At 48.1% G+C, this 63,126-nt stretch overlaps 1 protein-coding gene and 1 long non-coding RNA gene across 2 annotated transcripts; both read right to left on the bottom strand.

The window, feature by feature from the left end:
- Window positions 1–2,842: 2,842 nt before the first annotated feature.
- On the bottom strand, window positions 2,843–13,032 carry PROK2 (prokineticin 2). Its single transcript, XM_064156034.1, has 3 exons — window positions 12,877–13,032; window positions 8,027–8,152; window positions 2,843–3,857 (listed from the first exon to the last, which is right to left on the bottom strand). Exons 1-3 carry the CDS (start codon window positions 12,970–12,972, stop codon window positions 3,732–3,734), a joined length of 348 nt encoding a protein of 115 aa, XP_064012104.1. The 5' UTR covers window positions 12,973–13,032; the 3' UTR covers window positions 2,843–3,731.
- Window positions 13,033–28,147: 15,115 nt separating this feature from the next.
- LOC135182195 (uncharacterized) lies at window positions 28,148–50,456 on the bottom strand. The gene is made up of 3 exons (XR_010305087.1): window positions 50,257–50,456; window positions 40,396–40,490; window positions 28,148–29,051 (listed from the first exon to the last, which is right to left on the bottom strand). It is a non-coding gene; the product is annotated as an uncharacterized LOC135182195 (long non-coding RNA).
- Between the last annotated feature and the right edge of the window lie 12,670 nt (window positions 50,457–63,126).

Below are 63,126 nucleotides of genomic sequence, written 5' to 3'. Positions count from 1 at the left end.
GCTCCAATCTTAATAAAACTAAACCAAACGTTGGCACAGACCTCTGAAGTGGGGCAAAGAAAGGAAAGCATTTAAATCAGGCTCTCTCTTAACAAGCTACATGCACTGGAGAAGGCTCTTCTCCCTTCCACAAAGCTATTTTCAGGGCTGCAGGGGTTTTGTTCTCTTTTCTCCTCTGATTTCTCCTGCAAGAGTATTCCTTTTTACCTTCTGCCCAGGCAGGAGAAGAAGCTGCCCCTGGCCGAGGATTATTGCCCATGTGGTGCTGAGGCAAACTGAACAGCACAGGCTGCAGCAAACCTTTCCTGGCAGGGCTGGCTTGAGGCTGGCTTCCTTCTGCATCCTTCATAATGAGTCCACTTGGTGTGTCTCTCAAACCAAAAAGCTGACTCGAGGGAGAAGCAGAGGGGCATGCACGGCTGCTTGCAGTCCAAAATACATCTTGTGCCCACTGGTTTGCCTATGATCACTGTAAAGCAAAAGTAAAGGGCTTTCTTTCCCCCTTCCACTGCAAAAAGATATTAAAAGCACTTTACAGGTGTACTTCAGTTAGGAAATCTCCCCTAGGATGAGAGAAAAGATAATTGATTAAGCCAGGGCATAGGAAAGAATTGGGATGCAAAAGCTTCATCTTCCTTCCAAATGATCTCTCAAATCAACTAACCTTCATGGCAACTGTCAATTAATGAGAATGAAATTACTAACATGGGAATTGTAACAGTGATTGCCAGGTGAATGTAGCGGGGATGTAGGACAGTGAGGTTTTGCCTTCAGCTCTTCTACATTAGCAGCTGTGCTCAGGTGGTGGGAGGGGTGGTGTGGAGAGCCTCTTGAGGACAAGTACAGGATGTCTCTCAAACGAGCACCTTCCCAATGCCCTATCCAGGAGTGCCCGAGGACGTGAGCACTTCAACCTCCTATAGATAGTGTGAACTTTGATCTCATGTGGTTGGGACTGTTCTCATGACCCAGATAAATGCTTAATCCCACAGGTTAATTGGCACAAATTACAACTACAAAGTTGCCCTGCTCTGGTCTGATAGACTCTCCTAAGAGTTCTGTTTGGCAGGTTTAAGGCAGTCATCAGATATAATTGTCCACTCATCTAGAGTGATATAAACCAGGATTATTGCCTTCAGTGTTGCCACTGGCAATTTGTGCCAGTGGGAGATGAGGAGCAGGGCTGGTGTTTCCTGCTATGGGTCATGATTTTCAGCACTACAACAATGTGCTTCAGTAAAAATGAATGGAGCAAGAGCTGGGACACAAACATGCTTGGGCTGCTTTTATTTTCCTTCTTGATTGGTGAGTCTGCCTTGGCAGGGGGACTGGACTCAATAGTCTGGAGAGGTCCCTTCCAACCCTTATCATTCTGTGATTCTGTGCTTTTCTCTTTGAATGTAAATTGAAATCCACATGTTGAGCTAGTTTTATATTGATAGACATGGACAGAAATGCAACACCCAAGCTCCCAGTGCATTCCCCCTCTGAAGACTCAGACTGTGTGGGTGCATGGGGTGCTTGGGGAACCCCCACTTATAAATGACAGGGTTAGGATCAGGCCTGGGATTTGTTTTTTAATCCAGGCTATGGAAATTTTTGCCATACTCATATGTCACTGCATTAAGGTGGGAATGAACTGGGCTTTCACCAGCACAATCCAGCCCTTTGGTTAGCAATGAGCCTCTCTAAGACTTCAGATAGAATCAAATCAAATCAAATAGACCAGTTGAAAGAGACCTCCAAGATCATCCACTCCAACCTATCACCCAGCCCTTGGCACTAAATGCCTCATCCAGTCTTTTATTGAGCACCTCAAGAGACAGCAACTCCACCTCCTCCCTGGGCAGCCCATTCCAATGCCAATCACTCTCTCTGGCAACAACTTCCTCCTAACATCCAGCCTAGACCTCCCCCGGCACAACCTGAGTCTGATGTCACAACTTGAGATCTAATACAGGCACTTTGTACCTGATCACACTGATGTAAAACACATATAACATGAACAGAAAATTATCATTTAGGTGGCACCTCAGACTTTTTTGTTTGTTTCTTTCCCCTACAGGACCTGAGTCTGTTGCCACTTGTACAGTTGCTCTATTGCCACTGCAAAGGGAAAGCAAAATACATAGGCTTTGGGGTGGCAACCCTGGGGCTGGGGTCTTGAGCCAGGCAGATGCAATCCTGTCTGTCAGGGTATTTATTTTTCTAACATGTGCAGGATCCCCAAGGACCTGGCAGAATAACAAGCCCAGTTGTTCCTTTCTGTCTCCTCAGAGAGGCTGTGGGAGCCTACTGAAAGGTGCCTGGAAAACTCACTGGGACATTTCTCATCTCCTCTAAATAATACAGGTGTTTGCCTTAATACAAGCATCCTAACTTCCCTCAACCCACCCCTCCATCCTCACCAGCAGCAAAGCATTGATTGTTGAGCGATGAATGACTTCACTTTTCCAGTTCCAGCATATGTTTACATGTCTGAGAGCAAGAAACGTGTGAAACTCACACAAACTACTGGAATTCCAGCTCCAGGGACTGTCAAGCAAATATGAAGTTGCACAGTACTTCGTAGAAAACCCAGGAGTTTTATGTCTGCTGGGCTAAAGTTGATCCTTTGAGCCATGTGCCAAGAAAAACGTCTTGTATTAGCTACACCAAACCTCCTCCATCGGCTAAGGCTGCAGCTTGGTTGAGGAGCTCCTGGCTTGTAAACTGCTGACTCGCCCTAAAAGCAGCCAGAGGCATCAAATCTTTTGCTGAGCTACCCACAAGGAGCTTTTCTAGCTTGAGTGAATGGAGGAGGTGAGAACAGAAGACACCAAATGAAAAGAGGGAGCCACAATGACAAAATAATGTTATAGTATTAAAATAAATCAAATCATATACTGCCATTATTCTGATACAGAATTTTTACACAGCAAATTTGCTACATATACAAGAAGTCAGGCAGCCTGTGACAACAAACTTCAGGGTTCCCTTTTAAATACAGACTACATCTTAACACACGGTTTGAGATGATCAGGTAGAGGGTTTTTTTTTTACACCAAGTCAAGTAACAACAACTGCTGCTCATCTTCAGATGCTCAAATAGCAACATCTTTTAATGCTTTGAATGTTGAGATGCTTTGGTTCCACCTGCCACTTTTCAAAAGTGGCCCAACTACATCTACTGGTTAAACTTTTCCCCTAGAGATGTGCCTAACTTACAAATACAGTTATATTAATATTAGGAAATAAAATGTCTTTTATATTTATATATATATTATGAAATGTAATGTAAATACAAGGGTTTGAGGTGGGTTTTTTTTTTGGCAATTGCCATATGCTTCACACTAAAACACTTATTCAACTCTCTGTTTGATTCAAGCATTCCAAAGTGGAAAAAACGTGGCCAAAGTTTTCAGGCACTGGCAATAATCTCAGATGTTTTCATTCTGGGGTAAAGATAAAGCTGTAAAGACCATGAGATGGCTCAGAAATCAAGCTCCTGCCCTCAGAAAGCAGCATTGCTTTAGCAGACTTCATTTTGCTCACCCCAGAATGAAAGCAGCTCCCACCAGGAGTCCCTCCTGAAAAGCTTGGCCACCACAGCACAGTGTCTCATCTTCAGTTTTAATGTTGGTGAGGCAGGAAAGTATGGTGAAGGGTTTCCCCTGGCAAGTACCTTGCTCATCACAATAACAAGAAAAAGACTACATCAAGTGGCTCTTTCTAGTGCAGAGCAGCTCCTGCTAAAAGAAGACATCTTCTTTCCTGAAGTCTGGTAAACACTTGAACTTGCTGGGAGAAGTCCGTAGGCAGGCCAGGCCGGGGAGGCACGGGCAGGTGTGGTGCATCCGCCGCCCAGAGAAGGGAACCTGGGGACAAAGAGCACAGGCATGAATAGTGGGAATGCAGGGAATGCCACCCACCTCCCTCCACAGCTGGAGATCCCCAGGAGGACTGGAGAGCAGATGGCAAAGCCAGCACTGTTGTATTTCCCAGCTGAGCTGCAGTTAAGAGCAAAACGTAGTGGTCCCTGTTGCATCTGTGACACAGAGAGTCAGAGAACTGCTTAGGTTGGAAGGTACCTCAGACAGCATCTGCTCCAACCTTCCTGTCGTGGGCAGGAACACCTCTCAACTAGACTCGCTTGCTCAAAGCCTCATCCAACCTGGCTTGAATGCCTCCAGGGAGGGGCCGTCCACAACCTCTCTGGGCAACTTGTTCCAGAGTCTCACCAGCCTCATGTGGAAGAACTTCTTCCTAAGATCCAGTCTAAACCTACTCTCCCTCAGCTTCAAACCATTCCCCCTTGTCCTGTTGCTAGACACCTTCATAAAAACTCCCACTCCAGCCTTCCTGTAGATTCCCTTCAAGTATTGGAAGGCAGCTATAAGGTCCCTCCAGCCTCCAGGCTGAACAACCTCAGCTCCCTCAGACTATCTTCCTAGCAGGGGTACTTCAGCCCTTGGGTCATCTTTGGGGCCCTCCTCTGGACTCACTCCAACAGTTCTGTGGAGAACACATGTTCTCCATTTGCTCCTGTTTCACAAGGGAATCTGTTGTGAAACTGTGCTGGCTTTTGGCATCATGTTCTGTGGTGCTTACTCTGCAGGAGTTTCTGCTTACCTCGATATCTGCCTTGTCATATGGCACAGAGCAGTCTGCAAGCCACAGGAACCACAGGATCCCGTGGTAACTCAGGCTGGAAGGGATCTCTGGAGGTCATCTTGCCTGACTTCCTCTTTAGCAGGATCCTTTTCACCATGGGGCAGAGGTTTCTCATCTCAGCCACCCTTCTCCAGCCCCAGTGCATTGCAGGAAGCACACACAGAGGCTGCATTAAGCAGATTTGACCATGCCATGATGTGTGCATGCACTGACACTCTTGAACACCTTCATCATAAGCTCTGCCTTTCACAGGAGCCATGCCTCTGCCAGCACATGAGCTGAGCCAAGCAGGACAGTGTGGCCAGAAGCTGCTGTGCATGTGCTGAGCGTCCGGTGGGATGCTGCGAGCGAAGCAGGGAGGTATGAAGCCAACTGCTGCCAGCTGGGCAGGCAGCCCTAATTCCCTCACTTCCAGATTTTTGAGTCTTTTGAGCTTGTGATTTTAATATTCCAAAGTTGCTTTGTGTCAGTGTGCAAATTTTCTCTTTAAGAAAGTTGAAGTCCCACACATTCTCCCAAGCATCATACCGAGGACCTGATGTGGATGATCATTTTAGCAGGGCCTTCTGTGATAGGACAAGGGGCAATAGGTTTAAACTACAGGAGGAAGATTTAGACTAGAAAGAAGGAAGACTTTTGTTAGACTAAGGATGATAGAACCCTGGCACAGATTGCTCAGGAACCATTTCAGGTCAGGTTGAACAGGGCTATGAGCAAGCTGATCTAGTTAAAGGTGTCCCTGCTCACTGCAGAGAGCTGGACTAGACACCTGGCAACCTTTAAAGGTCTCTTCCAACCCACTCTGTTATCCTGTGACCTGCCTAACTCAAGTAGCACCATGCCATGAGCAAGCAGTGAGCAAGTGGCTCACACCACCTGCAAGTGCCCTGGGCCAGTGCCAGCATCAGCAGCACCAGAGTGAGGGATGCCATAGGCTTCCTTGTGCCATCCACCACAGCCTCTCTGCTCCGGGGTGAGCAGGGAGGCCACCAACCGCGGATGCTGGGGACTCCCTGTGGGAATCACACCTCTTGGGTGCCCACGCACAGCACTGCAGAAACACCTAAAGTGTGAGCTGCTCAGGCTGGTAAGGCTGACTCAGAGGTACCTCTCAGCCCTCTGACAGCTCAAGTGATTTATTCAAAACGTTACATTTGCTGCAAGGAAACGTTCCTTTCAGTGGGACTCCCACGCTGAAAATGTGCCTTAATAACACACCCGGCTGGGGATAGGCAGCAGGTGACAGCTCTGCAGGACGGGTGCTTTGCCAGGACGTGCAGCTTCTGCCTGCGTGGGCAGAGCCCACGTGCCCGGAACCGGTGCTGGTGACGCTGGTGATGCTCAGCTTTTGCCTGCCATGTGCCCAGCACCGGGTCTCAATGAGCACAGGGATTTTGTAGGTGAAAAGGAAACAAGGGAGCTCCCGCTGGAGAGGTGGAGGTTATGTGCATAGCAACAGCAAAGCCACCCCTGTGCTGCCAGCTTGCTCTGCTGACCTGCCAAACCGCAACTGCCTGGCTCTGCCTGCAAACCCTGCCTCTGCCATGCCAGCTGAGATGGTTAACCACATCCAGCCAACGCCATCTAGTTGCTGAAAAGGAAATGAGAAGGTGGAATCTGGAGGTCCCCAAAACAGTGGCATAGCCATAGAGTCATGGAATGAATCGGCTTGGAAAGGATCTTTGAAGCCCATGGTGGTGTCTGCTCTGTACCCAACCTGAAAGCAAATGAAAGGTCTTGGTGCTGAGGGCAAGTGGTCTCCCAGCTACTCCCTACTCAAATATTGAGGTGAGAAGAACCACTAGGCAAACCCTCTGTCCTTAAAAATACCCAGTTCCACATGCTGCAGTATGTTTTGCTTGTAATGGAGAGTGGTGGGGTGAGGAATCTAAATTTAAGATTAACTTCATGGAGCTTATAAACATTAGTGACTATGGCTGTAAGTCTGGGGTGGACAAGCATCCTCTGATTGTAACTGTGCAGAAAATTAGCTTAAAATTTATTAGCCTAAATTGTTGCTCAGTAGTAATAAACTCATTGAAACGAAACAAAACAAACAAACAAAACCCCAACAACCCCTAGAAGATGTTTTTCCTTATCCTGAGACTCTGGTTAATATAAAGAGCCTTTACAAGAAAAAAAACCTGCTACATTACATAGTAAAAATGACAATCTGGTCCCTATTATCACAGCAGAAGAGTTAAAAGTTGAAGTGTAGTAAAACAGAGCCCTGGACTTCCTAAAACTGAGAAAAGAAGGCATAGATACTGAGCTGAGAAGCCAGATACTGGATGGGACAGTAAGAGCGGCACCTAAATAGCTGCACATTCACCATCTAAATTTGTTGCCTCAGTTCTTTACATATGGTGACTTTTGGGCCATAACTCTTCCCTAAGGATGGCTCTGAGGACCATCAAGTTCTGAGGCTTCTTGACAATATCCCATTCAGTCTTTGGTATTACTTACAAATAAAGAGCCTTTTCATAATACATATAACTGTGTAGACTTAAATAAATGTATTTGTTAATGCCATGTAATAATGTACTAAGATATATATGTGTGTGTGCATATGTATAGAGACATATAAGTTTTAAACCAATGTGAAGAATGGAAACAAAGAGAGCAAATGGAGCAGAGGGAGTTTTCTCAAGCGTGTGTCACTTTTGAAGGCACCAATGGCTTTCATCCTCTGAAGTACAATGGAACATTACAGAAGCACAGAACAGTAGGGTTTGGAAGGGACCTCTGGAGACCATATAGTCCAATCCCCCTGCTAAAAGATGGTCATTCAGAGCAGGTTGTACAGGACCATGTCCAGGTAGGTTCTGAGTCTTTTCAGAGAACAAGACTCCACAACCTGTCTAGGCAGCCTGATCTACTGCTTCAAAACCCTCAGTGTGTTTGATTGCTGGTTTTTGGCAGGCACCATGCTGCAGTGATGCACCAGCTGCCCCAGTACTGGCTGGTGACAGTTTCATACTTAGGATGGAATTTTGTCCAGTTCCACTGCAGTTGGTGCCATTTGCTATGCTCCTGCACACACCCTTAGGCACTGGCAGACTTGGGCTTGGGAACTGTAAAGCTGTTTGGGATCACGTAATGAAGCAAAGCAGCAACCATCAACTAATGAGAAAACAATCTGGGAAGCATGGAGTGCTTTCATCCTCTGATTCCCTTCAGCATAATTCTGACAGCAGTACATTTCCTCAGGCAGGTACCTTCAGCACTGCTTCCATACAGATGCAAACAGCTGGCTATTGTACCGCGGGAGATGCTTCCCCACTCTGGCACCACCTATAGTTTTGATGCAAGGTGATGTATAGCACAGGATATTGCCATTTCTTTCTGCCACAGGCCTCGGAGATGTACTCACTCGGTGGCTCAAAGGATGGCAGTCCTCTCCCAGGTTTCCCATCGGCGTGCACATCCGCAGGCTGCGGATCCAGAGGCTGACAGCACAGCACATCCCTCCTCCGCACTGCTGGTCTCGGTCGCAGGCCTGCAGTTCAATACAGCAGCAAGCAAATCACATCAGTCATAAACATATTCCAGAAACAGGACAGATCAGGTGCTTGAGAGCTGCCTCTGACACCACCACAAGTTAATAGCGTTCATCAGGACCCAATAACAAGATTTAAGGCTGATTTCTAGGGATCTGAACACAGCTCCTGGTGTGCTCCAGGGATGAGCTCAGGATGTTTGAAGCCACAACCACGTACAGAGAAGCTCAGGGCCAAATCCAGGATCATAAGTAATTTACATTCACATCTTCTGAGCACTGATGGGCCATGGGATGTACCACTCTGCTTTCCCAGATTGGAGCCTCAGTGAGCTTAGGAATCATAGACTCATAGGATCAACCAGGTTGGAAGAGACCTGCAAGATCATCCAGTCCAACCTGGCATCCAGCCCTATACAATCAACAAGACCATGGCACTAAGTACCTCATCCAGGCTTTGCTTGAACACCTCCAGGGACAGCAACTCCACCACCTCCCTGGGCAGCCTATTCCAGTGCCAATCACTCTCTCTGGCAAGAACTTCCTCTTAACATCCAGCCTATACCTTCCCTGGCACAACTTGAGACTGTGTCCCCTTGTTCTCTTGCTGGTTGCCTGGGAGAAGAGACCAACCCCAGATGGCTACAGCCTCCCTTCAGGTAGTTGTAGACAGCAATGAGGTTAGCCCTGAGCCTCTTCTTCTCCAGGCTAAACAACCCCAGCTCCCTCAGCCTCTCCTCACAGGGCTGTGTTCCAAGTCCCTCACCAGCTTCATTGCCCTTCTCTGGATATGTTCCAGTAGCTCAACATCTCTCTTGAATTGAGGAGTTCAGAACTGGACACAGGACTCAAGGTGTGGCTTGACCAGTGTTGAGTACAGGAGAAGAATAACCCCCCATGTCCTACTCACTGCACTGTTCCTGAAAGGTGAAAGGACCAAGAACACCAGACAGTCTGGGATCCTGTCTTATGGAGAAGTGAAGATAGGAAAAAATCCATCAATTTAAAGACTTAAAGACCTGTTCCTCCTAGTTTCTTTTGATATCTTGGGGTTGAGTGTCTCTACAAATGCAAGACTCCATGAGAGTTTCATTAGAGAAATTCAAGTGGAAGTAGCTAAAGCAGAAGATTAGCTATGGATTCTATGGCTGCTACCTAGAACTACATGTAACTAAAAAGAGGTCTTCTACATGTAATAGAAAACAAGCCTTGCCTAAGTGTGCACATCCAAGAAAATGCTACTGTGGCAGTGTTTTCCCTGCAAGGGGTTGGAATTATTTCAGGCGCTTACCCAATACAGCTTAGATAAGCACAAACCAAAATGCAAACTCTTGGGTCTGTTTTAAAAACCAGAAACCACAAAGAGCAATTCACAGATTCAGGGTTGGAAACAGGTTAATGCAAATCTTTTGCCTCTTTTTCTTTTTTTTCTTTTTTTTTTTTAATATGAAAAGCTTATTAGATTTTTTATTATATGAGTTTAATGCAAAAAAAAACCCCAATCTCCTAATGTGAAATACCCTTAGTTAAAGGTTCTGATTACAGCCCAAGGGGATGCTTAATTAACTCCTCTCCTAGAGTCTTAGAGCAGGAGTGACAGACCCAAGGCAGTGGTCAGCAGTACATAAACAGGCAACTTGTAAAAATGTACATAAAAGATGAGAATGGCTCAAGGGGAGACCTTGCATCAAAACACTCACTTGAGGGAAACAGCTTACAGGTCTTACCCTGGGGTTTACATGATAAATGCCATTGGGCTGTGCTCTGCTGGGTAAATATTACAAGAGTTCAACCAGTAGAAGCCAGATCAAAATGTGTATTTGCAGATCAGTCAGTGATTTAGGGGAAGGCTGTTGTGTTAGGACCAAGCTGTTAATTAGTGTGAACAAACCCAAAGGACCAGCCCTCCTCTGAGCACACTTGTGATGAAGCAGACAGGAGGTGAGCCCAAACACACAAAACACTTAGTTATAAGATGAATACAGCTATAAAACTATCACTACAGCCTGCCAGGTGAATAAAGTTTCTTTCCAACCTCCCTCTTCTAGGGAAAAAAAATAAAAAGAGAGGGGAAAATGTGCTCAAATGGTCTCATTTTGCCCTGATCACCAAGAGAAAATCCCTTCACATCCAGTGATTTGGGCTGCCCCCAGCATGCTGGCATCCACAGCTCAGCTGGAGTCAGGAGACTCTGCAAGTCCTCACCAGTCAGCTCCTGACTCCCTTTTTTTCCCTCAGCTCTTTATCTCAAATCCCATCCACCTCCATGGAACTGGTCCTGAAGTGAAGGACCACTCAGCTGCAAACTGGATCTGAGTACATCCTAGCAAGCAAGGGTATCTAAAACACAACGGTGAACAATTTCTTTCTGAACACACACACACAAATATATGCATCCAGAAGAATTTTTTGAGGCACCCTTTCAAAAAATGTATGACAGGTTTGGAAAATATTCAAGACAAATGCTCCTGCCCACACCTTAACTGCAAAGTGTAATTCACGCTGCTACTCCTAATCTTTACAGGACACAACACGAAGGACATTCCTCTTCAGCACCCCAGGAAGAAATGTGTTTTATACTGAGGGTGTTGAGACACCCTGTGCCAGTACACATGTTGCCCAGAGAGGTGGTAACTGCCCCATCCCTGGAAACAGTCCAAGTCAGGTTGGATGGGGCTCTGGGCAAATCAATCTAGTTGAAGATGCTCCTGCTGACTAGAGGGAAGTTGGACTGGATGACCCTTCCAACATAAAGCATTCTGTGATGCTGTGAAAGGAAGAAGCTCAAGGAAAAAGTCCCAGGTTAAATGCCAGTTCCAGGGACAACTGATCAGCACACAGCCACCACTGAAGTGACAAAGCTTTGAATAAAGTCCTTAAACTGCAAAGAAGAAGCACCTCTGGGGCTCAGAGGATGGGGACAGGAACAGCTATGTCAGCTCCCAACTGAGATTTGCCTATTCATCACAAGCCAAAAAGGCATCAAAGTGGTTTAAGCAAAAAATTAAGCAATAGTGAATAAAGTATTTTTTTTTCTAGTTGTAATCTGTTTTTACTTTTTGAATCTTTATCCTTGATCTGTTTTTCAGTGCTTCACAATTATTTAATGGATTAATTACGCTTGAAAGGTGTAGCCACAACTCTTAAACCACAAGGCTTCTAGAAACTTGTCTTCCATTGCTGGAAAAAAATTCCTACTTTAAAAGAACCTGAAATTCTCAAGTATTAAAAAAAAAAATAATCCTTCACTTTCTCTGCTCTGAAAATTAATCAGTCCTGGGAAACTGATCTGACACCCAGAGAAATGCCTACAAGCTGCCCCACGGACTTAAGGAAGTCCAGACAGGGAGCCTGGATAGTCAATGGAGTAATCAGCTGCTGCATATCCAACTCCTGATGGTTACAAAAGACATGTCAGCTCTCGAAGGAATGCAAGCAGTGGGTTATTAATCCAAAGCAAACATTAGCCAAAAAAAATAAAAAATAAACCATTTTACTTGGGAATGATGCAACATTTTGAGTTAAATAACGTCTATAGAGAAACAAACAGAAAGATATTTTCACAACCTAAGAAAACAACAACAGAGGACTCGTCTGCAATGGGTGGCTGTTGAGGAGAAAAAGCAGCACAGTCATAGTCAAGGAAAACCAAGCAGCAGTTTATGATGGCTGCAATATTGGTGCTTTGAGCACAGTAGGACTGGAGGAGCTGGACGAACTCAGGATGCACACAACCAGGCCCTCCTGGGGCAAGTCTGGTGGCAGCTTAATGCTGGGGCATGGAGGGACACATGGTGACAGCTTCCAGCCCTGAAAAGCAGCTGGAGTCTCTGCACGCTCACAGACCAGCCTGGAGCCACTCCCGTGCTGACTCAGGGCATCCTTCATCCCGAAAGAGACAGATCTCACACCGTGGCATTCCTTACCCCAAAAGGGACAGACCCCATGAGCATTATGGCATCCCTCACCCCAAAGACCTGCAACTCCTGCCTGGTGTCATTCACTGCAGAGAGACACCCTCCATATCCTGTCATTGCTCATCCTAGAGAGAGCCTCAAGCTCTGGTGTCAGTCCAGAGAGAACCCGGTTATGCTCATCCCTCACCCTCGAAAGACCCCCACGTCCTGGTGGCACTTATCCCATCCAGTCCCCCAAGCTCTGGAATCTCTCATCCCCTGTCGCAGCCCTTCCTTTCCTGCCCTGCTTATCATTTATCCCAGAGAGTCCCAGCTCCAGGGACCCCTCATTTTACACGATCCTCCTCTATCCTGGTATCACTTATCCCGGACAGACTCCTGGATCCCGGCGTTGCCCTCGTCAGAGAGACCCACACCTCTGGGCACCCCTCCCCGGCAGAGAGACCTCCCGTACATCCTAGTATCACTTATCCCGGACAGACCCCGCCGAGTTCTGGCATTGGCCGCCTCAGAGAGACCTCCACCTCCAGGCATCCGTCATCCCAGACAGACCCCCGAGTCCTGGCATTGCCCACCCCAGAGAGAACCCCAGCGCCCAGCATCCGCCCGGGCAGAGACCTTCTCCTGCTCCCTGGTCTCCCTTCTCCACGTCCCGCTCTCACTCACCGCAGACACCCAGCCAAAGCCTGTCCCTGCTCCCCCCCGGCAGATCCTCCCCTTCTCCCCCCCGCCCGGCTCCAGCTCTCTCGCAGCTGCCGGTGCCGGTCCCGTCGGTGCCGTCGGACGGTGCCGTGCGGCGGCGCTCACCCCGGTGATGACGGCTCCGTGCCCCGCGGCCAGCAGCAGCAGCAGCACCAGCAGCAGCAGCACCGGCGGCGACAGAGCTACGCGCAAGCTCCGCATGGTGCCGTCCCGCGGCCCTTGCGCTCCCCGCGGGCGCAGCGCGGCGCAGCGGAGCGGGGCGCGGCGGCCGCCCCAGCCGTTATAAAGCCGGGGGCTGCCGGCGGCGGCGGCGACGGCGTGAGTCACCCCCCGCTCTGCCAGCGCCGCGGCCGCGGAGCGCCGCCCGTACCCCACCGCGCCCAGGTGCGGGACCAGCGCTGCTGCTGTGGGGCCGGGACCGGAAGGATACAGCCCACAGCGGCGGGGCACATCCCACCGTAGTTCTGGGGACGTCCCAGGGAGGGTTGGGGAAGTGTCCCGTGAGCGTAGGGGACATCCCACGGCGGCACCGAGGAACAAATCGCTTGGCACGTTTGGGACATCACTCAGCAGGTCTAGGGTCTCAGGGCTGTCGGGGGGACGTCCTGTAGCAGGTACGGGGAACATCCCACAGTCGATTTGTGATCTCAGGGCTGTCTGGGGGGCATCTGTGAGCAGATCTGGGGGACACATCCCGCAGCAGGTCTGGGGGGATATCCCAAGGATGACTGTGGGACAGCAGGTCTAGGGGACATCCAGTGACAGGTCTGAGGGGGTCATCCCACCACTGGCTGAGGAACAAACCACAGCAGATCTGTAAGGCCACACCACAGCACATTTAGTGGGTCATCCAAAGGCCGGGTGGGGGACATCACATAGCAGTTCTGGGGGATGTCTCACAGCAGGTCATTGGGGAACAACCTGAAGAACGTTGAGGACGCCTCATAGTGTGCTGGGACATCCCTCAGCAGGTCTAAGGGTGATCCCAGAGCTCGCTGGGGGACATACCACATCAAGTTGAGGGACAGCAAATAGCAGATCCAGAGGAATTTCGCAGCGGGTGAGCAGGCATCCCACGGCAGGTTAGAGCACATCCTGCTCCAGTGGTGGTCCACAGCTGCTGGAGCCTGCCTGGAGTCCAGCTCAGCTCCAGTGCCTGTGTCCTCGCTTGTGCTACTCAAGATCCCTGTCCTGCAACAGACCCTTCAGTTCTCCTGACAGCCCCTGCCCTGATGGTTCCCCCTCTCCCATCTATGAAAATAAACCACCTGCAGCCCCCAGCCCAGCCTCTGCTGAGCCCCAGCAGTGCTATGGGCACGGCCATGGTGGGGCAACACATAGGCTGCACCTCACCTTGTCTGAAGCAGAGGAACATCAAAGCAGATTTCCCATGCAGGCCCTGTAAGAACTGAATCAATCCCAGTTCCTCCTCGTGGCACTGATCCCAAGAAGTGTCAGTGCTGAATAAAAAAGTAACGCTCACCTGTGCTTTTTGATTACACTCCCTTTTTGATTGTCCTCCTCTTTGAATGTTTCTGAAGCCCAAACCCCACTTGAATTCATGTTCTGCCTTGAATTCCTTTCCTGCCTTTGCTTCTCCTCCTCTGCCCCTGCCTGAACCCTCCCAGCCCCTACAGCACCTAGGTACACATGGATGAAAGCAGCTCCTTCCTTCGGTACCCACCTGAAGATCTCAGGGAAGAAGGAACAGGGAGATCAGGCACCCCCATGTTAGAGGCAAAGCACCACTAACTCTGTCCAGCCCTAACACCAGGCCACGTTTGGATTGTCTTGGTGAGCTCCTCCTTCTAGACGTGTACCACCTGAAGTAAACACAAGCCAGTGTTTAATGACTAATGGTGCTATTTTCAGGCACCTCCATTCCCTGTGGAGAGAGAACATAGAGCCCAGTGACAGTCAGTAAAACACGTGCAGAGCTTCCTTCTCTACCTCTCTCACTGTTTTTATTCTCTATTTTCCTTAATTTTCCATCTCTTCACACGAATTTCTTCTTACCTTTCCCCCCTAACTCCCTTCTTGCCCCTTCGCCTGCCCCACTTCCACCTCTCCCAGCCCTCCACGCCTCTCCCCTCCTCCGGCGTGCCCCTTTTCCACACGTAGCTCCCTGTTTTCCTCAGATTTTTCAAGTTCTCCTTTTCCAAACAGGAAGGCTGAGCCTTCTCAGAGCCCACATTTTCCCAGCTCCTCAAACAGTCTCATTCTTCGGCTGAGGCGAGCGGGAGCGCAGCTGACAGGGAGCGGATAACGCATCGAGTGTCTGGGTGCGCTCCCGCCTGGTTCAGTCCCGGTCAGCAGCTGTCGAATCGATTCCTTTGTGGCATCCCCTCGAGAGGTGAGTCTGTCTGGAGGTGTTTCCATTACACACATGGCCTTTTTTGGTTTTTTGGGGGGGCTCTTATGGATATTTTGTGGAAGTGTGTTCAAGACAAATACGGGCTGAGTAAACAGAGCCTTATTACTCCAAGGATGCTGTAAAAGCAAATTGGAACAAGCCAATTTAGACCTGAAAGTATTAAAAATAGCTGGGGTGGATGCTGAGCTGTTGTAAACCCACGTGGCTGGCCTGAACCATTGCCAGCTGAAGCCAGGTGAAGGGATTATCTTCTTTTGAATCTTATTTGTATCTTAGAAACAAAAATCCATGTAAACTAGGAATTGTTATTTCCACAATCTCCAAGTGTCCAGGACTCTAAATACCAAATTATCACTTTCAGCATTAAACCTCCTGATCCTTCAAGAACACTGAAGAATTGAGGGGAAATGTAAAGGGAGAAGAGAAGATTTCTGTCCAATTTTATGGAGTGTCAGGCATTTATTGTAAAAGCCATTTCACATAAAAGGTGTCATTTGTGAAAGGTTTCCAGTAATCAGCCTGGAAGGTCAGCATTGTACATTAAGCTGGGTGTGCTATAGACTTCCTACATCCACCCTCATGCCAACATTCTTTCTGCCAGCTTGCATTAGACCTGCTTTGCTATTAGAAGCCTTACACGGCTGTATGGCCTCTGGGTGGTCACGAAATGGTAATGAAATATGAATCAAAATTAATTAAATGGCTACTGTCCTTTACAAAAGTGCAAGTTGAGGAGATGAGCCTCTGAATTTCAGTATCATTCAGTATCAGATCATTCCAAGATCCTTCCTTGGTAACTGTTCAACTACAAAAGTAGTGAAACTCCACAAGATATCTTGGATGGAAATCTTCATATTGCCCAACTCACAAATGCAGCAGAATTTCAGAAGCTCTTCTATTTCTTTTCATCCACTTTGGAGGACAGACTCATATTAGTTTCCCTAGAGTGGATTTTTACTGAAGCAATTCACTCTGAAACCTGCAACACTTCTTTTGGTATCTCTTTCTGTCTTTGCTCTCAGCATTACAAACCCAGCCTGGAGTGAGGACACATGGGGACACCATGTACAACCCAGCTTAGTGCAGCAGCAGCTTTCCATCCTCTCTCTTACATTATCACAAGTAGCAGAGATACCTTCTCCATTCCTTCCTCTCTGTAGACACTTTCCCAACTGACATCTGTGATACTATCCCAGTGTGACTAAATCTACCTCATAGGAACTCTTTTTCTTCCCTGCCATATGAAAGCACCCAGCAGTCAGGATTTGGTGTAGCCACCCTGGAGGCAAGACTCCAGTGGAGATACAGCTTTGGCTATACTCGAGTAGGGCTGTTTCTCCTCAAGATGTCCCATTTTCACATCACCATCACAGATCCACTAAAGATCTTGTGCCATTAGAACTCTAACATGAGAATTCAGAAATATCACCCCAAACTAATCACAAAACTCTAGATTTGACACATGATGTTAACAATCATCCAAAGGTCCTCAGTTGCTTTAAGAACCTGGAGCCAAATGCCTCTTTTTAGCTTTCAGTGTGATTGGTAGCTCTCTCAAAGCCTCAATTTTACTGAGCTCTATCTGTCTATGAGCAAGAATTCAAATAATTATTTGGCCTATTCAAGTGATAATGCACTACAGAGTTTATAGATTTTTGAAGACTAAGGCTGTGAATACATCAGCTACGTGGAAAGATAATTTTCTCATAAGAGAAACCAGGAAAATCATGTAATGCAAGACAGGAGAATTATCTTTTTGTGCTAAAAACTCCCTTAATTATGACAGTATCTAATTTGTTTAATCCTTCACACTACGTATCCAACAATGGTCTGAATTCAGCAAAGTGGTACAAGTTTGTGGCTACTGCATCTCTGTCAGATGCTTATATAGAATCCTAGGCTAGCTGTGGAAGTTCAACCAAGGTGTGAAAGACCTCGAATCAGCTGGCTTTGGTGGCTGGAATAACCTGAATGCACACTTTGAGTATTGTGTCCAATTCTGAGCCACTCAATTCAAGAGAGATGCTGAGGTGCTGGAAGGTGTCCAGAGAGGGTGACGAAGCTGGTCAGGGGCCTGGAACACAAACCCTATGAGGAGAGGCTGAGGGAGCTGGGGGTGTGCAGCCTGCAGAAGAGGAGGCTCAGGGGGAACCTCATTGCTGTCTACAACTATCTGGAGGGAGGCTGTAGCCAGGTGGGGTTGGTCTCTTCTGCCAGGCAACCAGCAACAGAACAAGGGGACATAGTCTCAAATTGTTCCAGGGCAGGTCTAGGCTGGATGTTAGGAGGAAGTTCTTCCCAGAGAGAGTGATTTGCATTGGAATGGGCTGCCCAGGGAGGTGGTGGAGTCACTGTCCCTGGAGGTATTGAAGGAAAGACTGGATGAGGCACTTAGTGCCATGGTCTAGTTGACTGGCTAGGGCTGGGTGCTAGGTTGGACTGGATGATCTTGGAGGTCTCTTCCAACCTGGTTGATTCTGTGATTCATGAAAATACATCTGAGCTCCTAACCTGGGCTGGGTTGCCATCCTTCTCCCACTCAACCCTTCTGCTTTACGTCAATAACTAACACACAGAGAAGCAGAGGATGGCACAGATCATCTCTTTTGCAGGCAACCAGCCCAAGACCCTTCTTTTATCCTGTGTCTTGGAGACAATACAGAGGACAGAAGATGCCCTTTTTGCTTGTATTGGCATTGGTTTGGGTCTCCAGCATTTATCTAACTACCATTTACGTTTTTCTTAACGTAAGGGAATGTAGAAGCAATTTTGTAAATTACTTCTAAGTTTTCTACATCTGCCTCTGATGTGGCTAAAATTGGCCAATGCCTTCATGACTTACCAGCAACAAGCTGGCTTGAGAAACAGAGGCTTCATACCTGCAGCTTTCACTGAGACTGTGAAACCCAGCTGAGATCTGGAGTGCAACAGGCTTAGCAAGTCTGGGCACTCACCAGTATGGTCCTAGATCATATGGGCAGCAGTTTGAGTAATTGTGTAACACACAGAAAGTAAAATGCAATTTTGACCACTATATGCAAGTCCCACACTTGTAGTTGCCTTTGGAGATGTCCACAAGGCTGCTGCTTGCATGAACTTGTCTGAGAGGTCAGTAAAGATTTTCCCTGGAAGGGGATGTAGGCAAAGAGGAATGTGGAGAGCAAGTGCACATCCACCATGCAGCAGCCAGTTGTACAAGAAACAGGGAACCACTTACCATGAAGGGGACACCTTGTCACCCACTCTTCAGACTGGGTCACAATGGTCTTTTGTCATGATTACTACACCTCAGGCTCACACTGACTTCTGACATCAAATAAACAGACTGATTAGAAATAAGTCTGAAGAGACTTATGGTCTAGAAGAGGCACCACAGGCTGAAATCCTACTAAATCAAGCCATACATTTCATTATTTTATCCTAAATATAGGGAGATAAGTTGTGTTTTAAACTAGCATCTGCCTTAAGAGAAAGCAAGTGTTGGCACAAAACAACTAAGAGTTCACCAGTTCATCAGTCTGGATTGGACCTGGAGTACTGCATCCAGTTCTGGAGCCTGTATTAAGAGAGGGATGTGGATGTGCTGGAGCGTGTCCAGAGAAGGGCTATGAGGATGCTCAGAGGGCTGGAACAGCTCTGCTGTGAGGACAGACTGAAAGAGTTGGGGCCGTTGAGTCTGGAGAGGAGAAGGCTCTGAAGTGACCTTCCTGTGGCCTATCAGCATCTGAAGGGGGCCTACAAGAGAGCTTTTCAGGATGTCAGGTAGTGATAGGACTAGGGGGAATGGAACAAAGCTAGGAATAGGTAGCTTCAGATTGGATGTTAGGAATAAGTTCTTCACCATGAGGGTGTTGAGAGCCTGCAATGGGTTGCCCAGGGAGGTGATGGAAGCCCTACCCCTGGAGGTGTTTAAGGCCAGGCTGGATGATGCTTTAGACAGCCTGATCTGGTGTGAGATGTCCCTGACCATGGGAGGGGGTTTGGAACTAGATGATCCTTGTGGTCCCTTCCAACCCTGACTGATTCTATGATTTCCCTCAGCAAACTGCTCCAACCCTTAAACTCGCATTTTCTGTTTGAATTTTGCTGATTGGGACCATCAGATGAGACAGTGCCCTCTAATAGCAGGACTTTTCACCTTCTGCCCCTAATTATAAGCTGGGAACAAATTCAACTGCACCTGTTTATTAACACTGAGCTCTTTTAGACACAAGAAGAAAAAATTTCACTAGGACAATCAGTCTTTGGAATAATCTCCTCAGGGAAGTGGTGGATTCCCCAGTTCTGGACAGTTTTATGCATCAGCAGGGCAGATGCTGAAACGTCTCATCTCGATTGTGCCTTTGCCAAGAAAGGTTGGACCAGATGACCCTTGAGGTCCCTTCCAACCTGTGGAATTCTGTGCCTCTGTGAGCATTCGTTTACTCTCACTATGAAGCAACATTTTTGTCAGCACCAAACGATTCTGATAGCTCATTTCTAAACCCTTTCCAACAAGGTCAACAAACTTTGTAAAGTTTCTGGCTCGATTTCAGGACTAACCTCACCCCATACAGTTAGCCACAGAGCTCTCCTCTCAGTTATCAGTTCTTGCAGACCAGGTCAACTCTTGGCGTACAAACAGAAACTGCCTCGCAAATGCACTGATAAAAATGAAACAGATTTGCAGAAAACCAGCAGCAAAAAAAAAAAAGCATCTCAGAGTGTTTTTTATTTCTGAGGTCAGATAAGAATAGTTGTACTGAGCTGCTGTTCTAGTGATATGTTCCTAGTGCTCCTTGTGCCTCATTACGCTGCTTTTCAGTGCTGCCGTTGTCATAGTAGTCCATGAAGAACCTTATGTAAGGAGTAAGATGATGGTTCTGCAGTATGGTAAAATAGAGCATCTAAGAGATAAGTGCTGATGTTCTAGATTAGGGATTCTTCCTCCCTTGCTCTGTGCTGGATCATGTAACCGCATGAATCACTTTGATTGCGAAGTGCACGCTCTCCCTTCAGCACAGGGGGTTTGAAGTGGAATATTACAGAGTCTACTCATGAAACTGTGGAAGTGATAGACAAAGAAAAGCTGCAGTCATAGCCCCAAAGCTGACAATTTCTAGCTGCTCATGAAAATGTGCTCCTTTGACTCGCACACAGGTTTTATTTAGGCTTCCACTCATCCGTGTGGCTGCGTTTGCAAAGTCCAGAGCGGCACAGCCCGGCATGATTCAGCAGGAGCTGTGGATTTCTGGGGGGGGCTGGGACTCCATATCTTACTGCAATTTGCAGATAGAGCTTTTCAAAAAATGTAGATTCTTTGCCAAGAAGATGCAGTTTTGGGTTGGGGAGTTAGCTGGACTTCAGGGAAACATTCTGACAGTCTTTTTTCTCTGTCTGTACTGACTGCTTTTCATAGGAAACATCTTTCCTTTGCATGCCAAAATGGGTTAGTAGCTGCAAGCTGTTGGTAGGTGACTGTGGCTGGGGCCAAGTGTGGCCAACAGGTCGAGGAAGGTGATTCTCCCTCTCTACTCTGCTCTGCTGAGACCCCACCTGGAGTACTGCATCCAGCTCTGGAGCCCCCGTTACAAGAAGGATGTGGAGATGCTGGAGCGTGCCCAGAGAAGGGCCAGGAGGATGCTCAGAGGGCTGCAGCAGCTCTGCTGTGAGCACAGACTGAAAGAGTTGGGGCTGTGCAGGCTGGAGAAGAGAAGGCTCCCAAGTGACCTTGTGGCCTTCCAGTGTTTGAAGGGGGCCTACAAAAAATCTGGGGAGGGACTTTTTAGGCTGTCAGGGAGTGACAGGACTGGGGGTAATGGAGCAAAGCTGGAGGTGGGGAGATTCAAAGTGGTGGTGAGGAGGAAGTTGTTCAGCAAGAGAGTGGTGAGAGCCTGGAATGGGTTGCCCAGGGAGGTGGTTGAGGCCCCATTGCTGGAGGTGTTTAAGGTCAGGCTGGATGAGGCTGTGGGCAGCCTGCTCTAGGGTAGGGTGTCCCTGCCTATGGCAGGGGGGTTGGAACTGGCTGATCCTTGTGGTCCCTTCCAACAGTGACTGATTCCATGATTCTATATTCCCTCCCTGCACACTTGAACCTACAGAGTAAAGTAGTTTTTTATTGAGATGGGGACTTACTGGGACACCAAGTAGGTGGAAGTGCTTCTGCAGCCATAGAAATCTACCAAGTGTAAGAACTGCTGGCAGGTTCTCTAGGAAGGCATCGTAGCTCTGCTCCCACCACAGAGAGATGATTTGTCATATGCCCTAATGGGAGCTGCCTAGACCAGTGCAGAGTAGTTTTTGTGAGCCTCTGTGCAGCTCTGAAGTCCTCAGATCAAGAAAGACCTGGACCTGCTGCAGCAGGTCCAGAGGAGGCCACAAAAATGATCAGTGTGGAGCACCTCTGCTGTGAGGGCAGGCTGAGAGAGCTGGGCTTGTTCAGCTTGGAGAAGAGAAGGCCCCCAGGAGACCTTCTTGTAGTCTTTCAGTATTTAAAGGGAGACCCTCAGAAAAGTGGATACTGACTCTTTTAGCAGGGCCTGTTGTGACAGGACAAGGGATGAGGGTTTTAAACTAAAAGAGGGCAACTTAGACTACATATAAGGAGGGGTTTTTTTGCATCAAGAGTGGTGAAACACTGTCCCAGCTTACCCTGGGACATGGTAGATATTCCATCCCTGAAGACATTCCAGATCAGGATGGATGGGGCTCTGAGCAACCTACTCTAGTGCAGATGTCCCTGCTGACTGCAGGAGGCTGGACTGGATGACCTTTAAAGGTCCCTTCCAACCCAAACTAGTCTATGACTTTATGAATAAAACTGTCCCAATTTTCCTCCCTGCTAGGGCCCTCAGGATTCCTTCTGGTCCCTGCCAGTTCTATTTGTACACTCAGCAGATCCATGTCTGCAGCCTGCCTCGGTGCCTGCATGCCCTGGTTTGTGCTGCCTGTGTTGATGCCCCTGTCTCCCACACCTCCCCACACACCACACAAGTCTCCTCTGTGCCCCTCATCATGGAAAGCAGAGGTAGCTCTATGAATGCTAATACTTGGCTTCCCACTATCTCCACGAGGACCAAGAAGAGGTCACTTGTTCAGTTTTGTTTACTGTGCTGTACTCATGCTGCATGGCTTCCTCAAATTGCCTGCAGCAGGCACACAGATTCAGTTTTTTTTTCCTCTTTAACACACAGTTTCGTTTCTGTTTTGATTCTGTTGCTTTCCTTTTCCAGTCTTTTACTGGGACGTGGTGGTGGCCAGCAAGGGGATACAGGGTGGGTTGTGCTCCTGCCTCTATTAGCATATGAGATTAGGTTAGGAAAGAGGCAATACCCAGAAACAATGGTCAGCTCTTTGGTTTGCACTTCCCGTGTGTTGCAAATTCCCAGAATCAGCTGGGAATTTTACTCCTAAAATCCTCTGTGCTGCACCTCCATTCAGTCCTGCTCTCTTCACAAGGTACATGGTGGTCATAGCTCATCTCCTGCTAATTTGAACCATAAAATCACAGATTCACTAAGGATGGAAAAGTCCTCTAAGATCATCAAGCCCAATTGTCAACCCAACACCACCATGCCTACTAAACCATGTCCCAAAATGCCATGTCTGCATGTTTTGTGAACACTTCCAGGGTGACTCCACCACCTCCCTGATCCAATGGCTGATCACTCTTTCAGTAAAGGCATTTTCCCTAACATCCAATCTAAACCTCCCCTCATGCAACTTGAAGCCATTTCCTCTTGTCCTATCATTAGTTACTTGGAAGAATAGACTCATTCTGCCTCTCTCCAGCTTGCTTTCAGGGAGTTGGAGAGAGCAATAAGGTTTCCTCTCAGATTCCTTTTCTCCAGACTAAAGTGTGGGCTAGTGGAGGAACAAGCAGCCTGCCCTGATGCTCTAAACATTGGTCATCCAAGACAGAAACATGAAGCACACACACACACAGAGAAGGATCTTATCCACTTTCTGAAGTATCTTGGCCTTTAGGTCCACTATGAGTTTGGGTTTTTTTTTTCTCTCTGACTTTCCCAGTTTCCCATTTCTGACTTTTTCCTCTCAACCCTTTAGTTTGTGTTGCTTCACCTTTCACTGCCACTGCCAGGGAAAGGCAGGTATTCCCAGCTGAGGTGCCTCCAGGGCCTAGAGTACCAATGATTTCCTTTTTCTCCTTTTCATCCATATGCAAGATTGCTCAGAAAGGTGAAAACTCCACTGAAATGGCACATTAGCAAAAAGCAGGCATTAAAAAACCCTGTGGGGATGGCTGCAAAATGCTTCCCCTCACCAGAACCAGAAGTGGAAACTTCACTTATTTCTCTCTGAAGCATGAACTTAGAAAATGTTAATGTCTGTCTAGTGCCTTACATGTCTGAGAACCCCAAAGCACTTAGTAAATCACATTTTCCTGAATGACTTCAGCTGTGCCTGGGAGTACAACCAGATCTGGGGTGACAACTGGTAACCATTTAGCTTCACTTGCCCACATTAAAGAACAGCTCTCAAGTGAAAGAGAATAAGAACCTCACCCCATGGCTTGTTCATAAGAACCTCACTCCAAGGCTTGTTAATAGAACCTCACTCCATGGCTCGTTACTGGTGGCAGTTTAGGTGGGTTTTTCCCTCAGGGTGCAGAAAATTAAGTCTAGTGTGGAGCTTAGATCCAGTTGTGCTATTCCCAGGATACAGGCTGGGGTCGGAGTGGCTGGAGAGCAGCCAGACAGAGAGAGATCTGGGGGTGCTGATTGATACCTGCCTGAACATGAGCCAGCAGTGTGCCCAGGTGGCCAAGAGAGCCAGTGGCATCCTGGCCTGCATCAGCAATGGTGTGGTCAGCAGGAGCAGGGAGGTCATTCTGCCCCTGTACTCTGCACTGGTTAGACCACACCTTGAGTACTGTGTTCAGTTCTGGGCCCCCCAGTTTAGAAGGGACATTGAGATGCTTGAGCGTGTCCAGAGAAGGGCAACGAGGCTGGGGAGAGGCCTTGAGCACAGCCCTACGAGGAGAGGCTGAGGGAGCTGAGATTGGTTAGCCTGGAGAAGAGGAGGCTCAGGGGAGACCTTATTGCTGTCTACAGCTACCTGAGGGGTGGTTGTGGCCAGGAGGAGGTTGCTCTCTTCTCTCAGGTGGCCAGCACCAGAACAAGAGGACACAGCCTCAGGCTGTGCCAGGGGAGATTTAGGCTGGAGGTGAGGAGAAAGTTCTTCCCTGAGAGAGTCATTGGACACTGGAATGGGCTGCCCGGGGAGGTGGTGGAGTCGCCGTCCCTGGAGCTGTTCAAGGCAGGATTGGACGTGGCACTTGGTGCCATGGTCTGGCCTTGAGCTCTGTGGTGAAGGGTTGGACTTGATGATCTGTGAGGTCTCTTCCAACCCTGATGATACTGTGAGACTGTGATCACTGAGAAGTCAACATCTTGGTTTTATCTTTTAGCTGAGTTCAAGGGACTCTGACAAACAGCAGTCACTAGGGTGAGTCCTGCACACGCAAGTGAGGCACTGCCTTGGGCTGCACTCCTGCAAACACTTGAACTGCTGGCTTGGCTGGATTAGTGTGAGTGAGAGGTCCACACAAGCCCGGGGCCAGGGCAGGAGGAGGTGGCTGTGGGCAGGAAGCAGGCAGGGAAGCCCCAGCTGCATCTGCAGCTCAATAAGCCTGCCAAGCCCTGGCTTTCGAGGGAAGAGCCTGACCTACTGCGTCACCTTCTGAATAGGAGCCGCTACAAAGGACAAATTATCCACCTCACCCTCCCACAGCCTGCTCTGTTCCTCTGCCAGCTCACTTTCTCAAGAGCCACTAGTGCAAAGGGCAGCAGATTATTCCAGGAATTCAAATTGGTCGCTTTTATGGTGGAGATCAAACAAAACCAAGCCCCCAGCAATGCGGGCTTGGTGTTGGCTGCCTGCCTCAGCAGCAAGCCGGGTGCTGGGAAGATGCAGTTCATCCTCCCAGCAGCTCATTGTCTGGGTGGAAGTCACTAGACCACAGATGGTGAAGACAGAGGGCAAGGAAGGCAAGGATGGCACGAGGTTGAGGGCAAGGAAGGGACAGAAGTGAGTGTGGTTGAGGTGTGAGGGACAAAAAGTGTAGTGGAGGTGGTCTGTGGTCAGCCACACAGCCTGGCAGCAGCTCTGCCATCTCAAAACCTCTTTCCTAGGTGCTTCACATTGTTTTAACTCTGTCTCCTGGGCTACCCTGGGACAGGCACAGAGGTTTGAGGCATGCATACCTGAGTGGGGCTCATCTCTCCCCAACGCCGTCCTGCTTCATCCCCGTATTGAAGATGTGGACCTGCATCACCTATTTCCCTACCCAAGTTCATGCAATGCATTTTTCCCTTCTACTGACTATGCCAAAACAACAAAGCCAGCCCAGAGATGTGTGGCAGTGACATTTTCCATTTTGCCAAAAGTCAACATCTCCTGTCTCTCCCGTGACCAGAGTCGCACAGAAACAGCTTTGCCCGAGGGTAAAGTGGTTGTGGTGAATGGCTAAATAAGACAATGAGGTTGCTTTTGTTGCCTTGAAAATAGGCTTCAACTCAAGAGACCTATTTTAACCCTCTGCTGGGCTAACACCAGCTGATGGTACCCTGCTGGAAACAAGGCAAACAACTAGACTTGGAAACCCAAATTTCCACACACGTGGTAGGATCTTCAGGACAAGGAGGCTTTTGCCCTGGAGAGGAACCAGGGCAAAAGCCCTGGGAAGATTCTCCAGTCTCTCATTCCAAAGGCTGCATTTCGCAGTATCACAGTATCATCAGGGCTGGAAGAGACCTCACAGATCATCAAGTCCAACCCTTCACCACAGAGCTCAAGGCTAGACCATGGCACCAAGTGCCACGTCCAATCCTGCCTTGAACAGCTCCAGGGACGGCGACTCCACCACCTCCCCGGGCAGCCCATTCCAGTGTCCAATGACTCTCTCAGGGAAGAACTTTCTCCTCACCTCCAGCCTAAATCTCCCCTGGCGCAGCCTGAGGCTGTGTCCTCTTGTTCTGGTGCTGGCCACCTGAGAGAAGAGAGCAACCTCCTCCTGGCCACAACCTCCCCTCAGGTAGTTGTAGACAGCAATAAGGTCACCCCTGAGCCTCCTCCTCTCCAGGCTAACCAATCCCAGCTCCCTCAGCCTCTCCTCGTAGGGCTGTGCTCAAGGCCTCTCCCCAGCCTCATCGCCCTTCTCTGGACACGCTCAAGCATCTCAGTGTCCCTCCTAAACTGGGGGGCCCAGAACTGAACACAGCACTCAAGGTGTGGTCTAACCAGTGCAGAGTACAGGGGCAGAATGACCTCCCTGCTCCTGCTGACCACACCATTCCTGATGCAGGCCAGGATGCCACTGGCTCTCTTGGCCACCTGGGCACACTGCTGGCTCATGTTCAGGCAGGTATCAATCAGCACCCCCAGATCCCTCTCTGTCTGGCTGCTCTCCAGCCACTCCGACCCCAGCCTGTATCTCTCCATGGGGTTGTTGTAGCCAAAGTGCAGCACCCTGCACTTGGAGCTATTGAACCCCATCCCATTGGCCTCTGCCCATCTGTCCAGGTGGTCAAGGTCCCACTGCAGAGCCCTTCTGCCCTCCAACTCAGTCACATCTGCCCCCAGCTTAGTGTCATCTGCAAACTTGCTGATGACTGACTCCATGCCCTCATCCAGATCATCTATGAAGATGTTAAAGAGGATGGGGCCCAGCACAGATCCCTGAGGGACACCACTAGTGACTGGCCACCAGCTGGATGTGGCACCATTCACCACCACTCTCTGGGTCTGGCCCTCCAGCCAGTTCCTAACCCAGCACAGAGTGTTGCCATCCAAGCCATGGGCTGACAGCTTAGCCAGCAGTTTGCTGTGGGGGACAGTAGTATATAGCAAATCCCTTTCCTGTACACTATTTTTTGAAAATAAGGCTTGAAAATAAAAAAATAACTCCAAATGTTCAAAGAACCTCTTGTACTTCTAACTGGAGACTCATGCAAAAGCTGCTGAGTCATCCAAAGACAACCTGCAGTTAACTTCCAGGGCCTTCAGGGCTGCATAACCAGCAGGTTGGTGCTTACGAAGAGCTACAATTCATACTTTGAGTGATGTTTCTTTTAAATTGATATTAATTCCAACCATGGCACATCTAATTTAGGAATTCCTCGGTGACCAGTACATTTCAGTGCCATGACAGGAGTGTGCAGCAGCAAGAAACATGGTTTCCTAAGCTCAGTCCATTACTTGCTCCCCAGGGAACAGCACCGTTTCCTAAAGCAACTCCTCCTTGATCACTCTATGTAGTGGCTCCATGAATAAATCAGAAATGGGCTTACTTATGCTGCCATTGCCCAGCTAGGATTCTTCTGCAGTGCTGGAGGTTCAAGAGTCCTGTTTCTAGGAAGCATTGAGACATCTGCTTGAGGTCTCTCAACGTGCAGTTGCACTAACAACTGTCTTCGGACCTGTCGGATGCATCGCGAGCGGAACAGGCAGGTACTGCTCCAGCTCTTTCTAAATTCATCTCTTTCTAAACTCAGTTACTCAACTTCCTGCAGCAAGGCAGAGAGATTACACTGCAGATGATGAAATATTTCCTTCGGTTTACCCTAAATTCCAGCGAGTGATGTAACCACCAATCCCTCTGTTTTGCATGGCTGAACGCAGCAGAAGAGCAGGAACGAATCAGCTCTCCATGGGCCACTCGGGCATTTCATCCCCCAGCAACACCCTTTTTGTTCTACCTATTTCAGTTCCCTTTCACACCTGTCACCACAATGTCTTTACACGCTTCATCCTGCCAAGGTTAATAGGCAGAGCTGGGACAGTTCCAGCTCATTTCATTGTCTTGTCTGACATGACATTTTAAGCAGCAAGTGCTTTGTGTCTAACTGGCATAATGTCAAGTGACTTACCTCTCGCAGCCAGTGCGGGTAGTTCTTTCAGCCAGAGATCTGCTAAATGGCTTGTTCACGTAATTATGGTGATTGCCTGGGAGAAAAGACAGAGAAGTGGAACTTCCATTGAAGAAAATACGTAACTGTTAGCCTACGCTGACCTTTTCCTGCTCTTTCCCTCTCCTCTGTGAATAGATGTTATTAGCTGAAGCTTCCCTGTGTCTGTTCCTTGTTCTGTCCTTCCCAGTTACAGCCTGGTGTGACACAGCCAGCAATTTGCATGCATTTGTTTTAAAAGGAGGAGAAATTTTCCTGGACAGGCATTTTACTCTTCCTCAACTGCATAAACAGGATGTTCTATTAAAAAAAATAAGGCTAAATGGAGCAGCACATTCGACCGTGCACATAGTTTACTCCAACTGAATAGCCCTGCTTGCTTAACATTAAACACAATCTTAGGAGAAAACCAAGTCAAGTGTGTGTTTCAGTAAATCAGGAACAGCAAGAAATCACTCCATACATTGTCATCTTTGTCGGCATCTTAAACAACTTCCTCTACCAGAAAAGCTGCCCAGAAGAGTGCAGGAAGAGAAAGCTTTGCCACAGCCAAACCCTGGTTTGAGTTCATCCAGCAGCATTCAGGAATTAGCTGCCTGGCCCCTGGGAGCTGGGGCTTTCCTTTGGCCTTGGGATGGCTTTGGTTATGTTTCCTTCTTCCTCTAATCCAACATAAGCCCGAGAAGCTCTTGAGGTTTCTATGTGCAAGGACAAATTTATCATGACTCTCTCAGTAGCAGGATAGAGAAATCCCTCTGCATGAGAATCACCAGCCCCTTCATCTCGGCTTCCCCGCTGCAGCTCCCAGCACACCGGGTGCCTGCTGTTATCTACAACCGTGTTCTTTGCTGCACCTTGAGAGCTCTCGGTTAAACAACTGAAACCCCACAGGCTGGCCTCAGATCCTACACTGGAGTAGGCTGTGGAAGGCGAAAGCTCTGTCTGCTGTGCTGGGAAGCCTTTGAAGCTGACATCACTTGGGCTGGAGGGGTTTTGAACTGTGGAGAGGAAGCGATATAAAGAGAAAAGGCTTTTATTCTGACAGTCAGGCTTAAGCCTGCCCTTGCTGTATGTAAAGTGCAAACTCAGAACTTAAAGAGAGAAAAATAAAAGGGTTGAATTCAGCAGACAGTCAGGTTTGATTCCAGCTCAGCTGTCAGAGGAATAAAGCCTTTGAAAAAGAACAAACCAAATCTTCAGTTCTTTCCTCCAGTGGCAGCCCCAACCCTTGTAGATCAAAGGCTGGGCTATGCCCTGGACGTGCCAGAGGGGAGAGTGGGGCCTCCCCTGTGCTTTGGGGAGCAGCTCTTTACTCAACACCATGGGACCTCCAAGCTGGTCCAGCTCTCTGGATCAGCCTGCTGCCCACGCACACACCCAGACTCCCATTAGGGAAGGAGGCCTCGTTCCTCAGTTGTGCCCAATGATCCTTCTCCCCTGTGGGGTTGAGCTCATGGCAATGCTGGGCTTGGGTCAGTGCCATCTTGTAGAATCATGGAACTGTTGAGGCTGGAAGAGATATTTGTGATCAATACCAACTGCCTGCCTAGAGCTCACAATCACACCAACACTGCCAAGCTACTACCACCAAACCACATCCCTCAGCACCACATCCAAGCATCTTTTAAATGCCACCACCACCTCCTGGGGCAGCCCATTCCAGTGCCTGGTAACCCTTTCTGTGAAGAAACTTTTCCTAAGCCTCTCATAAGCTTGTTTGGGAAATGAGTAATTACTATCTCCACTCTGTACCTCCAGCATCTGCTTCTACCCTTCCGGACATGCCCTGCTGCTCCAGTCAGAGCTCACTTGGTGGTTTGCTGCACCTCCAAGGGTAAAGATGTGTTAGGAAAGTTTGCACGTGAAGACAGCAAATCAAACAGGCAGAGCTGGACATCAAGGCAAAAAAGAAAGCAGCTCTTACTTACTTGGACTGTATTTGCCTTTCCAAAGGGCATAACTTTCTAAGTGATTCATTAAGATTAGAGCCTAGGTGTATCCGTGAGGGCTCTGATAATATGGAAATTAATTACTTGAAGGCAGGTGGCTGAGCTTTGAGAGTGGTTCCCATGAGGCTAAGCCAGCCCTTGGGCGACATGAAGGCTCTGGTGCTCAGCATGGACCATCTGGCTCTATCCTGGGGCAGGGGTTCACTCCACTGATGATCTGCTAGCCAAGGGGGCTGGCCATCCCAACTGCAAGTTTGGCTTGCTGGGGTAGGAGGATGGAGAGCAGTCAATCCCAGGCCCCACCACTCAGCAGTGCAGCACCAGGAGTGAGCAAGCCCTGAGGTGTTTGGATTCTCCTGCCTCATGGTGGCTTAGCAGTGGCCAAAGCAGCTACATTGAAAGGAGAGCACTGGAATCCTCCTGCTGCTGTTATCTTGCCCACTGGTATTTCTGGTTCCAACCCCCATGGCTGGTGCTTCTCCATTATTAACCACAGAATCATTTCAGTTGGAAAAGAATTCCAAGATCATCGAGTCAAACTGTCAACCCATGTCCTGAACTGCCATGTCCACACATTATTTTTAACACCTCCAGGGATGAGGACTCCACCACTTCCCTGGGCAGCCTGTTCCAATACCTGACCAGTGTTTCAGTAAAGATATTTTTCATAACATCCAGTTTAAATTTCTTGTGGTGCAACTTGAGGCCCTTTCTTCTCATTCTATCACTTGATACTAAGCCAGGCCAGGATCAGTGAAGGAGCAGATAAGATCCTGATGAGATCAAGTCTTGAGGATGCAGGTCATTTCCCAGGCTGGACTGTGACAGAAATATCCATTGCCTTTGCTGCTGAGTCATATACATGCAGAAGCAGGTCTGAGCCTGGACTGCAGGATGCTGCACGCAGTGTGTGTCCATCTCTGCACACACCACCCCCTCCTGACATGGTATCTGTTCACAGCTGGGAGAAATTAATTATTACCTGGGGTTTTATTCCTCATGTTCAGAGGATTCACAATCCCAAGCACAGTTCCAAGCTGGGTGGCAAATGGCTGAGAGCAGCCCTGAGGAAAAGGACCTGGGGGTCTGGGGTGATGAAAAGCTCAACACAAGCTGGCAGTGTGAGTGCAGCCCAGACAGCAACCATGTGCTGGGCTGCAGCAAGAGCAGCATGGCTAGCAGGGCAAGGGAGGGGATTCTCCCCCTTTTCTCTCCTCAGACCCCACCTGGGCTACTGTGTACAGTTCTGGAGCCCTCAACAAAAGGAGGACACTGAACTGTTGGAGCAAGTCCAGAGGAGGCCACGAAGATCCTCAGAGGGCTGGAGCAGCTCTGCTATGAGGCCAGGCTATAAGAGTTGGGGCTCTGCAGCCTGGAGAAGGCTTCAAGAAGACCTTGGAGTGGCCTTCCAGTATCTGAAGGGGACCTACAGGAAGGCTGAGGAGGGACTATTTACAAGGTCTTGTAAAGATAAGATGAGGAGTAAGGGTTTTAAACTTGAAGAGGGAATATTCAAACTAGATGTTAGGAAAGGGCTCTTTACAGTGAGGGTGGTGAGACACAGGCACAGGCTGCCCAGGGAGGCTGTGGATGCTCCCTCCCTAGAGGTATTCAAGGCCAGGTTGGATGAGGCCTTGAGCGACCTGTTCTAGTGGGAGGTGTCCCTGCCTATGGTGGGGGGATGGAACTGGCTGATCCTTGACGTCCCTTCCAACCTAAACCATTCTATGACTCTATGACTTTCAAAACGATTTCAGGGTATTTTTGAGACTGCTGTAGAACAAACTGAAATATTTGTTAACAATTCAACTCCTGCAGAGCTGCAAAGTCCAATGGCAGCTTTGCAGCAGCCTAACCTTTCCGGTAGCCGTGTTTCACACCGCATCCGTACCAGGGCTAAGAGATAACTGCACTTGTCTGCAAAAACGCCTTGGGGAAGACAAGCTCATCAGCAGAACGGCAAAAAGCAAGGTGCACGCTCCGTCTGTTGCCCTGACTTCCCTGTCACTTCTGCTCAGTTTATTAGCAGCAAACAGACTTTTACTGCGCTCCTGCCTTCACTTTTCATCTACCGCAGGAGGTGCAGAGCCACGGAGGATGTTTTTGCTCTTTTCACTTTGCAGTACGATACCAATCACTCTGAACAAAGCCTCTCCTCTCTGCCAGCCCCTTGGCAGCAGCAATTCTACCCGGTGACGCAGGGAAGGAGAATGGTTGCGTGTTCCCAGCGTCTCCAGCCTGACCTAATCCGGTAGTTAGCGGAGGCTGCTGTGAGCGTCCATGGGACGGCGTTTCTTTTGGCGCAAAGCGAACCTCTGGCACCTTTACTCAGTGAGATCTCACAGGCTTTCCACAAACACAGTCCTGACGTAGCAGGAGCCGAGGGACAACGTCAAAGACCATTACAGAGGTGGTGTTAGCTTTGTCCTTCCAAACGGAAGTGGAGCTTGCCTACAGATTGCAGTGCACTCTTAAGATCAGAATGATCCCACCTTGGTCCTTCTGGCACAACCACCCCTCTCCAAAATACATCTCGTTAGGAGTTGAAAAGATTGATGTAAACCACACATCTGGAAGAGGAGGGAGTGCTGAGGTTGTTGCAAAGCAAGGTAAGGTGATGAATAACGAGTTTTGCCCTGTGTTGCTTGAGCTCTGTGGGGAGATTGCTACAGCTGATTCCTAGTCATGTACTTAAGAGACTTACAAGCAAGGTCACTCTGTCTCATACCAGGTACAGGAGCCCCGTGTCTCCTTTGTGCAATGAGTATTAGAAGCATAAGAGCACAAGCACTGATAGCTGACTTCATGAGAAACCCATCCAGAAAGAGCCTGTGGAATCACTGCTGTAATCCCTGATCTCCCTGGGATGGAGTGGCTGTCTGACCCAGTGCACTGCCGGTTAACAGGATAAACTAGGGGAAATTCTGGGCTCAGTTGCCCAGATGTTGCCTGCAGCCTGCCAAAGAAATTGTTTCTCTCAAAGCTGAAATGGTCATCCACAAATTCCCCATAGGAGGAAGTAATAACCACAAACTTTCTCAGCTCACCACCACAGGACTGGCCGCATTACAAATGATCTTTTCCCATTCATACTTGAGTTTCGTCACTCTTAAGAAGAAAGGGAAGAAACACTGCACCAAGAGAGAGGCTGGGAAAAGAGAGCAGAGCAAAGTAACATTAGTCATGATAAATGTTATTTCAGGAGATCTCCTATTCAAAAGTAACACAAGCAGCTCATTTGCCATCCTACGTCAGAAACGGTGATTCCATGCCTGGTGTTCTAGAATAAGGACCATTAACTATCAGTAAAATATGCAAATGCTAAAGAAAGCAGAGAAAAGATATTACATGGCTAAGTGAACAGTACATTATCTTAAGCAATTATTATTATTATTAAGCATTTTTAAAGTGCTTGATCAAACTCTTAGCAAGACACAGCATTTCCTTCAGAAAGCTGTGGTAGGACCTAAGACAAACCCCACAAAACTAGGAAAGCCATGATGGCAAAATCACTGCAGCTCTTTGTGCACTGGAAGGGGACTCACAGGAGGTCCCTGTTCTACCTCCAGCTGCAGCCAGGTGCTCGATGCTTGGCTTCTGTGTCCCTACATTTGACAAACAGCAGCAAAATTCATGCCCTGCTCATTTCAGCCCTGAGCAGGATTGATGCTGTCAGAGATATATGAAGGGGTGGGTATAAACCTCTCCTAGTTTGTACCTATTTGCTTACCAGAAGCGGGACGAAGAGGAGGGCTGGGAAAGAAGCAGGAGCTCTTCCTGTTTTTATTTTGCTGTTTAAATGGGTTTTTTCCTCCCTTATTACAGCCTAGAGTCCATAACTCCATCCATGTCTGAAACCAAAATTATGGGGGGGGGGGAAAGGCATCAGTGCATTTACTTGGATTCATTATCTGTCAAGGGTTATAGAAGGATTAAATTGGGAAGGAAATGTTAAAGCCATCCTTCTGACATGAGTCACAGGAGTAAGCTATCAGAAGCTGTGTCAAAAGCACTGCAGTTGGCACGAAATGTATAGCATCTTTATGATCCTTCCTTTTACAAAACCCAAAGCATAAACAATAGGAACAAGGGAAGGCAGAAAATGTAATTTCATTAGGGCAGACGTGACATAAATTCAATAATAAATAATAGCTGTTATCTAGAGAAATATGAGAAGCCATTTTCAAAATCATTAGCTCTAATCACAAATGAATTTTGCAGCTTCTCTTCTGTTTTGCACCTCAGTAATGAACTCTGATAAATTCAAGGGAGTGCATGTTAAATAAAGAGATAGAAGGGTCTAATTTGCTGCTTCATTAAACCGGCTTATTTCTGGAACGTCTTGCATCTTGCTCTGCATTTCCCATCCCTGAAAGGTGGAGACAATGAACTATCTGTCTCTAATGTAGTGTGGCACACAATTAGGGATTCAAAAGGACGTGAATCTCTTTCCATCAGAGATACAGGCAGTGATGATTATTTTATCACCAAATACTGTCAGCACTACATATTTCCAACAGCTAGGGTGACACCTGACTTGCATGTTCAATTGACACAAAGCCTTGCCAAAAAAAAAAACCCCAACCCAACAAACACAAAGAGAGAAGTCAGAAGGAGATTATTTACACCACATTGTTCCTTCTGACACAGGCCTGCAGTGAGTCTGGTTAAATATTGGTGTTCTGCATGAAGATTTGCAGTCAGGGAGGATATATAGAAGAAGGTGGCCGTTTGGATCTATATTTAAGAGAATGATGCAGCACAAGCTTGGATTTATAAACTCTGCTTGCAAATCAACAGAGCCTCTAAGAGGATATCTGAACCTATCCCTAGTCAGCAAAGAACTTACACACACATCGATCTGAGATGCTTCCCTTCTCAAGGATCACAGAATCACAGAACATTAGAGGTTGGAATGGACCTCTAGACATCTAGGGACCCCCCTGCCAAAGCAGGATCCCCCTAGGGTAGTCTGCACAGGAGTGCACCCAGGTGGGTTTTGAAAGTCTCCAGAGAAGGCAACTCCACAACCTCTCTGGGCAACCTGTTCCAATGCTCCACTGTAAAGAAGTTTCTTGTCCTATTCAGATGAACTCTATTGGGATGAACTATTCATGATAAGACCAGAGAAAGTGGCCCCAGGTTGCACCAGAGGAAGTTTAGATTGGATATTAGGGATATATGCTGAAAGAATGGTCAAGGGCAGGCAGGTATTGGAATAGACTCACCAGAGAAGTGGTGGAATCATTATCCTTGGAGGTGCTTAAAAATTGTGTAGGCATGGCACATCAGGACATGGTTTAGTGGGCATGGAGGTGTTGGATTAACGGTTAGACTTGATGATCTTGAAGGTCTTTTTCAACAACAACAACAAAATATTCTATGGATTTTAAGGTAATTAAAGAGCTTTCAGCTACTGCCAAAACATAATCTTTTTCAAAGCACAAGTTAAACAAAAACAAGTTAAAACAAAAGCTAACCTAAAAGTTAGCCCAAAAGTTACAGATAATCTTTGCTTGCCTTTGAAAGGAGGTGGATGTGCAGCTGGAAAATGGTTAGAGAAGTCTTGGAAACATAAACAGACTCAAAAAGATGAACTTTGACCTGACAGAATAACACAGGTGCTTCCTTAGCTGCACTATGAGCTTTGGTTTTACTTTCACAACCAGGATGTATGTAGTTATCCACAGAAGGGGCTCTTCTGGTCATCTGAACAACAGCAGAAGGAATGGTCGAGGCACTGGGAGTTACAATCTGCCTTTGCATATATGCACATATGATATAGTCAGCGTTAGTGCTGATGTACCATGAGGCTGCCAAAGCAGGTCTGCTTATCTGTAGCTGAAGAGTGGGTATCAAGTGGATGGGGCCAGATCCTTTTCAGTGGTGCCCAGCAACAAGACAAAGAGCACTGAGTACAAACTGGATACCAAGAGGTTCCATCTGAACATGAAAAGAAACTTTTTTGCTGTGAAGGTGCCGGAGCAGGCTGTCCAGAGAGGTTATGGAGCACCCTTCTCTGGAGAGATTCCAAACCTGCCTGGACGTTGTGACCCTGGGTAACCGGCTTTGGGTAAGTCTGCTTTAGCAGGAGGGTTGGAATAAATGATTTCCAGAGGTCCCTGGCTGGAAGGGAGATGGCAGATTTTGTTCCCAGGGTTAACCATTTTCCTAGGAGTCTAACAACTTTTATTCCTTTTCTTTTCTTTTCTTTTCTTTTCTTTTCTTTTCTTTTCTTTTCTTTTCTTTTCTTTTCTTTTCTTTTCTTTTCTTTTCTTTTCTTTTCTTTTCTTTTCTTTTCTTTTCTCTTCTCTTCTCTTCTCTTCTCTTCTCTTCTCTTCTCTTCTCTTCTCTTCTCTTCTCTTCTCTTCTCTTCTCTTCTCTTCTCTTCTCTTCTCTTCTCTTCTCTTCTCTTCTCTTCTCTTCTCTTCTCTTCTTTTTCTTCCTTCATGTTCTTTCCTTTCTTCCCTTCTTTGTGCCTTCGTTTCTTCCCTCCTGCCTTCCTTCCTTTCTTCCCTTCTGCCTTCCTTCCTTTCTTCCCTTCTTTCTGCCTTCCTTTCTTCCCTTCTGCCTTCCTTCTTTCCCTTCTTTCTTCCTTCCCTTCCTTCTTTCTTTCCCTTCTTTCTTCCTTCCTTTCTTCCCTTCTTTCCTTTCTTCCTTTCCCCCTTCCTTCCTTCCTTCATTTCTTCCTTTCCTTTCTTTCTTCCCTTCTTTCTTCCATTTCTTCCTTTCCTTTCCTCTCCTCCTTCCTTCCCTTTCTTCCCTTCCTTCCTCATCCAGATTGTCAGGGCTGGAAGGGACCTCAAGGATCACCTAGTTCCATAGTGATGACATGATACTATTTCTGTACCAGCAGTAAGAGAGCAGGGTATCCACGTGAGGCATTTATGAAGAGTCTTCAATACCTACTCCTTAGGAAACCACATCCAATTGAAATGCAAAACACAGAAGACTTCCTATTGAAAAAAAAAAATCTTCCAAATCTCTGAAAGCCTCTTCTGGGAAAAGAAAATGGGATTTTAAAAGAGATGTGCAAATTTCTTGGCATGAAGATGACAGAGAAATTGGTGAGCCATAACTGAACTTGCTCTGCCCCACTGGAGGTACATGTGCTAGAATGTAAAGCCAGCAGGCAAGCATCACAATCTCTGTTGCTCCTTTTGCTTCTCTGACATGTGAGCATCCTACTGATGGAGAACCAGCACCTCCACACATAAGCCCACACTGGGTCAGTTCAGGTGCAGTATACAATGTCCAGAGAGCATGTGCTGAAGGCCAGCAAAGCCTCCCACACAGATTAGGGATAACCCAGTAACAACCTCTCAGTACCTACAGGATAGAGGCTGTTTACAAAAAGCTGTAGTGATAGCATGAGAGGCAATGGCTTCAAATTAGAGGAGATTTATACTGAATACAAGGAACAAGTGCTTTATCATGAGGGCAGTGGAACACTGAAACATGTTGCCCAGGGAGGTAGTTGAGGTCTCATCCCTGGAGATATTCAAGGTGAGGTTGGACATGGCAACCTGATCTAGTTGAAGATTCTTCTGCTTACTACATAGGAGGTTGGACTAGATGACCTTTGGAAGTCCCTTCCAACCCAGACCATTCTATGACTCTACTAATGACATGTGCTGTCTTACCTCTCATTTTAGAGAAGGACACAGACCACATCCAGCCTTTAAAATAAAAAAAAGGATAATACCTTCTCATGAAGAACAGAGTCTTCAGCCACTTGAGGGATCAAAAATGCTGTGTCAGCATAAAGGAGAGGAAAAGTTGTAATACATTTCACAACTACAGGGTGCAAAAAGGAAAGAAAGAAAGAGAGAAAGAAACTACCCAGAAGATTGGACTTGAGAATTTAAACTCACAAGTCAGGACATTCAAAATCATGGTTCCCACAGCACCCATAACTTACCTCCTTGCACATATGTCACATGTACTGCTAGGTATGAGGGTATATTTATGTTGTGCTCTTTCTCTGCCAGGAGCAGAGTTATGGCAGTTGAGGGAACCATCACTTTGATTTTCCTGACTTTTGTGCATTGAATCTGTAAGAAAGGGGGGAAAAAAACACCTGTCTGGATGGTAGCAAACATGTTGTTCTGTTTCTCTCTGTACTCTCCCCATTTGCTTTTATTTCCACTTTCTTTTTTGGTTCTCTGCCTCCTCACAACCAGTTGAGAATGTGGACTTTAGACACACAAAGAGGAATAGTTGCCTTCTTTTAGAGGGAGCAACATCTTCCCATGCAGCCCCAGTCCAAATGAAACCTTGTTGAGGAGGCTGCATTAAAAACACTGAAACCTTCTAAAGAAGTTTTCATCACTTAAAACATTGCTTGCAGCCACCTTTTAACACAAACTCTACCCCTTTATGGTGGATCTCTTGCAACAGTCTCAAAGACACAGCTACCCCTGCCTGGAACACGCTTTCAACATCGGTGTGAAGTTTACCAAAGTGTAACTGTCATTTATAAAAGGGGCAAGCCACAGAGCAAGCTGGAGCCTCTATTTCAGAGCCATTTACCAGCACTCATTGCACTGTGACCTTGAGAGGTGAGGAACACTTCACTTTCCTCCTCTGCCTGCATCAGTAGTAGCTGTTAAGTGGCCTGTTGGCTGGAAGTAGTATTTGGGAGATTGGCACATACTTTTAAAGAAAGTTTCTTCTTTTTCTCTGCTGCAGCTTATGAAGTAATGCCTGTTGCACTTGCTTTCACTATGGTGAAAGGGCTGTGTCTTTGCCCCTGTGGTGGTTCCCAACAACTCTGTGAATCCTAAATCGCTTCACCTCCCAGTGTGGCCAGAAGTAGGGAAATGATGGTGCCCCTGTACTTGGCACTGCTGAAGCCATACCTCAAATGCCTGGGCTCCTCAATACAAGAAAAAACATTGAGGTGCTGGGGCATGGCCACAAAAGGGCAGCAAAGCTGGTGAAGAGTGTAGGGAACAGGTCTGGTGAGGAGCAGCTGAGGGAACTGGGATTGTTTGGTCTGGAGAAGAGGAGGCTGAGGAGAGATCTTACTGCTCTCTACAACTCCCTGAAAGAGTGAGGTGGGGCTTGGTTTCTTCTCCCTGGTATCAGGTGATAAATGAAAGGAAATGGCCTGAAGTTGTACCCAGGGAGGTTTAGGTTGGATACTAGGAAAAAATTCTGTCCTGCAAGAGGCATCAGAACAGGCTGCCCAGGGAGGTAATGGAAACACTACTCTTGGAGGTATTCAAGAAACCAGTGGCCATGGCACTTGGAATGGGCTGCTCGGGGAGGTGGTGGAGTCACCATCCCTGGAGCTGTTCAAGGCAGGATTGGACGTGGCACTTGGTGCCATGGTCTGGCCTTGAGCTCTGTGGTGAAGGGTTGGACTTGATGATCTGTGAGGTCTCTTCCAACCTTGGTGATACTGTGATACTGTGACTTGATTTAATGGCCATGGTGGTGTTAGGATGAAAATTTGACTTGGTGATCTTTGAGGTTCTTTTCCAAATGAAATGATTCTATGATTTCCTGCTGCCTTCCCAGTGTTCCTGACACCAACCCTGGGCAATGGCAGGAGGTACAGCAGTCGGTGTGGCAAAGTGTTTGGTCACAGCCAACCGTAATGAAGAGAGAAATAAGTAGCACTAATAAAGCTAATACTTGGCATTTTGACATTCAGTAGAGCACTGCTCTGATGGCTTGCTTTGTAAAGCAGCCAATGCTTTTCATTCCCTTTGGTCATTTATTTACAGCAGGAAGGCAAGACAAGAAAATTAACCAGGATGCTGCTACTGCATCTCCACTCTGTGATGCCTTCCTGAGGAAGCTCTACCCATTAACAAAAATAAAAGGCTTTTTGATTTGCTTTCCTTTCCTGGAACACTATGTCATTTTCAACTCCAATATGAGTTTGTTTCAGACATATTTCAGTTGCTTTGAATGAAGAAAGAGGCAAGGAAATGTATTGCATTGGGAGAAGTCATACAAATGGTAAATGCCTTTTCAAAGAAGTTGTAATGATATTTCAAGGGCAGTTTAGACCTATTCAGGTTGCATGCTCTCATTACCATTCTTAGCAACAGGCATAAGTCCTTCAATCTCCACGTAGTTTTGTTACTCTCTCTCCACAATTTCCAATTTCCTTACGACTATTCAGCTGATTTATTGTTTCCCTCTTGTATTTTAAATGCATTGTAACCCCCTGCATTTGTTTCACTCTCTCAGCTTCAAGATTCAAGGTCGTTAAGACCCCCAAAATCTCCTTTGCTTATACCACAGCTTTAAATGTGCTCTTTCTTGCCCAGTGGCTTGTTACATAATTACCAGTGGTGGTACCAGCTTGTTTTTATAGTTTTATGATTAAAGAGATAAAAAATGAACTCAGTTGAAGAAAATGCAAGAAGATACTCACAGCATCCTGTGGCAATGCTGCTGCTGCTCCTGTAGCACAGGAGATATACTGAGGTGGAAAATTAATCTCTTCTCAGCAAGTTGCTTGAAAGTTGACTAAGAATAAATAAATTATATAGCATTAACTTTTGGCCCTTCTCATTATGTGATGCTTAAACATGCATAATTTATAAATCAATCATGTTATAGCTGCCAGTAGAGATGGTTCAAACTTGTCTTAAACATGCAAGCCATGTGCCCTGCTCCCACCTCATAAGGAAGCTCCCACCTCTCTGCAGGTCACACTTGGCCAGACACCATCCCCATTATTCTGTATCCACCCAGGATTTAGCCTCCAACTGCTGAGGCAGCCTCTGGGGATTCCACAGGTCCCCACCACAAAAGGACACAACCTTAGGCAGTTCTGCTGTAAAGTGTGAAATTGTGGTTCCCCAAAGGCTCCAAAAGTGGTAAGGGAAGTGGAAGGTTGCCACAGGCTAGGGCTGGGCTGGACACTAGATGAGGGACAGATGCTTGCTGTTAACCCCTCTCCCTTCCCAAAGCAGAGGAGAAAGAGAAGAAGGGAGAGAGATTGATGGATTGGAATAGAAGCTAAACCAGCTGGAATGGAATTGAGAATAATCCAGTGACATAAAGACAAAGAGAAAAACCAGTGATGGTAATTTTATTGCCATCACCACTGTTGCTGCATCAGATTGGACTCAGCAGCAGACGGGAACCAGATCCAGGAACACACAGATTGGGATCAAAGGTAGAGTGAATTGAGTCTTCCTTGGACATCAGTCATTGATCCCGGTGACCCCTCAGTTTTATACCTGATATGATCTACATAGGATAGAATACCTTGTTGGGCAGTTTAGGGTCACCTGTCCTGTCTGCACCTGCCCACAGGTGTTATTTCTTACTACTGCACCCTCAAGCATGGCACAGAAGCTACCTTGGTGTCCAGAGGAGCAAGTATAAGCAAGAGCCTTTCTGAGTACCCACCCTTGGCAATAACTCTAACCATCAGTGTTCTCACTACTAGAAGCAGACACTGTCTGCAAAAATAAGCCCTTAACTTCAGGAAGTGGAGTTACTTGGAAGAGTCCAAGCTGAGAAGTCAAATCGCTGACCAGGATTAGTTCTGTTCTAGCTCAAACCAGGACAGCAGCTCATGTGAGGCCACTTGTCCTTGGCTACACTGCAAAGGTGGAGGTTGAGAGTCCCCTGTGCAGGTAGCTCATCCTCTGGGCACATCACAGATCCCTGGGAAGATAAAATGTGTGGGAGTTTCCAATTCCCTGCTGATGGACACATCCTGGTTGTACAGGAGCATGGGAAGTTGCTGTGGGAGGGGGTTTTGAGGTCAGGATAAGTGCTGCTGCCAAAGGGGGTAACATGGCTGCTGCCTGCTGCCATATGTGAATGTCAATGGCATTCACAGTGCAGAAACACAGAGCTGCAGGGCTGGAAGTGACATGGAGAGATGAAGCAGCCAGGACCTTGCCCTCAGGCAGGATCAGACCCTTCCTGACAGCTCCTCCTTTGAGAGTGCTCCCAATGCCTCTCCAGATCATTCCTTCAACACTCCCCAGCTCTGTCACTCAAAGGACTTTATGAGAGCCCTTCTGCCATCCTCCCTGCTACCCATCCCTGCCAGCCTTTCATCAGCTCCACAGCCAAGGCTGAGGAGCAGCAGCTTTTCTGCAGCAACAGTTCTGAGACAGACATGCCAGAAAAGAGGGAAGCAGAACACTTATGGGTTTTTTTCCTCTGTTTTCCTTAGCAGCCCATTCTGTGTGCTGGAGAAAGCAGCACAGCAAACACTAACAAGAGGTAATGGGCACAAACTTGAGCATAGGAAGTTCCATCTAAACATGAGGAGGAGCTTCTTTACTTTGAGGGTGATAGAGCACTGGAAGGGGCTGCCCAGAGAAATGGTGGAGTCTCCATCTCTGGAGTCATTCAAAACCTCCCTGGACACTGTCCTGTGCAACTGCTTTAGGTGAACCTCGCACTAAATGATCTCTAGAGGTCCCTTCCAGCCCCCTATCATTCCATGATTCTGTGATCTGAGCCCCCAGAATTGTTGAAGAGAGGCAGTGTAAAGACTATGAAAGAGGAACATTAGATGGGTTCACTCAGGTCCACAGCCAGAGAGCCCTGAGGGCTGCTAGGACTCCTCACTTCATTCACATCCTTTCTGCCCCCAGCCCTGCATTGGTGTGAATCCACTGAGAGATAAAAGGGGACAGTGCCCTTCTGGAGTCAGCCCTGGTGTGTCTGAGATCATGATGACTTACTCCATTGCAGACTGCAAGAGGGGTGAGCATGGGACTTGCCAACCTCCTGTGGTGTGTTTACTGGACAGATGAACATAATCCTCAGAGCAGACAGGAAAGCATTAGCTTTCACTAACCCAGGCCCTCCCCTTGAATCACAGGCTTGGCTTAAAAACAAGAGGTTTATGGAAACATATAGCTTGCTTTCAATTTAAAGCTGCAATTCGTTCTTCTTTCCTAAGAGGCTGTGAGGTTTTTCCATGTAGCTCCCAGACCTGGAGCGTGCCTGGAACAGGCATGGCTAGTTTTTTGGAGCTGGGCATGGGGAGAGCCAAGTCCAAACCATTGCTGGGAGACAGGTGCTGAAATCTCCCATCTTGTCAGTGCCTGTTGATCTCAGATCCCATGGGTGGATATTTTCTGTGGGCAAGCATGGTCCTTCACATCCAGAGGAGGTGCCAAATTTTCCCCAGGAGCTATGGCTGGAGAGGATTCGGGGATGTGGCAGAGCCTCTCCAAAGAAAACTTCCGTTTCTGTTTGACTTAGGAAAACAAACTGAAGAAGGGTAAAGCTCTCCAATTACTCATCCCCGGGTCAGGGGTGTGCTGGTCTGCATGACCGCAGGCAGTGTGGCTGGAGTATCCCCAGACAGACGCAGCTGGGGGCTCTGACTCAGGGCTGCAGGTGGAAGCTGCTATGTCACCAGACTCCTCACCATCCACAGCCATCATCCTGTGGCCAGCTGGGCAATATGAATCACCAGCAGGTACCGTAACCACGCTGGATCCCAGCCCATCCCACCACTGGAGCAGCAGCCTAAACACAGAGCCAGCTTTTGGCTCACCTCTGGAGCTTTCCCAGAAAGTTCTCACTTTCTTCTCTCAAACTGATCTTGCTTTATCTGCCCCAGTGGGGTGCACAGGCTCCTGCTGTACTTCCAGCAACACCTCCCTGCTCCTCACTGTTTCAGTCTCTTCCTACACTTCTCAGCCAAGGCAAACAGCCTGTGCTTCACTTCTGCTGGGAGCTGCAGTAAAATGCCTGGATGGACTTCATTTGCTCAGTCACCTCAGACTGGTGTAACAAGGAGATGCATGCAGCTGCCACTGGACCAACTGCTTCCAATACTTCAATATTCCACATCTGCTTTTCCTGGGGGGGGGGGGGGGGGGGTGCAGCAGCCTCTTCTGTTGGCTTTAGTGCTAGGACACAGACGATTGCAGCAGAGTCCTTGCTGCTCTGCCTGCCACATGGTGTGGTTTTATAAGAGGAGTTTTAGTGAACTAGGTAGTAGGAAAACAAACCCAAACAACTCCAGACCCTGCACACACACAGAGACGACCCCCTCACACCATTCCCAAACAAAAAGCAAGCAAGTTTTGCAGTTACTCATCAAAGAAAAGCAGCCACTGGTGCAGCTGCTCTCCAGCCATGACCCCTTCGATCTGGAGCGGCTGTCCTCAGGGACCTGCTAATTTAGCATTCCCTAACGAGGGCTACAGCTGCTGACTTGCTCTGTGTTATTAGGGCCATCAAAACACTCATTAGAGAAGGACTCCATGTGCTCTTTGGCCTGTGGAGCTCTGCTGAGTCGCTGACTAGCTAACTAGTCAGGCTCCTGGAGGAGCATCCTCACCAAAACAACATCTGATGATAAATTTCCAGCTACAGCAGCTGCATACTAAGCGCATTTTACTCCAGCGAGTTCTGTGTCACAAGTTGTCGGGACAGACTGATGGAAGGGGAAGGGGAGAAAAACCCAACAACAAAAGAGGATGAAATATTCATGAAGTTATCAATGGCACCAAGATCTCTAGCTAATTACGCCGCTTAGTGCTTCCTCACAAGCCCAGAACACCCAGCCCTGACCAGCTTGTTAGCGTAACTGCAGGCTGGCTGTGCCTTTGTGGCAGGGTTTTCTCCCTGCCACTGCCACACCGCCGTGCTCTTGGACCAACTCCATCTTAATTAGCTTTGCTGCCACTGGAATTAGGTGGCATGTTATAAAAGTCACTGACATTAACTTCTGACTCTTCCTCAGACAGATGGGACCTTGGTACCCGTGTCTGCCTATTACACTTGCTTAATCACTCTTTAAAGGACTGTCCCAAGCAGCCAACACACTGTGCTGTCTGGGTGAGTCAGAAATGTGGCCCTGGCTTTGCAAACCAATGCCTTTCTTAGAAGGTGTCTGAACTTCCCTAGCAAGTTGTTACTAATTTGGGATTGCAGCAGAGAGGTTTCTAGGAAGTGAGGTCCCCTTGGCTTGTGCTGCTTCAACATTCACATCTCAGACTCCCTCTGGTGCCCACTGGTGATCCCCGCTGTGGGGCTGGTGCTCAGGAGCAGGATGGGATGGTGATTGGGCTGTGCAATCCCCAGCAAGCTACACACACTCTCTAACGCATATATAGAGCCTTGCTGAGAGAGGATCTTACCAATGGTTATCAATAGTTGGTGGAGGTCAAGAGGATGGGGCTGAGCTCTTTTCAGTGGTGCCCAGTGATAGGACAAGGGGCAACACATACAGACTAGAACAGAGGAGCTTCAAGGGGCAACACATACAGACTAGAACAGAGGAGCTCCAAGGAGCAACACATACAGACTAGAACAGAGGAGCTTCAAGGGGCAACACATACAGACTAGAACAGAGGAGCTTCAAGGGGCAACACATACAGACTAGAACAGAGGAGCTTCAAGGAGCAATACATACAGACTAGAACAGAGGAGCTTCAAGGGGCAACACATACAGACTAGAATACAGAAGCTTCCACCTGAAGCTCAGGAAAAACATCTTTACTTTCTGGGTGCTAGAGCACTAAATCAGACTGCCCAGAAAGGTTGTGGTGTCTCCTCTGGAGAGATTCCAAACCTGTCTGCACACTGTCCTGTGCAACCTAATTTGGCCAAACCTGCTTTTTAGCATGAAAAATGGACTAGATGATCTCTGGAGGTCCCTTCCAAGTTCCACCATCCTGTGATTCTGTGAGGCTCTGTATGAATGATGAGAACATCAAGTGCAGAGCGAAGCCCTTATGCTCCCCATGGCATGTAAAGCTTGCTTTGGAGAACATCAGCCCACAGCTGGTTTTGACACTCCAAAGACAGAGTGTCAGTGCCCTCTGTGGCTCATTCTAACCATGAGCTGCTGCAGAGGGAAATGAAGTAGAGCTACAGCAACTGCTTGCTGACAGGGGCTGCAGAATCACCTTCCTAAAGCTGCCTGCACAGTGCTAGTGAACATGGGGCAGCTGGATGCCCAAAGGGTTCAAGATGGGATATTCTGGAGGGTTCCATCCCAAATTCTGGGCTACAAAACTCTGAGGAGTTTCTACAAACATCAGGAATGCTGGAGGGGGGGCACAGGGAAACCATTCGGTACCTGAGGGCCACGAGCAGGAGACCTGGCCCCATTGTACCTCTAACTCCACCAGTGAGTGCTTTTGCCTGCTGCAGGCAAGTTCCTCTCTCCCCTCCCAGAACAGCATCCCCTGCAGGATCCTCTGATCCAGCCCTTGCTTTAGTTTGAGTCTGAAGCCACAAAAGGAAAGACACAGTTCCAGTCTTGCCCCTGCTTTTAAATGCATGAGTGGACTCAAAGGCCTGAACTGATCCTTAGCTACAAGACTTTTCTGAGACTTGCCCATCCACTAGACTTTATCTGGAGCTGTGAGCTGAATATGCTCTTAGTTTGCAGGGTTTTCCATTAAAAAAAAAATAAAAAAGGAAAGAAAGAAAGAAAAAAAGCTTCCTCCCTGGAGGTTTGCTTTCAAGTTTCAGCTTCAAACAAGCCTGGATTTCAAAGTTCAGCAGGCTCCACCAGTGCACGCCTTGCTCTGCATGCAGACCGTGCAGGGCCAAGGATTTCCCTGCAGCTCCCAATGGCACTCACCCCCCCACCCCACTGCTCCCTGCCTGAGTGCTGCAGAGCTGAACAGCACCATAAATAGAGCTACATCTCCTGCAGGAGCCAAGGTGACATATATACATGCACATGGGTTTGGGGACAGTTGCCTCATTTCTATCAAGCTGGCTTTTAAGGTACCAGCAATGCTGCTGTTCTTTTCTGAGGTGACAGCAGCTTGCAGGTAGGACAATATCATAGCCTTTGCACAGCTCCCAGCTAGAAACTCCAAGAAACACTGCTTTCACCACTCACTTAAAACACCTCTTCCTACTGGGAGCTTACTTTAGTGCTGACACCGGTGCAAATTTAATTAGATAACTCTCACTTATAAAGGCAGGCTTCATCTGCTGTCCTGTGCCCTGCCTGCTGGAAGTGACTTCTCTTTATTCCAAGTGATTTATAGAATCAACCAGGTTGGAAGAGTCCTCCAAGCTCCCCCAGTCCAACCAAGCACCCAGCCCTGTCCAATCAACTAGACCATGGCACTAAGTGCCTCATCCAGGCTTTGCTTGAACACCTCCAGGGATGGTGACTCTATTTAGACCCTAACATAACAAGGAACTTAAGTTCCTGCTTAGGTATCCTCTAATTCACTACGTGGGCTTTAGCTCTTGCCAAGTCAGAGTTATGATGTAAAAATCATAATCTTGCCAAGTCAGAGTAATGATGCTGTAAAAATCCTCTGCTGCTGTGTGGACAGGACTGTATCTGGTGTGGTGCCCCCTCCATGAGTATTTCATACATTCATAGATGCACAGAATGGGTTGGGTTGGAAGGCACCTCTAAGGTCATCCAGTTCCAACTCTCTCCCTTGGGCAGGGACACCTCCCTCTAGATCAGGTTGCTCAAGGCCTTGAATACCTCTAGGGAGGGGGCATCCACAACCTCCCTGGGCAATTGTGCCAGTGTCTCACCACGCTCAGTGCTGAGAATTTCCTCCTAATATCCAGTCCTGTCTCTGGATTGGGATCTTGCTGACTTGGAGCTGCCCAGCTGAAGACTTTTTCAGGGGAATTAGAGGGAATTATGTTTCCCAGCACAGTGAGGATCAGCCTCTTCCCTCAAGCAACAAGTGATAAGACAAGATGAAGCATCCTCAGGTTGCACCAGGGGACGTTTAGGTTGAACACCTTAAACGCCTTGAGGCCCCATCCCTGGAGGTGTTTAAAGCCAGCCTGGATGAGGCTGTGGACAGCCTGATCTAGGGTAGGGTATCCCTGCCCGTGGCAAGGGGGGTTGAACTAGATTATCCTTGTGGTCCCTTCCAACTCTGACTGTTTGTATGACTGGGAAAAATGCCTTCACCAAAAGGCTTGTCAAGCCCTGGCACAGGCTGCCCAGAGAAGCTGTGGAGTCCTCATCCATGTGTAAATATAGTGCTGAGGGACATGGTTTAGTGGTGACCTGGCAGTGCTGGGTTCATGGTTGGACTTGATGATCTGAAAGGTCTCTTCACCAAAACAATCCTATGATTATAGCTGCAACCAAATCTCTGAAAACTCTAGACCGAGCCTGTCAAAGCAGAGTGGGTTTAGAGCCACATTCCAAGCCTTTGCTGTGTGGTGGTTTGCACTGAACAGTATTCACACAGAAATAGCCATGGTTTGGCATTCGTCCCCTAACCCATGCTAAGATCTCCTGTTATTTTTGTGGTGCTCCCTAGCTGTTGGTTACCCCACAAAGCAAGACCAAAGTCTACTGCCCACAGACCCCATCAGCCCTGCCATTCACCTTCCCACATGCTCCAGGAACACCCTTTCTGTGCCAAGTGCCTTCTCTGTCAAAGGAAGGAGCAGCTATTCTCCACCCAATGGTGCACAAACAAGGACATGATTAAACCACAGTGGATGCTGAGAGGCAAACTACTGCACTATGATGTTCAAAAAGCCAGAATAATGTGATGGTTATGAAGACAGACAGCTCACGCAAAGACTGCCTGGAGCACAGAATGATTGTCAGGATGGGCAAAAATGTAGCAAACCATGTGAGTGTGTAAGCTGCCAAAGCCAATTAAGCCAAAGAACATTTTGCAACCATTAGGCTTCTATGACTGTGCATGCATTGTGATTACTATGGGGCTGCCTGGATATGAGGGCAGATCTTTAATGATATCCAGTTTCTATTTGGGCTTCAATTCATTTTCATTGCTTTTGCTTGTGTTGAATTGTTGCAGCATCTAAATGTGGGGAACTGACTTATTGTTTAATTTGTCATTTCAAGTGGGGCTCTACCTTCCTAGCAACAAAGTAGAGGAGTCTGGAAGGGCTGCTCACAAGAGAAGAGAGGTGATGTGGTGTTTCCCTGTCTCATTTTACCTCCTGTTAATATCAGAGCCTGAAAAACAGCAGGAAAGTGGTGATCAAGGAGATCTCTGCTGATAAAAAGGTACAGAGTGCTTTTCCTAGGCAGCTTTGACTGCATCATCATCCTCTGTGGTAGGATTCAAGCAGACAGAGCAGAGAAATAAAAATGAATCCAAACCTTAGAGAAGGACTGGATCCAGGTTTTGTGGTTACCTCAAACCACTGTTGCAGCATCCTGTACTGCAGCTTTGTTATTTGGACTCATCCTCTTGACCAAAGACAAATAACATGGAAGTGATCTGCTGGGGAGCAGCCCTGTGGAGAGGGACCTGGGAGTGCTGGTGGATAACATCCATGGCACAGCAATGTGCCCTTGTGGCCAAGAGGGCTAAGGGGATCTTGGGGTGTATTAGGAAGAGTGTGTCCAGCAGATCAAGGGAGGTTCTCCTCCCCCTCTACTCTGCCCTGCTGAGACCTCATTTTGAGTACTGTATTCAGTTTTGGGCTTCCCAGTTTAAGAGGGACAGGGATCTGCTGGAGAGGGTCCAGCAGAGAGCCACAAGGATAATCAGGGGACTGGAACACTGCCTGATGAGGGGAGGCTGAGAGATCTGGGGCTGCTTAGTCTGGAGAAGAGAAGGCTGAGAGGGGATACTTATAAACATCTAAGGGCTGGGGGTCAGGAGTGGGGGGACAGGCTCTGCTCATTTGCTCCCTAGGATAGGACAAGGAGCAATGGGTGTAAGTTGCAGCAAAAGAGGTTCCACCTCAACACAAGGGGGAACTTCTTTACTGTAAGGGTCCCAGAGCACTGGAACAGGTTGTGGTCTTCTCTGGAGACTTTCAAGGCCTGTCTGGATGCATTCCTTTATGATCTGTGCTAGATTGTGTGGTCCTGCTCTGGCAGGGGGGTTGGACTCGATGATCTCCTTGGGTCTCCAACCCCTAATATCCTGTGATCTGCCAAATTTAGCACTTAATTAGCCACCCATCCTCCCTACTGAAGACTACAAAAGCTCTTTTACTGAAGTAAGAAGATGAGAACATGACATTTCCCAACTTGCCATGCTGCCAACCTGAGTAAGGTGCAATAACTTTCAGAGAAATGGAGCTCATTTCAAATATCTGATCAATACTGTTTCATATCTTCTATCCACATGCTTAAAACTACTACCAAATGCTAATAGCAGGGGGGAAAAAGTATGACAAAATAAGATAGCTAAATGGACATTGTTCTGTCCTAAAAGGATTCATCTTGCAAGGCCTTTTCAATCTGAAACAGTTCTATGATTCTATAAAACATTGAAACCCAAAACCTCATTGACTTTCCACCAGTTGAAGCATCTTAAACCTCTGAAAATGAGCCTAAGGTCTGTAAGTCACTTACCAGATCTGGAGACCTTTGGAGCTGACATCTCCTCTGCGCAGTGGGTTGCCTGCAGAACATCTTTCCAGTTAAGATATTCATTTTAGCTTCCTGGGCAAGAAATCTTGGCCTGCACCCTTTGCTGAAACTTCCTAGAGCTTCCTAAAACCTTCCAGCCTCTTTTAGCTGACTAAAACTCTTTCCTGCTTCCTCCTGGCCTCAGTCCTGCTCACCAGCTGGAGCAGAAAGGGGCATTCTCACCCTTTAACATTTGCCCTCCAGGGTTATTTTCTCACAGCCTGGTGCTCTCCCAGCCCTCCAGGTGCTATCAGAGCTCCCTGACCACAGCCTCCCCACCCCACCCTTCACAGACACCTGCAGACAGGAGTCAAACCCACAGAGACTCAAGGCAGCAGCAGCCCTATGGTAAGCTCGGGGTGCTCAACCATCTGAGCTCTCCTCACCTTGCAAAACGGTGGAGATTAAACAGAGATCAGATCGTTCCCTTTAGGCAATATTTACCAAGTCAAACACCTCATGAGGTTCAACAGGACCACGTGCAAGGTCCTGCATGAGGTACAAATCCGGGCTGGACAGTGAGTGGCTGGAGAGCAGCTCTGAGTAGAGAGACTTAGGGGTGCTGCTGGATGAGAAGCTCAACAGGAGCCAGCAGAGTGCACTTGCAGCCCAAAGGGCCAACAAGATCCTGGGCTTCATCAGGAGAAGTGTGGCCAGCAGGTGGAGGGAGGTGATTCTCCCTCTCTACTCCACTCTGCTGAGACCCCACCTGGAGTACTCCATCCAGCTCTGGAGCCCCCATTCCAAGAGGGATGTGGAGACGCTGGAGCGTGTCCAGAGAAGGGCCATGAGGGTGATCAGAGGGCTGCAGCAGCTCTGCTGTGAGCACAGACTGAAAGAGTTGGGGCTGTGCAGTCTGGAGAAGAGGAGGCTCCCAGGTGACCTTCTTGTGGCCTTCCAGTGTTTGAAGGGGGCCTACAAAAAAGCTGGGGAGGGACTATTTAGGCTACTAGGAAGTGCCAGAACTGGAGGGAATGGAGCAAAGCCGGAGGTGGGGAGAGTCAGACTGGATGTGAGGAGGAGGAAGTTGTTGAGCATGAGAGTGGTGAGAGGCTGGCAGGGGTTGCCCAGGGAGGTGGTTGAGGCTGGAGGTGTTTAAGGCCAGGCTGGCTGATTCTGTGGGCAGCCTGCTCTAGGGTAGGGTGTCCCTGGGCATGGCAGGGTGGTTGGAACTAGATCATCCTTGTGGTCCCTTCCAAACCTGACTGATTCTATGATTCTAAGTGGATTTCCAGTAGAAATTGCTGCTGAGAGAATCCAAGCTCGTTGTTCTTTCCACCAGCCTCCATCTGTCTTATTTATTTGCCTCCATTTAACCAAAGAGAGGAACTTTGCAACCCTTTCTCACATCTTTAGACAAATGCATAGTGGGACCAGAAACTTGTTTTCTGTCTCCATGACCCTTATTTCCTTGCTGTTGCCCCTATTGTCTGCCCATGACCCTTGTTTCATTGCTGTTGTCCCTGTTGTGCTCTCACCCTCAGGGACACTGCAGGCAGGCAGGCAAAGGACAGACTCTGGGCAATGGCTTTCAGCGTTGTGTGAAAGTTCTGCCTCTTTCTTCATCAAAACCTGTGCCCTGATATTTTTCTTGCTCCAAACCTAGCTGTGATAGGCAGCCTGCAAGTGCCAGTCCTCCAGGGAAAACTACCCTGGACTGGAAGGACAAACCAAAGAGCTCTCTTAATTCTATGGTTTTTCAAAGCAACAACAGCAACAACAGAGACTGAAGAGAACACATTCAAGATCCATCAGAAGTGCAGCACTGCCAGCTGAAGAGGTCATCTCAGGGCATTTGCCTAGCCTGGCCTTTTGTAAAGTCTCAAAGCCATTACAGAGATGGATTTCTTTAGACAAGCCATTAGCTGATAATCTTCTTTCTCTTTTGGGGGGAGCTGATTGTCAACCCGAAGTTCGACTTTTGTTTCTTTTCTTTAGCCAGATGTTATTTTAAGTGCCTAACTTCTACAATTGCAGAGCTCTGGGCTCTGTGAATCAAGCTGCATTTATCCAGGCCTTGTTGCTTTACAAGAAGAGCCAAAAAAAAAAAAAAAAGAGAGAAGCAAAAAAAAAGCCTATAGAGAGAAGCAAAGAGGGGCTGGAAAGGCAGTTAGGAAGACACAGGATCCTAGCAGCAAGCACTCCAAACAGGCAAGGACACTTCTGCCGGGATGGAGATAACCAGCAAAGTGAGATCCACGTTTTGCAGGTCAGAGCACATTGCTTTGTTTGTTGCTTGAGAAGGACTCTGCTTATCTGCCTCACCTGCACAGAGGCAGCTGAAGGCTTTAAGCCTGTGTCAGCAGCTCCTCAACCAGCAGGAGTTGAAGCAGACCTTGTGATTATTTTTGTTACACATCTGCATTACTTAGGAAAAGCAAAGAGATTTGTGCCTGACAAAACTTCCAGCGCTGTCTCCTACCCCACTTGCAGACCAGCCTTGACCTGAAGCCCTGCAAAGCAAAGTGCTCCTCTCCATTCCTGCCACCATGGGCTTCTCTTCCCTTTGCACTTCCCAGCTCTGTATAAAAGATGCAGAAATCGCAGGAATATCCAGGTTGGATCCCCACAGGATCACCAAGTCCAACCTATGACCCTACTCTGCAAGATTCACAGTAAACCATGCCCCTAAGCACCGCATCCAGACGACCCTTACACACATCCAGGGTGGGTGACTCAGTCACCTTCCTGGGCAGCTCATTCCCTGACTTCTCTCTTCAAGAAAAAACTTTTTCCTAATCATAGAATCAACCAGGTGGGAAGAGACCTCCAAGATCATCCAGCCCAACCTAGCACCCAGCCCTATCCACTCAACCAGACCATGGCACTAAGTGCCTCATTGAGTCTTTTCTTGAAGACCTCCAGGGACAGTGCCCCCACCACCTCCCTGGGCAGCCCATTCCAATACCTCCCCAGCCTCAGCTTGAGGCCATGACATCACAGGAATCCCCTTGTACAGACAGTCCTGGCACCAGCAGAGCCTCTGCCCTGCACAGCCCCTCCTGGCCCATTGCTGACCACCACTGGAGCTATGAGTATTCACAGCTCAGCCCATTTCCCCAGCCTTGCAACTTGCTCTGAAGATCAATCACAGCTGCAATACATCCTCATGACTAATAGAAACAGTTACTTCAGATGAAGGCTCACAGGTATTTAAACAAGTTAAGAGTGCTTTGGAAGCCTGATTAAAATGTGTGGGCCAAAATCCAACTGCAATTTTCTCCCTGGCCAGCCTTAGCAGTGATTGCAAAGCACAACTGGTTGTAACGTTATTAATTATTGTTACAACTCCTTTAGTAGCATTATGAAGAAGGAGCACAAAGATCTCATTACCCCTTGAATGGGCAGCTCTGAAGTGATTGGAAAGCTGATGAGTGCTCATGGGAGCACCTTTAAAGCTGTTAGTTATTTAAGCAGTTTATAAGAACAGAGAGTTGAGTTGTGCTGGGAAGGAGAGATGGCTCCTAGCTTCTCACCATGGAGAGAGCTTTCCTGCTTTGTCTACATCAAAAGCTCGTGGCTGCACCTCCTACCCATTTGATCTTAGTTCAGCTCAGAAAAGCTCTGCTTCATGCATTTCTAGGTATGACTTAGACATGAAGCATGGCACAGTGGTCCTTTGATGAATAAGGAAACACAGCCTGGGAGTCATCTGTGCAAGGAAGATTTAATCTGATTTTCAGCAAGAGGTGAACATGTAGCTATACACACACATAGAATAGAACCATAGATTCAACCAGGTTGGAAAAGACCTCCAAGATCATCCACTCCAACCTAGCACCCAGCCCTATCCAGTCATCTAGACCATGGCACTAAGTGCCTCATCCAGTCTTTGCTTGAACACCTCCAGGGATGGTGACTCCACCACCTCCCTGGGCAGCCCATTCCAATGCCAATCACTCTCTCTGGGAAGAACTTCCTCCTAACATCCAGCCTATACTTCCCCTGCCACAACTTGAGACTGTGCCCTTGTTCTGTTGCTGTTACATGCAGCTATAAGTAAAGCAGGAGCTTTTTGGATAAGAAGAGCTGAAAGCCACTCCCTTGATTCAATTCCTTGTCCCAGTTCATCTCTGTAATTTCATCACCCTAAAAATATCCATGCAGCCAGCATCCTCTATGCAAATTAAGACAATTCCAAGCAAACCACAGGGCATCAGTAGATCCCATGGGGGGACAAAACCAGACTCACGCCTTCTCCAAAGCAGTGGATGGTGATGGCACCATGGGGAATGGAGATGGGGCAAAGCCCAGACTTCAAAACTGCCAATCTGAAGCCTACCTACTTCCTATGGGCCCTCAGCAGCCACAGCTTCCCAAGGAGAGACTGTAAAAACCTGCCAACAAGCCCTGTGAGACACATTAAACAGTTTAACTGTCTTTGGAGACTTCTCAGCCACTTAAATGTTCCAGAAAGAAATAAATGCTATTTCCAGTGCTCTCTGGCAGTCAGGCAGGCTCTAAGCAGGCAGGCAGTGTGGTAGGAGGCAGGACAATCCCAAGTCTGGGGTCCAATGCTACCCTAGGCCTCCTTCAGACTCTCTCAGACATGTGGCTGCCCTGTTCCCACCCTGCTTGCAGGGCAGCACCTTGATTTCTCCCTCCTGGTTTTATTCTGAGGTGGGTAAACAACAGTTATTTACAAAGAGTTAATTACTTGAGGAATTTTCCAGCTCCTTCACTGGTAATACGTCTGGGGTCAGTACTTGCTTGAGGGGCTGTGCCATGTGTCTCTCAAAACAGGGATAACAAATGATTATTAGAGTGTCTGGATGACTTTCATTCAAAGGGAGGAAATCACAGGCCAGTAGTTTCTGTCTAAGAAGCAAATTTTCTCATTTGTGTGATTTGGGAGTGCCCAAACCACAGAACAAAGAAATCAAGGTGAAGGAGGAGGTCTGGAAACCACCAAAGCCCAAAGTATGTAGACACAAGAGATTTCCAGGGAGTCTAGCATGTGAGCAGTGAAAAAAGTCATAAACCAGAACAGAGAGACTATGCTTAGCAGCTGGGTCAACTGAAGAGTCAGTCCTGTGTGCACAAGGGGAGGAGAGGGTCATTATTTAGAGGGGAAAGTATACCAGGAGCTGGAGCTCTTCCTAGGATGCGGACTTAAGAGCAAAAAATCCTCCTGAGTGGTGAAGAAAACACTTCACAGAGGTTTGCACAAGCAAAGCTCTGTCTGTCAGCACAGTTCCTCCCCTCAATACAGACTAGAGAAATTGGTTTATGGAAACTTTAAGACTGCTTGTACCTCAACTGTCCTAAGTATGCAGTGACCAACAGGTTTTGAGTTGAGTATGCTACAGTACGTGACCTTTAGTAAGCAAAAAGAGGATGCAGAATTTGGGCCAAGTCACAAAGGCTGTTTCTGTGAAGGAACAAGATCTCCAGAGAGCTGGCTCAGGGTGCTGATGTGACTGAGTGGCCACCACTGCAGTCTCCTTGGACTCAGGGAAGGCCAAACACAGGTAGGACATGTGTTGGGTGTCCTCCAGCAGGTTCTGAGCAGTGTCTTATTCCATCAGCAATGAAACCTGCCTCAAACCACAGAGGGCCGAGTGCCAACAGGCTCTTCTTTCCCAGCCAAGAGCAATCAGCAATCATCTTATGTCATGAGTGGCTTCAAAGTTTTATCATAGAATCAAAGAATGTCAGGGGCTGGAAGGGACCTCAAAAGCTCATCCAGTCCAGCCCCACTGCCAGAGCAGGATCACCTAGAGCAGATCACACTGGAATGCAGCCAGATGTTTCTTGAATATCTCCAGAGAGGGAGACTCCACAACTGCCCTGGGCAGCCTGTTCCAGTGCTCTGTCACCCTCACAGGGAAAAAAATTCTTCCCCAGGTTCACATGGAACCTCCTATGCCTCAACTTCCACCCATTGCCCCTCATCCTGTCCCTGGGCATCACCTAGCAGAGCCTGGCTCCATCCCCCTGGCACTCACCCCTTACATATCTATAAACATGAATGAGGTCACTTCTCAGTCTCCTCCTCTCCAAGCTAACAAGCCCCAGCTCCCTCAGGCACTCCTCAGAAGGAAAATGTTCAACTTCCTTCATCATTTTTGTGGCTCTGTGCTGGACTCTCTCAAGCAGCTCCCTGTCCTTCTTGAGCTGGGGGCCCAGAACTGGACACAGTACTCATGGGGCTCTGTTTGGCACTACTTGCTTGGTGTTTGTTCAAAAACCATCCCAGCAAGACTTGCAAAGCAAACCTATCTGATAAACCAACATGGAGCAAAGCCATCTGGGACTCAAAAACACATGACCTTCCCAAAAGACTGCTCAGTGGTCAATGAAGAGCAGTTTAAGTGGCAACAGTTTAATGAAACCACTATTTTTCACTTCAGTTGAAGTGCACTCAAGCAATGCCTGCATCGTGGATGCTTTGTTCTCAGTACACTGTTCCCCATCTGTTGTACCCTAACACAGTGTGGGTAACTCCCCAAAACGTTGCTGCTAACAGAATGGCAGAAGCCAGTTATATATCCAAGAAATCTGTTGGGTCTTTTTGCAGCAAGCAGGTTCTGAATGATGACAGCAGGCTAAAAAGGCACAGTTATCACATTGAATGCCCACCCCAAAGCTTATTGACATTTTAGTGACTGTAACAGCCTGTGGATCAAGCCTGAAGAGAGTACCACACACCATACCAGTTAAAATCAAGGCAAACTCAATCATCTTTGTGAGGTAACAAGATTTAATTCCCTGCAGCCTCCATAAACTCCTGCTACAGCCAGAGTTTCAGCTTTGAGGGTCAAATATTAAAGGCTTCTCTAACCTGCAAACTACAGAGGAGGAACAGCTCAGTACCTACTGTTCATGGAAGTCCAGTCATTCCTTTCCTTATTTCAGCCTTTAATAAGCTTCACTTGAGGCAGCTTTTAAAATAAACCCCAAAGCTTCAGTGAAAGCTCTTCATCCCTGTCCTGGGCAGCTCCAGGTCAGCAAGACCATGACCCAGAGACAGGCCATAGCTTGTGGAGGGGGCGCCCTGCCGTGTACAGTCCCATCCACACAGCAGCAGAGGATTTTACAGAAGCTAAAGCCTGTGCATTGAGTTACAGGATCACAGAGTCACAGAATTAACCAGGTTGGAAAAGATCTCTAGGATCATCGAGTCCAAACTATCACCTAACCCTTTTAATTAACTAAACTGTGGCACTCAGTGCCTCATCCAACCTCCTCTTAAACACCTCCAGGGATGGTATCACAGTATCACAGTATCATCAGGGCTGGAAGAGACCTCACAGATCATCAAGTCCAACCCTTTACCACAGAGCTCATGGCTAGACCATGGCACCAAGTGCCACATCCAATCTTGCCTTGAACAGCCCCAGGGACGGCGACTCCACCACCTCCCCAGGCAGCCCATTCCAATGCCAACCACTCTTTCCACATAGAACTTCTTCCTAATGTCCAGCCTAAAGCTGCCCTGGCACATTTTGAGACTGTGTCCTCTTGTTCTGCCACTGAGTGCCTGGCAGAAGGGACCAACTCCTGCCTGGCTACAACCTCCTTTCAGGTAGTTGTGGAGAGCTTAGATGACACTTAAGTGCCTCACTGCATCAGATTCTAAATTACTTGGAATAAGGAAAGATGACTTCCAACAGACAGGCCACAGTATGACAGATTAAGCCTGCCTTAAAAGTTAGAGTTATCTAATTGATGGCATCTGTTGCCTGCCCTGCCATCAGTGCATATCCACCTCCAAAGCCAAAGGCCATGGCGCCGTGTCAGAGCCGTTCTGCTGGAGCAGCTCCTGCTGCAGTATCTTATTCACTGCATTATTGGAGATACTGTGCCAGGCCCCATAATATAAATAATTTCTGAAAGATAAATTATTCTATAGAGTCAACAGCTCCAGATAGGCCAGAAGAAAATAAGCTGCAAGGCATTTTGTGAAGGTGAAGAAATGAAAAGGCTGTTTGCCTGCCTTTCACCTCGTGCTGATGGAAAAGTATGTAGACACCCTGACACTCATCACCTTTAATAGGTGTCCCAGGGCTAAATCTTCACTCCCCATGCTGAAAAATATAGGGGCAAGCCTGCAACTCACAGCCTGCAATAATGGAAGAAGCCATTTGTAGAGAGATGTGAAATGCTTAAGCTCAAAGTGTTTCATTTCACTAATCTAATATCACTCAGCACCTGGAAAACTATAACCCAAATCGCCAGAGATTCAGATGCCTGCTGTGTCCAAATGGATCCAGAACAGAAAGGTGTCCATTTTCTGTGCAACAAAAGCTCCACTGCAGATTTCCTGCATAATAAAATCTCCAGCCTGGCTACTTAATTATTCAGCTGACTGGTGGAAGAATGTGAAGGTGCAGAAATCTAAAGCCATGTGCTGGAAACCCGAGTGAGTTGTAACAAATGTTTGCTTTGAAAAGACACCAACTAAGCTATTTGGAAGCTTGGGCTTATGACACAGTAATTAGGCAAGGGAGTACCATCTTTCCTCTCATAATTCCTCCTCACATGGTCAAAAATATTTTTTTCCTTGGAGCTGCAGTAAATCAGAGAGTGCTTCATGCTGAAAATTGCCCAAGAACTGGCTGGAGGGCTGGGCCCAGAGAGTGGTGGTGAATGGTGTCATATCCAGTTGGCACTAGTGGTGTTCCCCAAGGATCAGTGCTGGGCCCAGTCCTGTTCAATATCTTTATTGATGAGCTGGATGAGGGAATTGAGTCCAGCATCACTAAGTTGGCAGATGGCACCAAGCTAGGAGCAGGTGTTGGTCTGTTGGAGGGTAGGAGAGCCCTGCAGAGGGACCTGGCCAGGCTGGATGGGTGGGCAGAGGCCAATGGGATGAGATTGAACATGGCCAAGTGCAGGGTTCTACACTTTGGCCACAACAACCCCAAGCAGTGCTACAGGCTGGGACCAGAGTGGCTGAGAGCAGCCATGCAGAGAGAGACCTGGGGATGTTGGTAGAGAGTAGGCTGAAGATGAGGCAGCAGTGTGCCCAGGTGGCCAAGAGAGCCAATGGCATCCTGGCCTGGCTCAGGAACAGTGTGGCCACTAGGACAAGGGAAGTCATTCTTGCCCTGTACTCAACACTGTTCAGGCCACACCTTGAGTGCTGTGTCCAGTTCTGGGCTTCTCAATTCAAGAGAGATGTTGAGGTGCTCGAAGCTGTCTAGAGAAGGGCAATGAAGCTGGAAAGGGGCCTGGAGCACAGCCCTGTGAGGAGAGGCTGAGGGAGCTGGGGGTGTGCAGCCTGCAGAAGAGGAGGCTCAGGGCAGAGCTCATTGCTGTCTACAGCTACCTGAAGGGAGGCTGTAGCCAGCTGGGGTTGCCCTTTTCTGCCAGGCAACCAGCAACAGAACAAGGGGACACAGTCTCAAGTGTTGCTGGGGGGAGGTCTGGGCTGGATGTTGTTAGGAAGTTGTTGGCAGAGAGAGTGATTGGCATTGGAATGGGCTGCCCAGGGAGGTGGTGGAGTCACTGTCCCTGCAGGTGTTCAAGAGGAGACTGGATGAGGCACTTAGTGCCATGGTCTGGTTGATTGGATAGGGCAGGGTGCTAGGTTGGCCTGGATGATGTTGGAGGTCTCTTCCAACCTGGTTGATTCTATGATTCTATGATACTAGGTGCATCTGTAGTTATTGGACTCCTTACTCCTTCTGCCCAAGTGTCTCCAGCAAGGCCAACACACCTTTGCCACTGCTCATTATAGTAATGGTGGAGACCATGTTTCATGCCATCTCTACCACACAGATATGAGACTATTGAGAGGTTTTAAGTCTTAAAAACTCTATACCACACAGATCCAGAGTCAATATTTTCCCTTGCCTTTAAACAGGAATCCTTTAGAGGAGGGGAAGGGAGAAAGGAGTATGATGGCACAGTGTGTCGTGCAGCTGGGATTTCAAGGAGGAAAGGGAAGAAACAAGAAAGTTGTGATGCTAAGCCAGCCCACGCTGCTGGAGAACTGCAGGAACTACACCTCCAACCATTCACCCAGCCAGGGTTTCCTTCCAGTGAAAAGGCCACCAGGGTTAGGGCTTTTTCACCTGCTGGTGGAGCTGAGCAAGCAGCCAGGACACAGTCTGGGGCCAGAGCTGGGATTCAAACGCGTGCTCGTGGCAGAGGCTGTTATCAGCCACAGTACACTTCTGGCACCAGGCAGTTTATAATCATGTTACTAATTACATCACTGGTTGAGTACAATCTGCCATTTCTGGAATCCTCTCCCTAATCAAACACCATCCTTGAGGCATTCAGAGTATGCTGGCATCTAGCTGCAGATCCAGTGGCAGATCAGAGCACTCTTGTCATCACAGGATCCCTCTCAAGCCATGAACGATTAGATAAACCCACAGGAACCTCCAAGCAACTCAATCTGTGCCTTTGCTTATGGTGAGGCAGCTGGAGCAGCCCAAACCACAGAGGTGGCACACAGGGAAGAAGCATCTCCCATGTGATGGCAAGTCTACCTCCTGGAGCTCACAGCAGAAGGTGATACTAGTTCCTGGCTGCCCACAGGAATCCAAAGGAGACTGGAAACTCTGCTCCCTGTGCTGGTCTTGGGCCATCTGGTTCAGGCCACACTCTCCACAGACTCATTGCTGGGCTACAAAATCACTTTTTCCTACAGCCTAGATGCACAGCTGCCTGATGAGCTGTGCACACAGCACACAGTGGCAGTCAGGTGCCAGTTTGAGACAGACAGAGTGGGGGGTGGGGGGGTCATGCACATGGGCAGCCTTCTTCAGAACCAGCTTGTCACAGCAGCTCAGAAGCTCTCTGAGGAGGCATGGCAGCGAGCAGGAGCCAGGCCAACCCTCCCTGTTAAGGAGGCAGCTTGCAGCCTCTCTGGGGACAAAGCCAGCTCCCAGCCAGCCAGCATGCTGGCCTCTTTGCTGTGCCCTCCAGCCCGCTTTGGCAGCAGTGAATGTGCACAGCGTGGCTTTGGGAGCAGTCCCTGTGGCTCTCCTCCGCCGCAGGTTAACTCCATGTGGAGACATCCTGGGCTGGTTCTTCAGGCATAGAGAGGTTCCCCTGTACTACCTGTATGGGTCTGGAGATTTCCCCCAGCCCTCAAACATCCTCCTGAGAATCAGTCCAGGAGACTCAAGTGTGTTTGCAGACTGTTTTCCCCTGGACTACATGGCTTACTGAACTGTGCTTCCTCTCCTCCCAACCCACCTTGCCACCGGTTTGTGCCAGCCACTGATCAGTCACAGAATAACAGTCTCACAGTATCACCAAGGCTGGAAGAGACCTCACAGATCATCAAGTCCAACCCTTTAGCACAGAGCTCAAGGCCAGACCATGGCACCAAGTGCCACGTCCAGTCCTGCCTTGAACAGCCCCAGGGACGGCGACTCCACCACCTCCCCGGGCAGCCCATTCCAGTGTCCAATGACTCTCTCAGTGAAGAACTTTCTCCTCACCTCCAGCCTAAATCTCCCCTGGCATAGCTTGAGGCTGTGCCCTCTCATTCTGGTGCTGGCCACCTGAGAGAAGAGAGCAACCTCCTCCTGGCCACAACCTCCCCTCAGGTAGTTGCAGACAGCAATAAGGTCACCCCTGAGCCTCCTCTTCTCCAGGCTAACCAATCCCAGCTCCCTCAGCCTCTCCTCGTAGGGCTGTGCTCAAGGCCTCTCCCCAGCCTCATCACCCTTCTCTGGACACACTCAAGCATCTCAATGTCCCTCCTAAACTGGGGGGCCCAGAACTGAACACAGTACTCAAGGTGAGGTCTAACCAGTGCAGAGTACAGGGGCAGAATGACCTCCCTGCTCCTGCTGGCCACACCATTCCTGATGCAGGCCAGGATGCCACTGGCTCTCTTGGCCACCTGGGCACACTGCTGGCTCATGTTCAGGCAGGTATCAATCAGTACCCCCAGATCCCTCTCTGTTTGGCTGCTCTCCAGCCACTCCAACCCCAGCCTGTATCTCTGCATGGGGTTGTTGTGGCCAAAGTGCAGCACCCTGCACTTGGAGCTATTGAATGCCATCCCCTTGGACTCTGCCCATCTGTCCAGGCAGTCAAGGTCCTGCTGCAGAGCCCTTCTGCCCTCCAACCCAGCCACATCTGCCCCCAGCTTGGTGTCATCTGCAAACTTGCTGATGACTGACTCCATGCCCTCATCCATGAAGATCCTCATCTATGAAGATGTTAAAGAGGATGGGGCCCAGCACTGATCCCTGAGGGACACCACTACACACTTCGCATCCAAACTGCCCATGAAGAAGCTCCCACATGCTGCTCCCACACCTCATGCCACCAATCTTGGCTCCTCCTGGCTTGTTACAACACAGCCAACCAAGCAAGCACTCCCAGATGGCTAATTTTAAAAGCTTATCTACCCATCGTGGCTCTTATTAGAAGTGGGAAAGGCAGGAAAATTGCACTGCAAGATTCAAGTGTCCCAAGAAAGGGATAAGACTAATACCCATAGCTGTGGCTTCACCCTTGCAGAAGGATTGGTGAACAAAAGAGAGCAGCAAAGGAAAATGATGCCTTGGAACCTGTGCATCAGGGGATTCAAGGGTGACAAACTCAGGCTGTGGCCCAGGGACTGTGCTGCAGCCTTGCTCTCTGCCCTCACTGTGATGGGGCCAGGATTGCCCTCCCAGAACATCTGGCCCCAAAGACCCAGAAGAAAGGTTTGCTTGGGTTCATCTGTAGTGTGACAGTGGCCCCAAAAGCTTTTGTAAGGTGTTTGACAGAGGAGAGGAAAATGTAACAGAGAGTTCAATATGTAACTGTTTTAACTCATCTTTTCCATACTTAGGTCCTTTCAATATGTTCACTTTCCTGGGCAAGTAAACACCAAGTGAAAAGTCACCACTG

The sequence above is a fragment of the Pogoniulus pusillus genome, chromosome 16, assembly GCF_015220805.1.
Source record: "Pogoniulus pusillus isolate bPogPus1 chromosome 16, bPogPus1.pri, whole genome shotgun sequence".
In the NCBI taxonomy this organism is placed as follows: domain Eukaryota; kingdom Metazoa; phylum Chordata; class Aves; order Piciformes; family Lybiidae; genus Pogoniulus; species Pogoniulus pusillus.
Note: the sequence above shows the minus strand (reverse complement) of the source record. Positions and strands in the feature narration are given on the sequence as shown.

Coding starts and splice junctions, on each gene's coding strand:
- PROK2 (XM_064156034.1), bottom strand. CDS start 12,972: ATGCGGAGCTTGCGCGTAGCTCTGTCGCCGCCGGTGCTGCTGCTGCTG. Junction 8,153..12,876: donor ACGGAGCCGTCATCACCGGG/GTGAGCGCCGCC, acceptor ATTGAACTGCAG/GCCTGCGACCGAGACCAGCA. Junction 3,858..8,026: donor GCCATCCTTTGAGCCACCGA/GTGAGTACATCT, acceptor CTTTGTCCCCAG/GTTCCCTTCTCTGGGCGGCG.